The sequence below is a fragment of the Phodopus roborovskii genome, unplaced genomic scaffold (assembly GCF_943737965.1).
Source record: "Phodopus roborovskii unplaced genomic scaffold, PHOROB, whole genome shotgun sequence".
Taxonomy (NCBI): domain Eukaryota; kingdom Metazoa; phylum Chordata; class Mammalia; order Rodentia; family Cricetidae; genus Phodopus; species Phodopus roborovskii.
In genome coordinates this window covers 21,934,136-22,002,750 of record NW_026126416.1, presented here as the reverse complement: position 1 = coordinate 22,002,750, position 68,615 = coordinate 21,934,136, and the positions used below count along the sequence as shown (strand labels likewise).

The 68,615-nt window shown below is 47.6% G+C and overlaps 1 protein-coding gene across 2 annotated transcripts; it reads right to left on the bottom strand.

The window, feature by feature from the left end:
* Positions 1 to 28,658: 28,658 nt before the first annotated feature.
* On the bottom strand, positions 28,659 to 68,197 carry Rassf2 (Ras association domain family member 2). 2 transcript variants are annotated; one of them, XM_051183336.1, is made up of 11 exons: positions 67,932 to 68,197; positions 49,805 to 49,895; positions 46,528 to 46,603; positions 44,446 to 44,597; positions 42,433 to 42,521; positions 41,464 to 41,624; positions 40,056 to 40,157; positions 38,728 to 38,779; positions 38,067 to 38,188; positions 36,274 to 36,371; positions 28,659 to 34,953 (listed from the first exon to the last, which is right to left on the bottom strand). In XM_051183336.1, the coding sequence occupies exons 2-11, from the start codon at positions 49,861 to 49,863 to the stop codon at positions 34,884 to 34,886; spliced, it is 981 nt and encodes a 326-aa protein (XP_051039293.1). In that variant the 5' UTR covers positions 49,864 to 49,895; positions 67,932 to 68,197; the 3' UTR covers positions 28,659 to 34,883. The 2 variants fall into 2 exon arrangements, with proteins under 2 accessions (XP_051039293.1, XP_051039294.1); XM_051183337.1 differs by lacking the exon at positions 67,932 to 68,197 and adding an exon at positions 61,412 to 61,475.
* Positions 68,198 to 68,615: the final 418 nt, after the last annotated feature.

The following is a 68,615-nucleotide window of genomic DNA, read 5'->3' as shown; positions in this document are numbered from 1 at the left end:
GACAGGATGTGTTTGTGGTGTCTAGAGTCTCTTCCACAAGGGCTGGTGTTTGCTGCTCTGGCCCCTGCAATGATCTGCAAGAAACCCCTTGTAAATGACGTGTTTGCATCTTGGTTTTTTATTTCTTTGTTTGTCTAGGTGGGAGTCTCTATATATAGCCCAGGTTGGCCTCAGACTCACAATCTTCTAGCCTCTACTTTCTGAATACTGGGACTGCAAGCATGCCACTAAGCCCAGGTGTTCCCTGGTCCTGTGTGTGTGTTCTTAGTTATCCCAAGAGCATCTTTAAATATGTCCCCTTTGCTTTGTACAGAGCTCTCTCCAATCATTATCAGTTTTTGAACCCACTCTGGTAAGGGCTAATCTCTGTGAATCAGTTAATACTCCAAAAGTATAATTACTGGCCAAAAAGCCTGAGAATGGCATCTTTTGAGAGACCAATAAAGAATCTGTCATCACCAGAATTGATATGTTCTACCACTTTGTGAACTTAAATATATATTAAAATATGACTAATATTTAACTTTTTTCAAATCTAACTTTTAAAGATTCTTCTACAGGCTCTCCTCCCCTTTCAGGCCCCCCCTCCCCGGGAGTTGCTAAGCAGTATCTGGGTGTATTATCTTTTAAAAGGAGCAGCTTCTGTGGGGGTGAGGGTGCAGGGGGACACGCATGTATTGTCAAAGGATTCATCTGCAGCGTTTCAGAGCATGAGTGCTGATTAACAGTGCCTCATGTGCCTCGTTCCCACGGCTATCAGTTCTTCTCAAGGACACCTCTGGGAGTCTTCACATGGTAAAGGGACATCAGGCAGGCAGCCCAAGGACACGGAGCCTTCCCCTGGACCTTTCACCGCTGGTCAGACAGTGCAGAGAAACCAGCCCGCTGGAATACGCTGCTGCCAGTATGACCACACCTCCTTGGCTCCCGCTGTCTGCTCATCCTAAACCATAGAGCAAGGAGAAGCCCAGAACACAGTTTCTTCCTTGCATGCCATTTTAGACATCAGGCAGTAAAGAAAGAATGGTTCTTAGATGGTGGTGTTGGAGTTTCCGCTCCTGACTCAAGGCTTAATCAGCAGGGTGGGCGCACAAAGCTGTTCTTAGCCACCAACCTCATTCTGATGAGAAAACACTTAGGCTGGACATAGTCCATGCTCCGTGGTTACTGTGTTCTCTCGTGCTGTTAGTTGTCACACCCAGAAGACTTAACTATGACAGCAAATGAGTGTTCATGGTGATTTGACTGCAAATGTTGCCTTTTTATTTTTTAGCTGTCCTTGCTCTTACAAATCAGAATGAGGACATTCATGTCTGGCTTTGGCTTAGGCAAGAGTTTACTGGTTTCCCCTTAAGAACAGGGCCCCTTAAGGCACTTCTAGATTATTCCAGTGGTGACCTGACAACATGAACAATTTCACCAGCCATTGTTTTCTTATCCCTTCCAAGTGTTACCAAGTCAGAGTGTGTGTGTGTGCATGTGTGAGTGTGTGTGTTATGTGTGTGTGTTTGTGTGTGTGCATGTGTGTGTTTGTGTGTGTTTATGTGTATGTGTGTGTGTATGTGTGGGGGTGAGTATGTGGGGGGGTGAGTGTGTGTGTGTGTGTGAGTGTGTGTGTGTTGTGTAACTGCTCAGGAACTGCAGCAGAGTACATCCAATTACATTACAGCTGTTTTCCCTTCTCCTGACTCTCCAGTCGTTTATTCATTTGCAAATGCAAATATGGAAATTTGCAATCCTACCTAATTCAGGGCTCTGGATACCTTAAAGTTTAACTTAACCTCATTTATTGCTTTCTGTCCATTTTCTTAATGACCTTTGTTTTCTTGTTTCTCCAGTCCCACATCCTCCTTCTACCCTAGTTTGAAACCTGTACCCCTTTACTGTGTTTAAATATAAAAATACAAGAGTTTTTATTTTGCTTCATTCAAACCTTTAAAATACTGCAATCATGTGTATAATATTTGCTTCTTTGCAGTTTTCCTTCCTGATTTAATAGAATTCTATTAAACTCTCTGGATCAATATCTGACTAGTTAACATGTCCTTCTAGATAACTGAAAAATTCCACAGTACAGACATGCTGTGACTGACTTAATAATTTCCTTGTTGATAAAACTTCAAATTGTTCTTACCTGGCAAACAATAAACACCCTTCTACAGACAGCCACAGTGCCTTGTGATTTTATTTCGGTAGAAAAAAAAATCACTTCCCCAGAATCCCCAAAATAAAGTAGATCTGTAACTCAGCCTTTACTAGGCATCCCTGGCTGTGTGGGGACATGGCTGGTGATGCCCTCCATCCCAGCAGTGTGAGAATGATCCCTTTGGAGTGAGAGAAGCTTATGTTCACTCCAATGCTCTCCCTGTACCTGCTGTCCCCCTCAGCAGATGACACAAAAGCTTTCTGGGACCCTGAATATCATTCAGACGTCACAAAGCCATCAACATTGTCCACTCCAGACCTGGTGTTTGTCTCAAAACATCAGGAAGAGAAATCTGAAAATTAGGCAGTGGGTCTATGGGCCTTTGGGCTCCATGCCCCCAGCAAGAGGGGCTCCTGGAGTAGAGTTTGGCCCTGCCCTTTTGATAGATTCAGTAAAGTTGTCCATGCCAGTCCTGCACTCCAGTGAGAATACTCTAGATTGTAAGACACAATAGGACCAGGATGGAGCCCTGTCATAGCAGCCACCCTCCCCTTCCCATTTAGGACAAAGATTAATGAGTATCTCTCTCACGTCCCTCTGTTAGACATGGCCCGGGAGGCAGCTTCCAGCCTGCAGGCTCCTCCCTGGGCCTTGTGAGATGTACCACCAGTAGTAGTTATTGACACTCCCTACCCCACGATCTCAGTATCTGGCTTGGGTAGTGGCACATTGAATCAGGGACCTCAGGGGCTGTTTCACTTGCAGTATGGACACACCCACACTTCTCTCCAGCATTTTCTCCCCATTACTGTGCAAGGTTAGATAAGGGTGCCCTGAGGTGTCTGAGCATTCCCTTATGGAACATTCTGGAGTCTACCAGGGTCTGTACTGAAACACTGGCAGAAGGGCTCATATGCCCAAAGGCAGACAGCATTGTAACAGCACACTTGCCAGGAGAATGGTCAAAAAGACCTCCAATGATATGTCACTGTGACCAGTCCCATTGCCCCACCACTGGACACAGCTCTGTGGAGAGCAGACCTATTGGCAAGCCTGGCCAGGCCAGAAGCCACATGCATGCCCGAGGCTATGAATCAGACAAGCACAAAACAAAGATCCATTTCAGCTGGGCACCCAAACTTCTTGTAGAAGGCAATGACTAGACAAACCCAGCACTGGAAATTCAGGACCTTGCCAAATGGGAGTAAATCAGACCTCCCTGGAACAGTGAGAGTAAGCTCCTCTGCTTGGAGACATCTCTAAGCCCATCCTAAACTGTCCAAAGAAGGCCCCAAGGAAACACTCTCAGCTGGTCCCTTAGCAAGTAGGAGGCATTACTTGGGCTTAGGGGGTCAGGGGTAGTGCCAGCTCTGAACAGAAATAGACACCAAGAATGACCAAGGTCCCACCCTCTGGATCCCAATGCCTGGACACTGTCTGTCACACAAGCATTGAGCTCAGAGATGGCTGGAAGAATTGGTTTCTGTGATATTGTGTTGCAAGCTTCAGACCAGGATAAGCCACATGAGCTGGCCACTCCTCATCCTTAAAGACCCTTCTGGTTGTGCATCTCCCAGTACTCAGTTGTCACCACCTTCCCTGAGATGCCTTCCCTGTGCACTGGTCTCTGTCAGCCCACCCACCTGGGGATTCCCAGATTCTGTTTTGGTGCTAAAACGCTTTTGTGGAAGTGTCACCTTCTTAAACAATGTAGATTGTTCTAACTCCAGCTGACCTGGCCAAAAAGCTGTGGAAGGAAATTATCAGGAGACAAGAAAGGAGCTAGAGGAAGCCGGAAACAAGCAGGTCAGGGCCATAGGTAGTAACCACCACAGCTGGCCTCCCTGGAGGGAGGGAGAAGAAAGAACAATATCGGGCGTTCAAAGAAGCCGACACTCAGGTTCATTAGAGGTCAAGTAAGTACTGGGGATTACCAGAGGAGAGTGTTATCGCGCACGCCCAGCACACATACACACACACACACACACACACACACACACACACACACACACACACACACACACACACACCACCCCTCACTTCCCCACCCCCCACCCCTCCAGCCATAGGCCAGTTCAGCACCTCGGAGAGGGGTTACAAGAACAAAGCAGAGAATAATAGCATTGGGTCAAACAGGCAAGAGCTGAGTTCTAGAATTTCCAAGCTTATAATTAAGCTTCATACATTTTTAGCTGGCTTTTTTTTTTCACTCTGTACTACCTAGCACTCAAAAACAAAAAGGAATGGGATGTAACTTAAAGATAGAGCATTTGCCCAGCATCCACAAGGCCCTGGGTTCAACCCAGAGAACAAAAGAAAGAGAGGAGAAAGAACAAAAATAAGGAAAATAATAAAAGCTTGACTAAGCCAAAACATGCCCCTGGGGTCTGGAGAGATGTCACAGCAATTAAGAGCACTGACTATTCTCCAGAGGACCACACGGCAGCTCACAACTGTCTATGACTCCAGCTCCAGCAGATCTGCTGCTGTCACAGACATACAAACAGGCAAAACGCCCATACACATAAAATAAAATAAAAATTAAACAACAACAGTGACCACGTTCTCCCTCTGCTTTCCTTTGAAAAGGGGCAAAGGGTCAGTGGCTTTTCCTTAGCCTTTGGCCCACCTAGAATGACCAAAGGGAGGGTGCCTCTTCATCTCCCGCTCCTGTTTTAGCAGCATTTTCTGGGATTCTTCAGTTTCTGACCAGAATCAAAAAAGTGCCCCTGGTTGAAGTTGGTGTTGTCTGTAGTTTCGTTCCTCTTAGCTGAGAGGATGCAGGCCTGTCACACAGATGCTCCTAGAAAACCAGCTGTTGGGCCTTCACCAAGGGCGGGCTTTGACCACCATCATTTTTCTGTAGGGCTTCCATGTCCGAATTTCAAGGCCACTGGCCCTCTGCCTTGACAGACGTATTTTATTTAGATCAGATGAACTTCTTCCGGACACCCTAGGATCAGTGTTTCACATGGCGTCCACCTTTGCCTCACCCTGGGGATTCTGCAAGCTCACCTCACCTTCCTCCCATTTTCATATCCACATCTGGAGCTTCTGTGTACAGTACCTCAGTGGCAGAGGAACGAAGACACCATCCCTACATGTGTACCTGTGGATAACCAGAGGTGTATCAGTGTACCAGTTGGTGGTAGAGATATACCATTTGTCACTTTCTATGGTATAAATGGTAACATGGTCAATTTCAAGAAATCACTTTGACATGCTAAATGTAGAGTGTGAGTGGACTAATTAATATATGTAAAGCTTGAGAGCCAGTCTGACCAGCTCCAACACAATTTTCAATTTAAGTGTAGAGTACAGCCTTTATACATATTAGTTAATTTCCATAAACAGTTTCTCTAGCCTTCTCAATTCAGAGCTCACAGCAGCTCAGATGCATGTATGAAAGGCTGTCCTCTGAGCCGGCTGGAGGCCTAGTGCTAGGTGGGCCCAGGAGAGCTAAGCAGAGAAGGGATGTGGCACAAGCCACTGTTGGAGTTGGGGATAATTTAGCAGGGACTGTGGACTTTCTGTTACATGCCTAATGGCCTACCTGGCTGTGCAGACATTGCCATGAGTGCAATGTCTTCATAGCCTGATGCAGACATGAGAACGTTCTAGCCAACCCCCAATGTCCTCAGGTGTAGCCCAGTGGCAGAGAAGAGGGGAGAGGCATGGAGGACAGGGCCCCTGATTTTTCTAGGAAGCCTTGAAGGCTTCAGCAGCTGCTCTGTGGACACCTTACTCAGCGAGGATGTTGGTGAGAGGGAAACCTGGAAGGCCTTAGGAAAGTGGAGTCCATGGCCAGGCTCGCATTTCTGGAGATGACTCCAGGTACTGGGCATTGGCTGCAGCACACTGCAGAGACAAGGCAGCTGAATGCAGAACATATTAAGTTTGGGGTGTTACACCGGGGTCACGCTTCTGTCTGACTCCCTCATCCCTATTGTCTATTTCTCCTACTAAGTGGGTGCTGGAACCCAGGGTTCCTCCAGCTCCTGGACCCTGCTCAGGCCTCAGTGCCCCAGCCAGGGAGCCCCGGGCTTTTTCATCACAGTGTCCCCAAGTCCCACTACACAGGGACTCATTTTAGCCTTTTCAGAACACCTCTCCCGAGAGTGTCTACTCGAGACCTAGCAGGGAGAGCTTGTGTTTTCCGCTTCAGCGAAATCCCCGAAGACCTTAAGCCCTTAAGGGAGGGGGAAAGAACAGAGGCTTAGATGATCTGACACATGACTATGGGAGCTCAAAGGGGGCTTTTAGCTGGCCCTCGAGTCATCAGAGACAAGACTTGGGCACAGCCCAACAAAAGGAAAAATGGGTTCTCCTACAGGAGAGAACATGGCCAGAGGCCCGAAGGCCCAGGAAGGAACAACATGTTCTGTGCACGCTGCACTGCTTGTGTGAGTCCAGCACCACCTGGGTGAACAATGATGAGAAATGAACCAGAGAGCAGATAGCAGGACACAGAGTCCCCTATACAGACCAAAATGAACCAGAGAGCAGATAGCAGGACACAGAGCCCCCTATACAGACCAAAATGAACCAGAGAGCAGATAGCAGGACACAGAGCCCCCTATACAGACCAAAATGAACCAGAGAGCAGATAGCAGGACACAGAGCCCCCTATACAGACCAAAATGAACTTGGCCAAGCTGCCCACCACCAGCCTCATGCAACTCTTAGTGAACAGGCTGCCTGGGTTATTTCTATGAGCCAGCCTGGCCCCAGTAAGAGTGGCCCACTCACTGCCCAGCATCTTCCACAGGCCAATAGCTGATCAGACTAGTACAATGACCTGAAAATTTTAATTCCATGTGTGATAAGGGCTATTAACAAGTACAGGGGCTTTGGGTATTGAATAAAAGGTTTTCGTTGTCTGAGGTCAGGGAAGACCTTCCTACAGAAGTGATGTCTGGGTGGGAACTGAAGGCTGAATTCAAGTAAAACACATTTTAAAAACTCCAGGCTGCCTTGAGAACCTGCTTAGCAATTTCTAATAGTTAAACCATGTGGCCTGTGCAATCCCACGCCTAAGCGCACATCCAAGAGAAACGCTCACAGCAGCCTTCTGCAACCAAAACCTGAAGAAAACACCAATGTCCAGCAATAGGGAGTGGATGACCATACTATAATGGTTCCACACAGAGCTCCTCGTCGGCAAAAAAAAAAAAGAGCAAGAGAGTGAAACTCCCCACTGATGAGAGAGAACAATGTGCGCAAATCTCACAGGCCATCATTGAGCAGAGACAACAGCCAAGAAGTGCATGTTGCATGACTCTGTTTACACGGGATTCAAGAACAGGCAAAGCCAGCCCATGACAACACAGGGCAGCATGGAGCAAAGTGGCTATTTAAAAAGAGGAAAGTAATCCCTGAGGATGAAGTTCCTGTATCTTAACCTGCAGAGTGGTTACACACACACACCACACACACACACACACACACACACACACAAAGTTTTTCCCTTTCCTGCCCCTTGCATAGGTGGTCTTTGATCAAATTATTTAACTCTTTGTTTTATGGTGCTGGTGAGGAACGTAAGCCCTTGCGCACACTGGGACTTCGGCTTCTACCTTTACACAGTGAGTGTGGTACCATCCTCTCTGGAAGCCCTTGAGAAAAAAAAAATCAAACAAGAGGCTGCCTCAGAAGTGATGGTTGTGCCTCTGTGTCAAGAAAAGAATGTAGGGTCTTAAGAAGGTAAACAAGCTTATTCTGGTCTAAAGAAAGCAGTTCTCCCTTTTACTTTCCTCCCCTTGCTGACTTGAGCTGGGTCCTCCATAGCAGCCCCCTGACATGCCATCCCTGGAGGGAATGCTGTGGACCAATACAACATCGAAGGTCAGGAAGTGCTTGCAAGTTACATTATGCACAACTGGGGACAGGGCATATGCCTCGGGGTCATTCACCCCACCAGCATCTCTCATCTTCCAAACACTGATTAAGGACAGCTTCCCGGAAGCCTTAATTCCCATTGGCTCCAGCCCTCTGTGAGCCTGGAACCTCAGATCACAGGTGATGAGAGCTGGAGTTACAGGAGCACAAAAACAGAGGCAAAGGCTTTAATCTGTGAGGAAATGACCCTTGACCCTTCTGGTAGCCCCATCAGTCCTTTCCATGTTTCGATTTCAGCTGCTTTGACAAAGGATAGATGAGCAGGTTAACCAGCCTCTGAAGTTCTGGAATACTGAGTGTCCTTCCCATAGGTGACGCTGGCTACATTAGTTACTCTTTTTGTTGCTGCAACAAAATGTCTGACAAACAGAGCATAAGAAAGGGGAGGCTCATTTGGACTCATGGTTAGCAGGCACAGTCTATCATAGAAAGGATGGTGTGGCAGCAGGAGCCTGAGTCGGGGTCACACTGCATCTGCCCTTCGGGAGCAGGGAGGTGAATGTGATGGTTGAATGTGAATGGCCGCTATAAGCTCATGTTTGAATACTTGGTTCCCAGTCAATAGAACTGTTTGGGAAGGATTAGGAGGTGTGGCCTTGCTAGAGGAGGTATGTTCCACCATTGACTCTCTTTCTCACCCTCTCCCCGCTCCCTCTCTCCCTCTCTGCCTCCCTCTTGCAGATCAAGATGTCAGCTGCTCCTGCCACCATGCCTTTGCTCTGCCATCATGGACTCTAAGCCTCTGAAACTGTAAATCCAAAGTGAACACCTTCTTTATAAGTTGCTGTGGTCATAGCGTCTTATCACAGCAATAGAGAAGTAACAAAGACAGCTCACTCTCTCCTTTTATTTAGTCAAAGACTCCAACCCACAAACTGGGCTGCCCACAGTTAAGAGGGGTCCTCTCACCTTTACTAACCTAATCTAGATAATCCCTCACGTGTATGCCCAGAGGCTTGCCTCCTATATGGCTCTACATCCTGCCACATTAATAATCAATATTAACAATCACACCAGGCAATAAACATGCTTTGGGCATTCATCTTTTAACTGAAAATACGCACCATAGCTCGGCCTAAAAACTTAATGCAGCATATGTTGAAAACATCTGACACAGTACTTAACTTGAAATCTAGGGCAATTGCTTTTTAAAAAGATGTTACTCTTAATACAAGATTATATACATGTGCATCAAACATGTGATGAGAGTAGTTCCAACTTCTATTTATAGAGACGGTTCCGGAAAGATCCACTTCTTGGCTCACACTGAGAATGTGCATGCAGAAGAAGAGATGGCTGCACCCCAGGCTTCTCACTTCCTGAGCCACTGCTTGGGTCTATGGGGTGCACCTGGAGACAAAGGGACAGGATATGCCAGGGTGTGAGGGCTTGCTGGTGAGCACAGGCCAGCCAGGAAGACACTCCTGTGCAATCAACCCCTGAGTCAGCTCAGGTCCTCTACCATGCTGAGATGTGCCCATCCTGCCAGCTTCCCGCACAAGTCTACCCATGTGGACGGGTCGCACCCCACACCTAGAATTTCCCCCATGGCTCTCCACCTGCTTCAAAAACAGCAAAGCTCGTCTCTGAAGTCACAGTGTTCCTTGCATTGGCCAGGAGGTTTTGCCACACTGTCCTAGCTGCTGGCTCTGTTGCCTCTCCCAAGCAGACTGTAGGTTCTTGAGTACAAGGACTAGATAGACCCCTACCCCCTCTCATATCACACAGCACCGGACACAGAGCTAAGCAAATCAGGCCTGTTAATGAATGGATTGATGGATGAGGCAAGATTCGAATATATGTGCTGCAAAAGCCACATTGCTTCCTTCCTGTTACTCCCACAGCCACTTAGGAGATGCCAGTATGTATGTCGTTGGCATAGCAACATTTTCATACATAGCTCAAGGTTGTCTGGTATAAATTTCTTTTCCTTCTCACTCACACAAAAATCTGATTACTCCAGAGTTTAACTGCACCCTAAAAAGTACACAATTGTTAAAAAGAAATGTGAGCATTTATGGGAACACCCTTTCATCAGGAACAACTCAAGCTATAAACATGTAAGAGTCTGCAAGGAAAACAATAAATTGAGTTCACATCTGTTCAAAATCCTTTTAGGGACCCACCATACACAGTCCAGGGCTTCTTCAATAAGTACAGGATATAGCCTAAAGCCTGTCTGGCTCTCCAGGCTCACCAAAACCCAGCACGTGCCTTACAACACAGTACCAGGGTCTTCCAAGCCCTTTCCTACCTATATGTTATTATATTTTAAAGATTTATTAATTTTTATGTGCATTGGTGTTTTGCCTGCGTGTATGTATGTGTGAGGGTGTCAGATCCCCTGGAACTGGAGTCTAGACAGTTGTGAGCTGTCATGTGGGTACTAGGAAGTGAACTCAGGTCCTCTAGAAGAGTAGTCAGTGCTCTTAACCTCTGAGTCATCCCTACACACACACACACACACACACACACACACACACAAACACACACACCTATACTTTATGCAGTAATAGGCTCACAAAGAAACATTTCTGTTCAGAAATGTGTATGATTTTTTTTCTTCTTGTTGGGACCTGGTAGGGTGGGGGGATTAGGAGGTTGAGACACAGTCTCATTGTGAAGCCCAGGCTGCCCTCAAACTTGTGGCCGACCTGCTTCAGCCTCCCAAGCAGTGGGATTACAGATGTGTGCCACCATGCCTTGCTTGTATGAACGCTTCCCTCTTGACACATATATAAGTTGTGTTCTTGAGGAGCCAAGGCACAAGATCACCAAGCGGTCCTTTATACCCATTGGTCACATATCTAAAAACTAGGGAGTGAATCCTCAGCTAATGCCTTTTAAAGAAATGAAGTGGATATCCATGATGCAGGACGCCTCCTGGGGAGATCTGATCTCTAAGTGGCCGCAGTCTTACTAGATTTCCAGGCACACCTGGAGTTCCATTTAGACTTTCCACAGACCAACTTGGAGTTTGCCCCATCCTTGCTCATCCACCAAGGCCTTCTCCATCATACACACTGATGTACCTCACTGACGAAGCTGTTTCCACGAAGGTCTGGTTTAGCAGCCTGAAACAAACAAAGTGGAAATGTGTAATTCATTAAATGGATGGTGGGAAGGAGGAGCCCATTTTCTCCCTGTCGTAGTGGGGATTTACGGATAAACAAGAGGAAGCTGCAGTGATTCGTGTGGTAACTGAGTGGTGATGGAGGGATCCGATTAACTGGGATGGCTTAGCACCAATACAGAAAGTTACATATAGAAACCTGCACATATCTGTGTGTGTACACCATTAGTACATACACATACATTTCCTTGCTCTGTCAGCTAAGAAGACCAGAAAGGGATGCCACATCTAGCACCAATCCCAAGAAGCCTTAGAGAAATGGCGGTTTTTATGACAGGCAGAAAGTGCAAGGTACAAGATGCTGTTAAAACCACGGGTTGAGAATAAGACCACTACCACGATTTTTAGCCATTCTTGAAGCAAGCTTTAATTAAATACTGGCCAGGCTGATGAACTCTCCGGCCAGGTCTGGGTACCTAGAAAATGGCCACGAATCATGCCTTGCAGAGGCTTAAAAAGGCAAAACCACAGGACCACCATATTTCTCATCAGATCCAATCAGGGACAAACATGTATCCTGACATATTCCCTGACCACATACCTCCCACCCACATGTGATCAAGCATATCTAAAACATACAGGGGGACAAAGAGAAACTTATTCTTAACAGCAAACAACTCACAACCTGCAAGCTATATTATTCCTGTTTTGGTCCCGCAATGCCTGGAGCATCATACAGGGCCAGAAAATAAAAGAAGTGTCACAAACAAATAGACACAGACAAATGCATTGTGACAGTTCGTATCTTGGATGTCCCCAAAACCTCATGTGTTAAAAGCTTGGTCCCCTGGTCCTAACAGGATAACCAAGAGGAAGTTCCAGTGAGGGCCCAGTATCTATAGTGTATAGCAGAAGCCAGAGGCCTTGAACCAGACCTAGGACTCTTTGCAATGAATACTTGCAAGTAAAGATATATGGATAAAAGAGTTGTCTTAGTTAGGGTTACTATGGTTATGACGAGATACTATAACCATTGGCAACTCTTTTTTTTTTTTTTCCTCTTTTTTTTTAAACTAGAAACAAGTTTGTTTTACATATCAGTCCCAGTTTCTGCACCCTCCTGTCCTCCCCTGTTCCTCCTCCCACCAACCCCCATACCATCCCCTTTCTGCTCCCAGGAGAGGGTGGGGCTCTCCATGGGGAGTCTTCAAAGACTGTCATAACATTTGGAGCAGAGCCTAGGTCCTCCCCCATGTGTCTAGATTGAGAGAGTATCCCTCTATGTGGAATGGGCTCCCAAAGTCCATTTGTATACTAGGGATAAATACTGATCCACTACTAGGGGCCCTATAGACTGCCCAGTCCTCCTAACAAACACCCACATTCAGGGAATTTGGGTCAGTCCTATGCTGGTTTCCCAGCTATCAGACTGGAGTCCATGAGCTCCCTCTTGTTCAGGTCAGCAGTCTCTATAGGTTTCTCCAGGACCATGGCAACCCTTATAAGGGAAAGATTTAATTGTGGTGGTTCACTTACATTCAGAGGTTCAATCCATTATGACAGGGAGCATGGCAGCATGCAGACAGGCCTGGAGAAATAGCCACATGTCCTACATCTTGCAGGCAACAGGAAGTTGACTGACACACTGGATGATATCCTGAGCACAAGAAACTTCAAAGCCCACCCTCACAGTGACACACTTCCTCTAACAAGGCCATACCCACTCCAACAAAGCCACACCTCCTAATAGTCACACTCCCTATGAGATTATGGGGCCAGTGACATTCAAACCACCACAAGGGGTTTATTGCATGACTCACTGTGTCACACCACAGCTTCCATGGTGAGATTGATTTCTCTTAAATTTTAGTTTATTTTATTTTAGAGGGAAGTTGCAAGGGCAGAGAGCAGATACAAAGGGACAGAGAAATGAATGGGATGGAGATACAGGATGTGAAAGACACAGAGAATAAATAGAAAAGAAAATAAAAGGCTTAGTCCCCAGCCCACGGTGCTATTGGGAGACTGTATCTTTAGAAGATGGTGCCTAGTAGAAGGAAGGCAGGTCACTGGGGATGTGTCCTTTAAGGCAATAATGGAATCCTGCCTACTCACACCCCTGCCAACATGAGGCGAACAGCTTCCTAGGTCCTATGCCCCTTGCCCCCACTCCACACAGGCGCAAGAGCAGTAGGGCTGACCTTCAAGGACTAAGAGACAAAAATGAACTTTCTGTCTTATAAATGAATCATTTCAGGGTGTTGTTGTTGAAACAGTAACAGAAAGCAAACACACCCATATTCCCAGATCTCTGTCAAAGGAACACAAGGACTAGGGGGAAAATCCCCAGTAACCAATGACCAAAGTCAGAACAACCTGAGCCACAGAAGCAAAACAGTGCTGAGCTGAAGCCCCTCCCAAAGTGTGTGAGCCCCAGAAATACGAGCAAATGGGAAAGAGAGAGAAATCTCCTAGGCAGAGGGATTTCAGGCAATTAACAAAAATCCTGGGGGAGGGGTGGCACATATCTCCACCTAGGAAGTTTGAGCAAGTTTGAGCAAGCTGAAGGCAGAGGGCAGAGCAGGTTCAGGTGGAGGGGCTGCCAACAGGGCCCCGGCAGTGGTCAAGGTCAACAGCAGCAGCCATACATCCTGCTAAACGGTCTCAGATGTTCTCCCAACATGGAGAATACTAGCTTTCCCTGTCACTCCTGATCTAAGCACTGTCAAGGAGATAGTCAAACTCTCAAGCCATCCACAAAAGAAGCATCAAAGCCCAAGGGAGCCTGGGAATACATGACAGAGAGATACATATGCATACTGGCTTGGTCTGGAACCAGTAGACTCACTAATGTGGGGGGAGAGGGGCTGGGTGAGTATATGGGAACTCTGTACTGTCTACTTGGTTTCTCTGTGAGTATAAAATCATTCTAAGCAACAACAACAACAAATCCTTAAAAAAAAAAAAAAAAAAGAACCCACAAGCAATAGGGGCGGGGCCAGTGCTAGAGAAATGGCTCCGTGGTTAGGGGCTCTTAGTGCTCCTACAGAAGAGCCAAATTCTGTGTCCATATCATGCATCTCACAACCACCTGTCATTCCAACTCCCTGGGAGATCTGATGCCTCCACTGGCGCCTGAACTCATAAGCACATAGCTATCCGGAGATAAACATGTATACATAAAATAGTAAAAATATATCTTGAAAAATAAAAAAACAGCAGAAGATGTGGAAATGTTTGCAGAAACTAAGAGATGGCACATGGTTGTCCAGAGAGCACAAAGGGCTTCCATGACTGGGTTGAGTGTGCAGGGCTGTGTGAGGACCAATGACAGTGTATTCATTTGTGTATATTTCTATATTGATGACAGTGTATAACTCAGCAAGGGCGAATGTTTAAGAAAATTTGAGAATGATAAAGGCTTAATGTTTGCCATAGTTTAAAAGGAAATATGCATAAAAGGTGAAGGAGAGAGTCACACCCATAATCCTCAGGACTCAAGAGGCTGAGGAAGGAGGAACTAGATGGCAGCCAGCCTCAGGAACTCAGAGAAATCCCACCTCAGAGACAAACAAAAGGAATGCAGTGAGAGGTGGATGTCCAATGGCCAGTGAGCACACAGGAAGACACGCGAACTCACTGACACACAAATCTACAGTGAACGCCACTACACAGCAAAATGCCAATACTGATTTAATGAGGAAGAAGGCTAAGTCACACACATATATAAAGACCAGGGCTACAAACACACACACACATACACACACACACACACATCACAATGTTCAGCCACCTATCCACAATACCCACAACGTAGAAGCAGCCCAAAGACCCAGGGATGGAAGGATTACTGTGTGACGTTGCCTTTCTGTCAGACAGAGGCTGCACTTTAATCTATTGCCGTTTCAGAGAGTAATTATGGCTCCACAGATACTAGCCTGCTTCTCTGGCAGTGGCCAGGCTGCTCAGACCATGGCCTGGTGGGAATTCTGTCACTGTGGTCAGATATAGCTTTTAATTAAATCCCTATGTGCTATTTATCAATAAGATTCAGGAGTCAGGGCTGGGGTGAAAACCTACTAGCTCAGAGAGATTGAGTAGCAACTTGCTGACACTCTCTTTGCTGTTGTCTCTGAAAGACAGCATCTTCCCACTACACCAAAACAAAAGAACCCATGCTACACTAAGTCCCTTCCTACTACTTCCTGTTGTCTATCAGTCTACCAGACACCCTCTGACTCTCTATGATTAACTCTGCCTCCTGACCTAAGATTGATTTTAATTAACTAACGCATATGCAAACTTGGGGTTCACAGTGTGATTGAATATCCCACAACACAGTGATGTTCTAGTTATATCATGTAATACTATACAGCCACCAAAAGAGCCAATTACTGTAGTGCTAAACCCAGACTGAATGAAGCCTACAGATTTCTTGAGCTGTGTGTGTGTGTGTGTGTGTGTGTGTGTGTGTGTGTGTGTGTCTGCATGTAGATAGATGATAGATAGTGAAGGGCTCTAGCAGGCCTGAGCATGACAAACATGATACAGGCAGGTTTTGTCCTTTACCCTTCTCCCTTACTAAACCTTAAACCACTTGATTACATCCCCAAAGTCAGGCACCATAAAGTCTATTCCCTCATTTGTCCACTGACCTATTCCCAAGATTGGTCACCAAGGTATAACTATCAAAACATCGAGGTCCAACCATCAAAATTCTTTATCTTGACTAACCTAATTAAAATAACCACTCAGAACTAACCAATACTTCTTAGCTCACCCCCCCCTTTCCTTCTTAAAATTAACACCTGCAAAGCTATTTGCTGCTGTTTCTGCCCAAATCCCATCCAGCTACCTTGTCTCTTTGTCTTGCTTAATAAAGGATCTCTTTGTGTTTGGTTTGTATTTGGAAATTGCTGTTTGGGTGTGGTCTGTGCCTAATCCAAGGTCCAGAGGAAGCACCCTGCAGTACTTGAGTGCCTTTAGATAGATGATAGATAGGTAGGTAGATAGATAGATAGATAGATAGATAGATAGATAGATAGATGATAGATAATGTCTTAGGATTAATATTGCTGTGGCTCTGGGGGTGGGGGAGAAAAGGGTTTGTATCACTCACAATTTCATATAACAGTTTATCATCAAAAGCAGTGAGTATAGTAACTCAAGCAGGGCAGGAACCTGAAGGCCTAAGCTGATGCAGTGGTCATGGAGGGGTGCTGCTTCCTGGCTTGCTTATCATGGCTTGCTCAGCCTGCCTTCATATAGAACCCAGGACCACCAGCCCAGGAGTGGCATCACCCACTGTGGTTGTTTGAATAAGAATGGCCCCCACTGACTCATAAAGTTGAAGCTTAGCCATCAGAGAGTGGAACTATTTAAAGGGTTAGGAGCTGTGGCCTTGATGGAGGAAGTATGTCACTGGGGGTGGGCTTTGAGGCTTCAAAAGCCCAAGTCAGTCTCCCAGTGTTTCTCCCTTCCTGCTGCCTGCAGATCCAGACATAGAATTCCCAGCCACGTCTCTGGCACCATGTCTATCTGCTTCCCACCATGATGATAATGAACCAAATCTCTGAAACTGAAGGTAAGCCCCAATGAAATGCTTCCTTTTATAAGAGTTGTGGTAATAGAACACTGACTACGACATCCACAAGGCCTGGACCCTCCTATCATTCACTAATTAAGAAAATGTCTTACAGCTGAATCTTGTGGAGGCATTTTCTCAATTGAGGCTCTCTCCTCTCTGATGACTCAAGCTTGTGTTAATTAAACATAAAACTAGCCATCACAGATAGATGATAGATAGACAGACAGATGACAGGCTCAAGAGTAGACTTTTATTTTTGAAACTGAATTCTTTCTATGTTACTCAAGCTGGCCTTGAACTAGGATCTCTCTGCCTCAGTCTCTCAAACAGCCAGGATAACAGGTATGTGCCAACATTTCTGTACTCTGTACTCTGTGCTCTGAGATAGTGGAAATGAGAATAGTAGCATGGCATGGTGGTTCGTACCTGTAATCCCAACCCCTAAGAAGTGGAGGCAAGATTAACAGCTCAAGGGCAGCCTCGGCTACTACGTGAAAAAAGAAAAACAGAGAAAAGCAAGCTGAATAGTGGTTTCCTACAAGGGTGGGATACACAGTCCTCCCAACAGGAGGCAAGTGAGAGAGCCTGGTGGAGGACAAGAGGGTCTGCCTTTGTGTGGTTACTCAGGCAGAGACACAGAAAAGCATATCAACCCGAAGATTCTTGCATACAGACCTGCAGACATATGTATATACTGACCTGCAGATACAAGCATACAGGCCTGCAGATACATGCATACTGACCTGCAGATACAAGCATACAGGCCTGCAGATACATGCATGCTGACCTGCAGATGCATGCATACTGACCTGAAGACACATGCAGGCTGTAACAGATCTGCAATGTCCCATGGGAGCCCTGTCAGAGCATGGTCCTTGTTAGATAAAGAAGAGTCAGCAAGAGGTTGTTATGGGAAAGGAACTCTTAGGAATGAACTTCATCAAAACTGGGAATCCTGGTCAGACCTTGGGGTAGCAGAGCATTAGAAAAGAGCAGGGCAATTGTATCAGAGAAAACAGAATGGGGCCTTCATGGCAAGGGGAGGCTTTGCTTCAAGACCTGGAGGAGAGATTCAGTAAAGCGACTGCAGGAGAGATGGCCGCCTGAAGGCAGGACTGGGAAAGGGAAGCCTGGGAAGATCTCATGTGCTTTCTCTGTCTAGGCCTGAGAACCAAGGGGTCCACCAGGTGTCTCGCTCTTCCATACTCAAGCAGCCAGGACTTGGTCCTGGTGAGCTGGTCATGGGACACAGTGGCCAACAGCTGAGGTCTGCTGGAGACAGGGAGCAGGGTGGCATGGCGACAGAGAAGAGGCCCACTACAGCGAGTCACCCCTAAACAAATCCTTTGCATGCTGGACCACTCCTTCTCTGTCAGATATTAGACAGGGACCCACGATGACCACGCCCCCACATCCCCAGTGCCCTTGACCTCCAGACTGTGTAAAGACGGAAGGATCAAGGCCAAGGCCAAGGCACTGATTGGCCGTCCAGTGACTAACATTAGCAACCAAAATTGTGAAGCAGCAGCAAAAGCAAGAACATTTCAGGAGGTCCCACAAGCCTCCTCCAAGATTAGTGTATTGTGTTCAGTAGCACTATTGCCGCTGCTGCTGAGGGCAAGGCCAGCCTCAAGCAGGTCCCAAAGATCCAGCCTCACTGCTTCATGCTAGTGTGACCTAGGGCTGGGGTGAGAGGTGACAAGCTTGTCCACAAGGGAGCCCAAGGCCCGGATAAGTGGAAGCCTATGTTTTGCTGGGTTTAAATTCTCTCTCTCTCTCTCTCTCTCTCTCTCTCTCTTTCTCTCTGTCTGTCTCTCTGTCTCTCTCTCTATCTATATCTCTGTCTCTCTCTCTCTTTCTCCTATCCATTTTCCATGCACTTGACTTGCTTAAAGACTCTGATGGTCTGGGGAGATGGCTCAGTGGGTAAAACAGTAGCCACGCAAACATGACGATCTGGGTTCAAATCCCCAGAACACATCTAAACATCTGGCATAGTAGTGTGTGTCCTTGTCCCCAGTGTCTCTACATGAAAGTGGGACAGGACAGGAGTGCTCCTAGAAGCTCAAAGCCAGCTAGCCTGGTGCACAGCACGGTGGCAACCAACAGAAGAGCGAAAGAGGCCCTGTCTGTCTGTTTGTCAACTGTCTGTCTCTGTCTTTCTCTTTCTAGAGAAACAATTTTATAAACAAAAACTTGAATGTAATCAGAACAAAATATTTAACAACACAGATGTTACTACTTTGAAAATGGCAGAAACAGCTGCCAGATTTCTTGAGTGAGTACTGTGTGCCAGTGTCTCTTCTGAAAGTCAAGAGGAGCTTGCTTCATTCTCACAACATACCAGGTAAGCCCTAGCAAAATCAAGCAATCTTACAAAAGGGGGCGCCTGAGGCTCGTTGCCCTGGGCACCGCTGTCAGTCAGCAGGGGCACAGGCTTCAGACCACACTCACTCTTTAGTTTTTCTTTTTTATGCTTTTGTCAAACACATGCATATTTTACTGCCGCATTTTGTTTTCCTCCTTTTAAAAACTTTTTCGTTCATTTGTTTACTTATTTATTATGTGTGCGTATGTTTGCGTATGTGCGTGTGTGTGCACAGGCCTGCAGAGACGGAGACAGGCAGATGCTTCTGCTCTGGTCCCAGGTGGGACTAGAGTGTTGATAGAGCACATGGAGAAGGGACCTTAGAAAGCTTCCTACAGAGCATGGGGCAGGGGACAGAGGAGGAGAGGGGTAAGGAAAATATGAGGGATCAGGGAGGTCGAGTTGGGGGAAGAACAGAGAAGGAGAGCAAGGAAAGAGAAACCTTAATAGAGGCAGCCATTATGGGCTTAACGAGAAATATGGCACTAGGGAAACGCCCAGGGATCCACAACGATGACCCCAACTAAGAATCTAAGCAATAGTGGAGAGGCTACCTTAAATGCCCTTCCCCTATAATGAGATTGATGACTACCTTATATGCCATCCTAGAGCCTTCATCCAGTAGCTGATGGGAGCAGAAGCAGAGAGCTAAGCCCTGAGCTGAACTCCTGGAATTCAGTTGCAGAGAGGAAGGAGTGATGAGCAAAGGGGTCAACACCATGGGGGGGGGGGGATCCCACAGAAACAACTGACCTGAGCAAGGGATCTCACAGACCCCAATCTGACAGCTGGGGAACCAGTATAGGACTGAACCAGACCTCTGAACATGAGTGTCAATTGGGGGCCTGGGCAGTCTAGGGGGCCTCTGGCAGTGGAACCAGTATTTGTCCCTAATGTATAAATGGGCTTTAGGAGCCCATTTTCTATGGAAGGATACCCTCTCAGGCTAGATGCACAGGGGAGGGCCTAGGCCCTGCCCCAAATGACTTGACAGATTTTGAAGATCCCCATGGGAGGCCTCACTCTCCCTGGGAGTGGATGGGGGCTTGAAGGGGGGTATGGGAGGATTAGAGGGAGAGAGAACTGGGATTGGTATGTAAAATAAGACTGTTTTTAATTTAAGTAGAGATTAATTTAAAAAAAAAAGGAAGGAAGCTACCTACAGCTATGTAGAGGGAAAAGCTAGGCTCTGTCCTGTTATTTTGAAGAATGAGAAACTCCAAAACCACATAGAGAAATTCAACTTCTCTCCCGGCTTCTTGGCCCGCAGTCCTTCTCCTTTGCTTCTTAGCCTTTACTTTAGTAGTGGGAAACCTCATTCCTCAAGGCAAAAATTCCAGGGGATGTCTGCCAGAGAACCAAGTGAAACGGCCTCAGTCCAAACAGGAGGTGAAGATGATGTCCGTCCTGAGGAAACAGAAGGCAGACTTTCTCAAGCGCCATTGTTCTCAGTCTCCAGCACACCAAGGCACTGTGGGGGCCAGCTGAAGGACACCCTGGCTCCGGCTTTTGTCAGAGCTTCCTGATATTGGCAAGAGTGGGGGCTGGCCAGAAAGGAAACCCACTGAACAAAGAGACAGAGGAAAGTCAGACACACACACACACACACACACACACACACACACACACACACACACACGGGAGAAGTTGCAGCTGGTCCAGCAGCTCCTGTACTGTACAGTGAGATGACGACTATGAAAAGAAGCCTTTGCCTGGGAATCTACTAATGGTGACATCATTGATAAACAAGGCATCAGCTCAGAAGACAGGGAAGGGGGTTTTCCCATTTGTATTTAAAACTCTTGTCTAAAACCTGGGTGGGAGAATATGGAAGTACCCACTCCCCCATGAATCTCTGTGCACCTCAGAACTCCCAGCTCCTCTCAACCATATGAAGCTGTCAGGATGAGCCCAGATCCAGCCTCACCTGTATCCTTTCCAGAGAAGAAAAGTCTGTGCTTTTGTGTCCCCACATGGAATACTGAAGTTCTCAAGACCAAGGAGAGTTTAAGAAGTCAGAAACAGATAAACAAGACAGAGCATCTGCTGAGGAGCACTTGTCCCCAACCATATCAGGAGTGAACATCTTCTCCAAAAGCATCGCTCAAAGTTGCTAATGCCTACTCATAAACAACAAGTGAGTAGGATTAACTTGTGTTTTTAGTATTATGTGTGTGTGAGTGTACACACGTACTAGTGTACACACGCTAGAGGGCGCTAGAGGGCGACTGCCAGTCTTTCCTTGGGTACCACACACTGTCCTGTTTGAGACAGTATCTCTCACTGGACTGGATCTCACCAAACAGGCTCAACTGACTGGCCAAAGAGCCACAGTGATCTACCATTCTCTGCCTCCCCTGCACTGAGACTGCAAGCATTTACCACCAGGCCCAGATGTGTTTTACATACGGTTTTGGTGACTGAACTCAGGACCTCACGGTTGCTTGGCCAACTGAGCTGTCCCCTCAGCCCTCCAGGATTTTGTAATAATTCTAGAGTCTTTCCAGGGTTTTTTGAGTCTAAGTAAAAACAATAGCAACAGGAGTAATCTCTTCCAGTAGAGGAAACCAACACTAAGTGTCTCTACGCAGACCCCATGAGATGAGGACAAATGTTACATCCAATGAGCTCATGAAGAAATAGAGGCCGGCAGCATAGACTCACAACAAGACTTTGAACCTGAGAATTCTGACTCAGTAAACATCCAAAGAGCTGGGAGGGGGTGCACACTTTTAATCCCAGCACTCAGGAGGCAGAGGCAGACGGAGCTCGGTGAGTTTGAGACCACCTGGTCTACATAGTGAGTTCCAGGTCATCCAAGGTGACATAATGAAACCTTATCTCAATTTGTTCATTTATTTGGTTTTTCAAGGCAGGGTCTTTCTGTATAGCCTTGGATGTCCTAAAACTCTCTATAGATCGGGCTGGCCTCAAACTCACAGAGATCTATCTGCCTCTGCCTCTGCCTCCTGAGTGCTAGGATTAAAGGTGTGCACTATGAGCACTCAGCCCTTGTCTCAAGTCTAAAAAAAGAAGGAAAGAATAAAGAAAATAATGAAAGAAATAAGGAAGGAAAGGAAAATACCAAAGTACAAAATGCACCAGAAATGGGTCAAAAAACTGTGTCCCAAACCACTGGATTTAGGAACGCACAGCTCCAAGGTAGGAAGCAATCACATCTTTCCTCTTACCTTATGCAAGCTGGTATGGAACAAATGCACAAACCAAGTAAGGACAGCAAGGTAAAAATGTGGCTAACCTGAGCTGTAATCAGAAGTATTAGGATGCCAGGTGGTGGTGGTACACGACTTTGATCACAGCCCTCAGAGGCAAGTAAGTTTGAGGCCAGCCTGGTCTACAGAGCGAGTTCCAGGACATCCAGGACTACATAGAGAAACCCTGCCTCAAGCAGGGTATGGGGAGAAAAGTAATAGGGCCTAGAATCCTATCTGAGTTACATGATGTACGTACGTATACACACACACACACACACACACACACACACACACACCTACCTTCCCACCCCTCTTGGCCTACCATACTAGATCTGGGGAATGGTTGTTATGACGTATCATTACCATCAGGGGGCATCCTAACACCGCCCAGGATGGACAAGGGACCAACTCCAATGGCTTTCAGTTGATGAACTTGGAAAGATGCCTTCCAGGGAGGTTTTATTTAATTTTATTTTATTTCCATTTTCATAAGCCACTGCCTAGCCAGATTGAAAGAGAAGCCAATCTTTCCTTAGCTCTAAAATCCTTCTCAGTAATAATGACCTTGAAACTCTCCTAGAGCCACAGGGATAGGTAGGAAGTAGGGCCAGGAGGTACCTTCATGCCCTGCCTCCCCCGTAAGTGCCCCCTGGAGATGAGTCCTTCAGACCTGCCCTAATGAATGCTGGAAGAACATCAGTTGGAGGTTCTTTGTGAACAGAAATCGATGTGAAGGGTGTCCCTGAGAGTCACAAACTGCCTCACACATTCATCCATCACCCAAAATCCCAGAGGGAATAAGAAAGATGTCTGTACCTCCTGAGGGAAGTGCTCCAAGATGCCATCATTTAGCACAATGGCCTCACAATGCAGCATTGTGATGGAATACTGTTGCACTGTGATGTCTCAGTGACACACTGGTTCACTGCAATGTCAAAGGGTAATGCCACAAAGGGGCAATAGCATAACACAATGCCACGTGGTGATGTCACAACGGAGCATTGTAACGGTACTACAGAACACAGTGATGTCACCATTCAACACTGAGCTGTAGTGTTGGCAAGAAGGCAGCAGAGTGATGGGACCATTCATATTGTGAATTCACATGGAGCACTGTGATGCCACCACAGAGCACTGTGACACTGCACTTAAGCATCAAGTAGAACTGCCTGCGAACTGCCTGCTTAGCACTGGCATGATGAGAAATAGAAGGAAGGAGTCTGCTAAAATCTTGTCCAGGAGCCAAAGGAAGAGGTCCGTCCACCCGGGGCTGGGTATACTTGAGTTCTACCACACCAATGGAAGCCTGTTTCCAGTCCCACAGATCCTTGGCGAATTCATACCAGAAATCAGTGGCCATATGCTCACCCTGCTGGGAAAACCACTCATTCCTTCAGCACAGACAAGAAAGGTGTCTTAAACAGAAGGAATACAGCAGTGAACAGAATAGAGAGAGCTGTTTCCTGGAAGCTTCTGCTACAAAGGAATGGATAGTGTAGTAAGATATTCACCTTGTCTGCACCTGTGGCATAGACCACACCCATGAGGGGTGGAGACAGGGTCGGATGTGACCTGGGGAAACTAAGGCTGAGGAGGGGGCTTGGAGAGCTCTCTTGCTTGCAGCACTGGGACAGGAGCACTTCCGGCATCCTTGGGACTAGGAACCTGCTGGTGTTCATCTGTCTATGTTGTGAGTTATTTCTCCCTGAATAAACATCTATTTGGCCTATTTGCTTCTTCTGGTCCTTATTAAACATAGATAGGATAGTAAGCAAAGTACGGCAGCTGCATGGATGGGAATGAAGCACAGTGAAGGACGGCCAGGAAGAGGCTGGATTGGGACTGCAATGTTGACTCCATGGGTATTTGAATGTTTTGATAGTCTGAGATAGCCTCACCATGCATCTTGGGCTAGCCTCAAACTCACTATATAGCCTATCCTCACTGTTCTCCTACCTCACATCCCAAGTGCTGGGGTTATAGGTATTTGCCACTATCACAGCACACCTAGATGTGAGGAGAGAGTTCCTGAGGACAGGAGGCATTAGCTGGGTTGTCAAGATGGGCTGAGTCCTGGAAAGTGAGAGCAAAGTGGAATAAGTTGGCCACGCTAGATCTGCCATCTCCTCCTGTGGTTGGGGGTGTGGGTAGGCAGAGAAGAAGCAAGATCACGGGTGTGCAAGATGTGCTAAGGATCAGCTGGGGGCTAGGATGAGGGCATTGAAGACTATGTAGGAGTTCTAAATTCATTCTAGGTGCAACAGGAAGCCACTGGGGTTCAAGATGAAGGGAAGGTAGAGAGGCTCCTAATCTGATCAATCCTAGGACCATGGCCGGGTGGAGTCTAAAGAAGAGCAAGGAAGCAGCCATAAAGGGCCCAGAGATAGGAATAGTCTGGAAAGTAGAGGGACACTCGGGAACCAAGCAATACTTTAGCCATGGTTAGGAAACATGAGGGGGAATCAGATGGAACCCGGGGAAGTATGAAAGGCCAGGCTCACTGGAAGCACCCCAAGGTCCCGGATGCTCAGCAACGGGTGCTCCCAAAATTGCCAGCAGCATTGCTAAAAAGTGAGTCAGAAGAAGAGTCAGGCTTGCAAGCCCTAAGAAGAGAGGACCCTGCTATGACACTGGCCTGCGCTCTGCAAATGTCCCCTTTTAGGGCTCCACAGAATGGGCTAAGGAGGCCTGATGAACCAAAGCCCAGACACCGGGTGGCCCCCAAGCATGAGGTGAGGCCAGGGCTTCATGAAATACCTACCAGTATTTCTGTCTAGCAGTCACTTGTAGGCTCTGAGCTCCAAAGCAACTGTAAGCACCAGTGGCCTCATCAGAGGTGAGGCAAACTGGAGCAAACCACGTAGTTGAGAGCGAGAAAGCAGGTGACTGTGACATGTCCTTCAGGATTACACAGAGCAATCCAGCCTTCTAAGTCACTGGGATGCATTGTCTTTGCAGAGGTGAAAATGCTGTTTTGTTTCAGTGTCCAGGACCTTAATTGATCCTAATGTCAAACTCCAGGGTGGGGGAAGGAGCCCAAGTTTTCCCAGCTGTTTGGGGAATGCCCCAGCATTGTGTGGCGACAATGAAATAGAGAGCTGGCTGAGAAGGGAAGCTGGGAGCTGGGGCTACTGTTAGCACCAGGATGTTTATGGTTCAACCTGCCCATGGTGTGTGTTTTCTTGTCCACTGAACAAGGGTCAGCTGATCAAGGGCATTCTTTATGTCTAAACTCATCTTTCCCAAACAACTTTGTGTTTTCCAGAGCACAGTGGACTGAAAAACACCCCCAAAAACATTATGTCCAAGCCCTGTGAATTCTGTAGGTAGAGAATGGCCTTGCAAGTGAGTCTAACAGGGAGTAATTATCCAGAATTATTTAGGAGGACCCTACAAAAACACTTGGAGTGTCAAACCAGGCGGAGTGGCGCACGCCTTTAATCCCAGCACTCGGAGACCGAGGCAGACAGATCTCTGTGTTTGGAGGCCAGTCTGGTCGACAGAATGAGTTTCAGGACAGCCAGGGCTATACAGAGAAAACCTGTCTCAGAAAAAATTATAAAGGATTTGGAATGTCACCTGGAGGTGGGTATTTTTTAAGGTCATCCAAGAAATTCTGAGATGAAGAAATGATGCTAAAGTAAGTTTACGGAAGTGCAGAAGAGTAAAAATTTTCCTCTATCACATTGCTACTTCAAGCAGATACCCCACACGGCAGACCTGGTCCACGCTCACATCCGTGCTTAGGAGAAGGAGTGCTGAAGAGAGTAGGACGGTCTTCATCAGGGGCACCAGGCTGGGCTATCTAACAATACTTTAAATGTTTAACTTTAAGCTCACTAGGGCTTAGGGTCTTTGGGTCAGAGTCAAGACAAAATCTGGAGTTGGTAATGCCTTAGGCATCTCTATGACTCTTCTTAAGTCATTTAGACTTCCTTATGAGGGCAATCTGTCATTAAGAAGGGCAATATAGGTTAGGGCTCTCGGCAGGGTGTATGTGGGCTTATGGAACCTAGAGTTTAGTAATTAGTTCATGGTTAATTAGGTTTTAAACTTGTTGGTACTGGGGGGGATTTGAGGTCAATCATACATTAATCCATCATCACTGGGAATTCAGGGTCTTGAGGGGCAATAGACTCCTAAGCAGAATTAAAATCAAAGCGTATAACCAGAGCTTTGCTTGGAGGCATGAATGTGTTCAGTCATTAGTAGGTGATGTAGTCAGGATGAGCTACTGTCAACATGTCTATTGCATTGCCTGTTGGGACGGAGGATTATGGAGTTATTAATGTCAAAGTCTTTGAAGTTGTTAGCTTTAACTTCCTTGAGACTGGAAAATTTGTTGTCAGGTCACTACGGCAACTCCCCGAGATAAACAACCTAAAATGATGCTTTGAAGAAAATGGAAGCAGTGGTAACGGAGGCTGATGGCTATGCTCAGCCCAGGAATATCACCAGTGAAAGATGAGCTCCATTAGAGAGGAGACAAGCTTGTGATGAGCTGGGAAACATTGGTCCAGAAAGAAGTTGCAAGTTCCAATCCTGGAAGCAGGGATGTTCGGCATGTTTGAGGGGCAGAAGGCCAGAGAGACGTCAGCATAGAGACTGTACAGAAGGCGAAAAGCAGAGCCCCGAGAAGGCAGAGAATCTCCCTCCCTCTCTCCTTCCTTCCTTCTTTTCTTTCTTCCTTCTTTCTTTCTTGAACTTGAGTACTTAATGTTTAGAATTGGCTTAATGTTTAGAATTGGCTCTCCTTATCTTTGGAGTTGTTCGGAACCAATAAACCTGTTTAAGATGTTTGGTGGCATTTAGAATGTTGCTATAGCAGAGGATTCTGTACTTCATCTGAGATTATTATTTAGGGTTATTACAATTAAGGACTGGGGTTTTAAACTTTTTAAGTTTTACAGTTAGGAGCATTCCAGGTCCTACAGTAGCTGGTGTCATTTCAGCTTTTTGTTTTTATGTGACTAGACTAATTAGAGTCTGTTCTGTTTTGGAGTATGAGGTGTTGAACCCGGAGTCTCATGTAAGCACTCCACTGAACTATACTTCTAGCCCAAACGTATTTATTTGGGCTTGTGTTGTCCAGGCTACCCCCAAAAATCCTGGGGTCAAGCAAGTCTCCCACCTTAGCGGTAGTCCGGACACAGGCCCTCACACTGTATTTGACTTCTCTAAGGTTCTTTAGGATATTTTGGCCACTAGGGGTCATTTGGGATCTTTTACGAATCTTTTGGGTCTTGTAGGGTTGAATAACAGGGGCCAGGCAGCTTAGTGTTGTTTTGGTATATTGTGTCTCAGTGTTTGCCTGGGATGATACATCATTGCTTAGGGTTGTCTGGATTTGGATTTGCACACTTATAGGATTGTTTGGTAACGTAGTTCTCAATGCTTAGTGCATACAGGAAGGCATCCAGGCAAGAGTAAAGCTGGACAGGAAGTGGATTAGAAAGGCTGCTGCAAGGAGCCTGAATGTCCTCCTTTGACATGTAGGACAACTGCACACATGTGAGTGTACACCTTATACACAGACACCACACTCATACTCCACCCACAAACCACGTACAGAACACACACACACACAGTCTACAACATACAGACATCACACTCATACTCCACCCACAAACCACATCCAGAACACACACACACACACACACACACACACACACACACACACACGCCTACAACATATACAGACACCACACTCATACTCCACCCACAAACCATGTACAGAACACACACACACACACACACACACACACGCCTACAACATATACAGACACCACACTCAGACTCCACCCACAAACCATGTACAGAACACACACACACACACACACACACACACACTTTTTTTTTTAATTAAAGAAAACCTGCCTTAGGAGCCACACAGACACCCCAAATAGAGTCTGAACCTCTTAGTATGTGATATAGCCATCAACATTTTTTTTTGAAACTGCCCAGGTGATGGCAATGTGTGCCTCAGATTCATGTAGTCCTGACCTAAACACCAACATCTCATGAGAACTCCAAGAGAGATGTGAATCTCCACCCACCCCTCTGCAGAATGAGGAACTAGTGTGGCCCAGTAGGCTAAGGGTCAAGTTCCTGTTGATTCTGTTACCCACTGAAGCTCAAAGACACTGACATGCATGAGGATTTAAGTGGGTTTTTCAGAATCCTTGAGGTTTTGAGGGCGGGGAATTCTGGGGGCATTTTAAGATCAGTCAGCTGGGTAATTCTCAGACCATGTGTTATTGGTTTATTGTGTACATCCAGAAAGCATCTGAGGCAATAACTAATTCTATGGGACAATCATCTTAGTAAGTCCAGTGAAGGTGGGATAGATAATAAATTCACTGGGCCCAAGATAAATGATAAATAGGTTTTTATTGGGGAACAACTTACACAGATGATAATAAAGAACCACCACAACCTTTCTCTGCCCTTCCAATCCGATCCTCTACATGAGACAGAGAGAGAGAGAGAGAGGGGGGGGGGGAGAGAGGGAGAGAGAGGGAGGGAGGGAGGAAGCCCCAAGCTTTCCTGCCTTCTGGTTAGGCAGTAACTGAAGCCATGACCAAAGGGTATGGCCACTAACACAACTACACTGGCAAGACTATTGCAGCTACAGCCCAGAAATAATCATACTGCCACCATCCCATCTCTCATCGGTTCTGGAACTCATAGCTCGGGGCTCAGGTGTCCATGTGGGATGGGGGAGCACAGAGTGGTCTTTGAACTTAGTAAACAAGAAATTTAAATGTAATAGAAGCGTAAATAAAACATAACTCCACCACTAGGCCATTGTTTTCACGGACTTTTGCATATCTGCTTGCATTCCTATCAAGCATGCTTTCCCCTAGTTTACATGATAACTGTTCTAGTTTCATTTCTGTTTCGGGGACAGATACGCTGATGAAAAGCAATTCAGGGGAGAAAAGGGTTTGTTTCAGCGTGCAATTCCTGACCACAACGCTTCTTTGTGGGGAGTCAAGACAGGACCCAAGGTGGGGTCTTGCAGGCAGACCTGCTTGCTATTCCACAGAGCAAAGTTCTTCACAGCCAACGATCAGTAGGGAGCGAGGTGGGGCATGGGGGATTCAGGGAGGCAGCTTGCTAGCTGGCTCAAAAGCTGCCTTCCATCCAGCTATCTTTGTGTACAGCTCAAGCTGCTTGCTTAGGGCTGGTAAGGCCCACAGTGGGCTGGGCCAGCCTACATCAACTAACAACCAGAGCAACACTGAACAGATGCACCCATAGATCAGCTGATCCAGGTAATGCCTCAGTTGAGGCTCTCCTCTCAGATAAATCTAGTTTGCATCAGGCTGACAGTCAAAGCTCACCGGCACAATAGCCTAACATCAGTGTTTAAATAACACTTGTAATGGCTGAATACCATTTCTGTTTATAATTTTTGTTGAACCATTATCATAAAAGGCCTAAAAAACCTACTTGTTGTATTGAGGTTACCTAAGTCTATAGATAAATTTAGGGAGCCTGTTACATTTCATTCTTTTTTTAAGATTTATCTATTATGCATACAGTGTTCTGTCTGCATATATGCTTTCAGGCTAGAAGAGGGCACCCGATCTCATTATAGATAGTTGTGAGCCACTGCTGGGAATTGAACTCAGGACCTCTGGAAGATGTCTTAACCTCTGAGCCATCTCTCCAGCCTGCCTGCCACATTTCTAATCTATTAAAGTATATCTTTCCATTCTTCAATTTTATTTTCTAATCTTTTATTAGATCCTTACCTAGAAATACAATATATTTTATACATTTTCATTATTTTAGCAACTTTGAAGATTCATTTAATGTTTCCTCTGACTCACCTCTAGACTATTAAGAGTATTTTAAACTCAGCCTACACTTTCTGGCTTCTTTTAATGGGTCATAGATTTTGTTACTTCTAATTTTCCTTGTTCAAGAACTTTGGGCCAAACAACTTGATTTTTGTGGCAATTGTGTTACTGCCAAAATCTGGTTATGGAACTTTAACCAAAATTATATTTCTCATATAAAGTCCTTATCTTTACATCTTTACTTAGGATGATTTTGGATCAAAGCTTTTGAATGTACCAGACAGTTATTTGGTATGTGTGGGAGTTCTCAACAGTTTCTTCCCAAAATTATACCCTAGACATCTCTGAGACATTAATTATCTTCCATTAGTTGGCCACACCCACGCTGTCCTGTTCCTTCTGTACCAATCTTGGCATCAGTCACCCTTCCAGAAGCCTGGGGAGTTCGGCCTTGGTACTGTTGACCCCAGGCAGTTATACAAGCGTGGGTAGGGGGACCATAGCAACTCAGGGAGGCTTAGTGACTAACAGGGAACATTCAGAGCCAAGACCTGGGGAGTGACACTCAGGACACTAACCTTTTGTCAGATATGCGTTTTGCAAATATCTCTGCTTGTCCTGTGGGACATCTTTTCATTTTGCTGCGGGAAAGCTTTTCAGCTCCATGTAGTCATACAGAGTTCCAGGTATTTGTTTTTGTTGCATGTGTCTTTTAGTGTCATATCCAAAAAGTCAGGATGGAAGCTATCATTTAGAAGATCCATCAGGGCTGGAGAGTTGGCTCAGTGGTTAAGAGCACTGGCTGCTTTTCCAGAGGAGGTGGGTTGGATTCCCAGGACCCACAGGGCAGCTCACAACCATCTGTAACTTCACCCAACATGCTGGCCTCTGAAGGCACCAGGCATGTACAGGGTACCCATATAGCGATAAAGACAAAATGCCCATACACATACAATTAATTGATTGATATAATTAAAAAAAGATTAATCAATTCTGTTTTATTTAAATAAGGTCTAAGTCGGGTTCATTTAAAATTAAAAAAAAAAAAAAAAAAAAAAAAGGTTACAAACCCATGGGTTCCCACAGAGGCCTCATCAAATGTTAAGATGCCTATGCAATCTATTAGTTCAGACCCAATGGCTGAACTAAGTCATGTACCATTCCTAACAGGCAAGTTATGACAAAGAAGAAAAACTGCATACAACTGCACACAACTAAGAGGGAAACAGAAGGAACACTAGAAGGAACCCCAGGAGCCAGCAGCCCGGATACTGAGGCTTTTCTGAAAGTTCACAGTTGAGCACCTCAGTTCTCAGTTCAATGGGAACGGTCGTCCCCCCCCCTCCGCGGGGGTGATGGGAGGCAAGTTTGGGGGAATGATGGGAGGCGAATGGGGGTGTCGTGTATTCCAAGACTTGAACACTTTCAATCTGTCTGAAAGAAGGAATGTCCCCAGTGAGTGAGTTTATTCTCATGACGTTCTCTCATCTGGAAGGAGAGAGAACAACCCAAGTTAAAACTTCCAAACTGTGGGAGTGAGCTCAGGGCAGCCTTCTGTCTCCTCCCTCACGTTGGGCACACTAAAACTCCTCTGGTCAGTGCCATATTTCTTTCTTGGAAATGTATGTCTGATCTCCAAGTTCTCCGTGGTACAAAGCTTCCAATAAAATATGGCTTTCCTTTTGAGGTTTTATTGTTTTTGTCGTCTTATAAGAGCTGGCATTTCTTGAGCGCTTCTTGCCATCTACCCTCCTGACACCAAACAAACATGAAAAACACAATCCTTGCCAAGATTTTTGCAGGGACAACAGATTTTGGAAGATCATCATATGCCACAGATAAAAATATAAAATATCCTTATCTGGAAGTCTTTAGAAACGCTTAGGAAAGGAGATGGGTGCAAATATTTCTTCCCAAAAGTATCAGCTCATCTCAGAGCAACATCTTGGCCTTGGGCCATGGTACTGTCCCTTGAGGCTCTCCCCCAGCCTTAGCTGCAGTCCGTCCAGTGTTAGCCGTGTGCCCTTCACCAGTAACACACGCAGGCTGGTATTTGTGCTTTGGGCCCCTTTCCAACTAACACCTCCACCTGCGTTGAGCCATTGCCTCCCCACAAATGTGATCACTGAGAACGTGAGCCGGTGCCTGATTTCACCACCCCACTTAGAGTCTGCTGTTCTCTTCAGCACAGTGTAACATAAGCCTTTGCTGAGGAAAAAGGAGTCTGGATGCAGCCAAAGCGCTTTTCACAAGCGGGATTAACCCCGTCCCCCATGCGTTCGCCTTTTATTCCTCAGGATTTCAGGTTCGTCGCATACAATTACATAAACCTACACAAATCAGTCTTGGAGCTGAAAGCTTCGAGGCTAAGCGACACCAGTGAGAAAATCCAGCCGCCACTGTAGAGGCCTGTTTAGATGCAGCCATTTTAAAGGGTTCCAGAATTCATGGGGTGGGGTGGCTCTTGGTGCTGAAGTTAGAACCCAGGCCCTAACACACTAAGTAATCCCCCTGCCACTGGACCACACACACTGTCTTTCTTTTTACTTTTTCTTTTCTTTCTCTCTCTCTCTTTTTTTTTTTTTTTTTGTGATAGTAGAGATTGAAGTTGGCTTCTCACGCGCTAAGTGCTCTATTGCGTCACAGCCCCAGCCAAGTTCCTAAAATTCTTGTTCAGTTATTTGGATGTAAGAAATGATTCTAAGGGACAGGCCAAGATGAATTAGTGGAGATGGACCCCGGCTCTTTCTGGAACCCACACTTTAAAAGTCATCACCTTGGCAACACCTTCTTGGAGAACCTGGCAACCCGAACCCTGCAACAGTCACATATTAACATGATCACAAAGAACCTTTATAAACCAGACACCCCCTTCCAGTAAGAGATAGTGTTCTGTGGAAAGCCCCCTACCTCCCAAAGGAGAATTATGGGGCAGAATCGGCTCTAAACATTCAAGATAAAAATAACTGGAAGGGAAATTGTCCGAATCATTTTCTTACATATTTTCATCCACAAAGCTTCTCCTTATCTGTAATAAAAGGGCCCCCAGCCCCCTGCTGAGTTGTGTTTTCCTGAAGTCCAATGAAGTTTACGATTATAAGGGATGAGACATCTGCTGTCCCTAGTTTTGTGCTTTGCTGATGTCCATTGGAGAGTATGATTGGGACTAAGGGCTTCTGGGTTTCCATCCCAGGGCTCATGGGATGCATGGTGCTGTTCTAGCAGAGGAGCTAGGTTGCTAACTAATATCCAGCAAAATGGCTGTCCACAAGCCAGCATTTGAAAGCCCCCAATGAGACCTTCTAAAGCAGGTAGAAAACAGCAACATACCTAGATGGAAACAGGTCTACTAGAGAGGTCCACCTTCCTTAAAAGGCACACTGGTCAGGGGCCCTCACTCCCTCAGCTGCTACACTTCTAGAGCTTTCTTGAGAACAGCTCTCTACTGCAGCAAGGCTTAGAGATGCCTGAGTTACGGGCTGCTCATCTTGCCTGGTTGTGTTTCATAGACAAGCAGCAAGCTCCCAGCATCTATTTGTCCCACCCCAAATGGTACAAGCCACACAGGTGGCCAGCTGCATGACAGTTTCCCTAATGGAGGGGGTACAGAGCCATCCACACCCATTCTTCCAATGAGGTTGTTCATTGGCTAATTGAGAACCATCCTCTCTGGCCACACTTCACAGGACGCCCCCAAAGAACTCCCTTGATCCCTGTGTTGAATCAAAACCAAAACAAGTCATCATTCTTGGAATCCCTCTCCTTGTACAAGGTGGAGGAGCTTGCAAGTGTGCAGAGACAGAAAGAATACATTTTGGCTTCAAACACAAAGCCCCAACTCCACGTGGGCTCGACTCCTACTGATATGCTATGCACAAGGGCTTAAAGGAATGTCATTTCAGCAGGTGCCCTCTATCTTCCCCTTCTGAATGTCGTTTATCTTAGTACACACCTAGCCCTGGCACATGAGCAGGTTGGAGTCACATTCACTCCAGACCCTTTAGTTTCACAAGATTTGTCTTCAAGCCAGGGAGGACACCAAGGACCGGAGTGGCAACACCCAGAAATGTCCAAAAGTCAAGAACAGAGGCAGGATCCATCCTTCCCAGGTGTCCACATAGGACAGGATCTTCATTGTGCTTTCTCCAACGATAACCTTCCCAGTGCAAAAACTCACAGACTCATTGCATCTGCCCTGCAGTGACCTCACTTTTCCATGTCACTGGACTTGCCCCAAAGGCCTTGAACTGTCAGGTCGCTAATTCCCAAAGATATCACTGTCACCCATCCTTCTTGACAAATGGACAGAGTCTCTGCCACAAACCTTCAGGCATCCCAAATGGTGAGCCTGCCGCATCCCTTTAAACATGGCAGATATGTGTGACTGCCGTTGGTACTGGAAGAGGCAAACGCCTTAGCTACTTCCCTGTTCTTCCTGCCCAGGAGCAGTATGTCTGCCAGCCTCGTGGCACCCGTGCTGGCTGCTTGGCATTTAATTGCATGTGAAAACATCAGGGAAGCATATGGACAGAATAAGGGTATGTATGTATACACGTGTGTGTGCCCCCATACACATCAGGTACGTGAGTGCAAACACACACGCAGGTATGTGAAAGAGAGCTCCTAAGAATGAAACAAAGGAGGCAGGGATCCGGAGATTCGGAGCCGTCTGCCGCTTCTGTGTCCTACTCCAAGAAGTGATGCTGACTTTTGGGGGGTTGCTTCCCACGGGGCTTCTCAGGTCAGCGGCAGCCCGGGGAGTGTCTGGAGTCCCCTGGTTCCTATGGCTCAGATTGTCTCAGGGGTCTCTGCTATCTCCTCCAGCCTTTGCCGAATCATTAGCCGAAGCACAGTGTACCTGGGGACAAAAGCAGCCGGAAGTGGGTGGCAGTCTACAATACACCTCGTGTGCCTCCCCCGCCACCCAAGCAACACCAGAGCCCAACCATCCTGCTCCTTAGCTCTCAGCATTAGCCACTCTCAACCATTTCAAATATCCTTCCACACTAGGATGACAGGCAAAGAGGTCCATTCCAAATTAGCCCCTTGGAGTTTGCACTATACAGCAAAAGCTATGTTAAAGTCTAGGACACAGTACATGTTCAATAAGTCTGGGACATAGTATATGTTCAATAAAATGTCAGCTGCTGTCATACTAATTACTGAAAGCAGGAAATACATAGTTGGCTTTATCCTCCAACAGATTAACAACTTTCTATTATATCCACAAAAGGCCGTCTATTCTGTGACTAAAATTATGAAATCATTGGTTTCTCCCAGAAAGAAGTTTGCTGAACTCTTCAACCCAAATGTAATTCTGGAAGAAACACATCTAAAGGGGGGAAGGATGGGGAGGATTTTAGAGTGGGCGGCTCGGGCCATCTCCTAGGGTTCCCAGAGCACCTGCCTCTCAGCATTCTTTGCCTGGACCCCTTTGGGACATGCCCCAGGACCTGTGCTGACCCTCAAATGACCTCAGACTCTGAGCCTCATCTGAGGGAACGCCACCTTCCTTCTGGGAGCCTTGTCACACAGCTGTGACAGTACCATGCCATCGTCTGAATGTGCCTCCTCCCAAAGGTCTGTGTGTTCAGAGCCTGGTCTCCACATGGTGATGTTGGGTAATAGTTGAATGAGTAGAGTCTCACGAGACTCCAGTTAGTTCTTAAAATAACAAATTCTTTTAAAAAAAAAAAAAAAAAAAAAAAGCTCTCACCCCAAGTCCCTCTCTAGCTTCCTGTCTCGCACGTGGTTATCACTGACACCCCATCAGCCATAAGGGCCTCACCAAAACCAAGCAGTTGTGAGCCATGCATGCTCTTAGTCCTCCAGAACTGTAAGCTAAATAAATCTCTCTTCTTTTTAAATTACCCAGCCCTGAGAATTTGGTTACAGAAACAGACAATAGATTAAGACCCGGGAGAAAGGGACTTCCCTATTTCTAAATCCAGATTCCAAAGAGATTTGAAGCCAACACATTTCTTTCCCAGAGTTCTTTCACAAAAGGAAAGGGAAGGATATTTAGTTATCTCATATCCAAGTAATCGGCTGACACAGGAGCAGGGAGCAGAAACCCAGTACTCCTGTCCCTGTCTGAGATCTGGGCCTGCCAGTGGGCAGCCCTCTGGCGCCAGTCCCCACTGCGCGGCCTGAAATGCAGCCTGACCCAGGCTCTCACTTGCGCATGAGCTTCTCCACCTCGCGGTCCTCTTCCTCCTGGAGTTTCTGAATGAAGCTCTTCAGGACTGGCATCTCAAACTTGATGTACTGGGCCACCTGGGGAGGGGGAGCAAATGCCGTTGCTACAGAAGTTTTTTGCTATAGCTCTCTTGGAGGCACAAAGCCATCAGGAATCTATTTTTGCACTAACCCAGAATTTCCTCATTCTACACTAGGCTGGTTAGGTCTGCATGAAAAAACCTGAATTTACATGTTTCCATCTTGTCACTTCTCAGTTTTCATTTCATCATTGTGAGCCACGACTCAGGACTTCAAACAGAAAAGTACTTTCCTTTCATATAATGATTCAGAAAAAGATCTCCTAGGGCTAGGAGTGTAGCTGGGAGGGTGGAGGTGGACTCTAGTTCCCTCCTGGGGCTGGGAGGGTGAAGGTGGGCTCCGAGTTCCATCCCCAGAACTGCAACAAATCAAAGACCAAAGAAGTCCTTAAAAATTGCTTTGTTCTCTCCAGAGGGAAGGCGAGGAGTCATCAGAGCCCAGCTTCATGCCTCCAGTCTCTGGGTAGCCAAATAGGGGAGCGACTGGCTCCAGAGAGTTAAAGAAATGGCTTTATTTCCCCAGTGCCCACCCACACATACCCCAAAAAAACCCAACTGAGTGGTGGTGGCACACGCCTTTAATCCCAGCATTTGGGAGGCAGCGGTAGGCAGATCTTTGTGAGTTCAAGGCCAGCCTGGTCTACAGAATGAGTTCCAGAATAGCCAGGGTTATACAGAGAAACCCTTTCTCAAAAAACCAACACCCCCAAAAAGAACCAAACAGCAACAACAACAAAACAAACACAACCCTGACCTACTCTCTCAGCTTCCATGTGGGTATTCCTCTACACTACAAGCATTTGCAGTGGCCACTGGGATTCCTGTAGATCTGCCACACTCTCAATCTGAGTGGAGACTTCAAATGAGCTTCCATAGTTCAGACTAGTTTCCTCTTTTAAAAGTTGTTTACAGACTTATCATGTGTGTGTACTGTGTATACACAGACATATATATGTGTGAGTACAGGTGCTCAAGTAAAGGGCTTGCATGTAGAACAGAGGAAAATTTTATCTTTCACCTTGTTTGAGGCAGAGTGTCTTTGTTTTTTGTCACTATATGTGACAAGCTAGGTGGCCCCATAGGAGAGGAACCCCCCCCCCCGAAGTCTCCCGCCTCTACCTCCCATCTCACTATTGAGCACCTATGTATATATGTGGGTCCTGGGAATTCAAACTCAGGCCCTCACACACGTGCAGCTTTTTACCTACTGAGCCGTCTCCCTAGCCCCTGTACTAGTTTCTTATGCTCCAACCATCTGCCACGGGCAAGAGAGCCCAAGAAGCCACTGCCCTTCATCCGGAACTGAATAAGATCAAATTCACCCGAGCCTAGCACAGGGCTGCTATTACAAGCTAGCAGAATCAGGAGGAAAATGGTGAATGTTATAAGGAACTTGAATTTGGGGGTTACTGTACCAACTAACACCTAAGAAAAGAAATTCACTGCTGAGCTCTTGGTGTGAGAGCATGCTTCCAAAGACCTCAGAGCCCCAGCATCCTTGGGAGGCTCAAGAAATTCATTCCTCTAACAATCCCACAGGGCCTGCCCTCAACTGCTATCCAAAGAAGCTGATATTAAAGCATGGCAGCCATAGGGGACAACACTCTGGTCAAAAAGTCATTCTGTAACCCAGTAAGTCTCCTCTCCCACATCCTTGCTGCTGAGGACGGACCACCAACGAAAAGGAACTCACATCATAGGTGACCTCCTCCACCTGGTCCTTCTCCATTAGGAAGACTTTGGAGACCTGTTCACATGGACCCTGGAGGATGCGGGCAATCAGGGGGTAGTCAGAGTTCTTCAGTTTCTGCTTCTCTGAAATTGACACAACCAAGGTAGCCTGAGCTGAGCCCAAGCACATTCTCACCAAAAAATGTGGCCAATTCAGGGTTCCAAATGGGACATGCAACTTACAAGATGCAGCTACACGAGTCAGATTGTGTTGGAATAAACTACTCAACATCTGTATTAAAAGTAGCCTCCCCCCCACACACACACACTAGCTCCCCCATACACATTACCCCCCCACAGCCTCCCCATACAATGCACACTAGCCTGATACCCCCCACCCGCCAACATATACTTACACTACCATGCCTCAGACCCTCAGGAGGAACTGGGCATCTGTCTCTAGAGAAAATCCAGTTCATTTTCTAATAGGCAGTTAAGTTTGGGGATTTAGTATTACCGCCCACAAGGCATTCCCTGGGGCATTTGTCCCAAAAGCCCACCAGGCTTAGAGACAACAGTTAGAATTTTAGGAAACAGCCGCAATAGAATAGAGGGTTTTGTCCTGAACTTGCTATTTTGAGTTAATTGAAGGATGTGAAGTGGACCAGGCTGTTCAGACTCACCACCACTTGTATGGACCACGTACAGAGCAAACTCCTCTGCTGAGTTCTCAATCTGAATCAAGAGCAAAAATAAATTCAGTGAAACATCCCAGCCTTGAGCCATTTGATCTACCTTCGCTCTTGGAAGCCAGACTCCAGGCTTGTGCAAAGTAAGGGCCGTTTATTTACAACCACGGACATGCAGCAGGTAGGGGACTGTCAATCATGCTAGACAATAGCAGTGAAGCATCCTTCACCCACAAGGTTTGGGAGAAGACATGTTTCAGATTTCAGAGGTTTTCATGTTTCGGGATTTTGGCAGAAGTTTTACCAGCTTAGCTTCCTTCTATAGAAACCTGAGACCCAAGATGATGACCGAGTCACATCATTGCTCAAGAAGTTTCTGAGGTTGGTGCATTTTAGATTTCAAGCTTTTGAACTGGAATAGTTAACACATGCCAGAATGGGAGTCCCGCACACTTAACGGGTGTTCACTCATCTCATACTATGGCATCCTATAACACATGGGTACCACCCTCCACTCTCACTCTTAACATGTGTTCACTCATACTATGACACACGTCCTATAACAGGAAAGCCAGAGCACATCAAGGTTAACATAACTTGCCCCTCTCAGCCAACCGGCAGGTGGTGCATGGGGACCCAAACTCAGAGCTTTGTGTCCTAGGCTGCACTGGCTTCCATGAAGAATAAGAATGCTCTAGACAGCAAGGCAGCTAAGTGGGCAGTGGTGTTTGGTACATAAAGTCTGACAACCTGCACAGGAGAGAGTCAACTCCACAAGGTTGTCGCCTGCACGTGCATCGTAGGACATGCGCCCGAATGCACACATCGTGGCACAAGCACACACAAATCATAAATACAAAATGAAAAACACAAGAATACAAAGGCTGAGGGTGGTGAGGAGCTGAAATGGAGTCCTAGGACCACAAAATAAATAAATAAAATAAAATCATTTGGAACAAAAAAGAAAAAAAAAAAAAAGAAAGAAAGAAAACATATTAGCTAGGCTCATACGTATAGTCCCAGCCCCTCAGAAGGCTAAAGCCATAGGATCACTTGAATCCAGTGTTTGAGACCAATATGGGCAATACAGTGAGGTCTCATCTCAAAAAAAAAAAAAAAGTAAATAAACAATAGTTGATGTTATAAATGTCATTTCTACACAATCTAGAATCACTGGGAAATGAGTCTCAGAGAGGGATACCTACAGTGTGCTGGTCTGTGGACAATTAATGGGGGTGGGAGATCACTGTGGATGGCAAGCTCCTCCCCGCCACCTCCCACCCTGACAGCCTTGAACCTCACAGCCAATGGAGAGAACTTGCCTTAAACTTGTTGAGCAGCAGCTTCAGGACCTGGGGGGTAGTCATGGTACTGTTGATTCGGACATTGGTGACAGAGCCATAGGCTGGTGTGAAAACTGATGTCTGTCAACAGAGGGGGTGTGGCTTAGGGGAGGAGTGGGGACACGGACTGAGTATCAAAACCAGTGCTTGAGGAGAGCCTCAGGCACTCTGGCCAGCATCGGGCATGGATGTAGACAAAGGGGCCCTGAGGGTTTGTCCAGCTCAGACTATACTCCCCTGAGAAGTTCAGGCAGGTCTGAGCTCCAAAGAGCAGGGTTAGGGGTGAGACAAGATAAGCAAAACATTCAGAGACCCTTCCTTTGAGAAACCAGACTCCCACCATGCACTTGTGTATGAGGTGGTCTCTGGCCACTCTCCCACGGTGCACTTGCTTCTGGTGGGATTTAAGCAGCAGACAGGAAGGGAGGGTTAGCTAGTCTGGGGTCCCCAAAGTGGCAGTATGCTGAGCTGAACTGAGACCTGTAGCCTTGCTCAAAAATAGTCATTAGCTCCCGGGGTCAGATGGCAGCAGAGAAAGGAATAAATCATTATGTTTCATTTTCAGGGGGTGCATTTACAGCTTGTCAGAGAATCACAGAGAGGCAGGAGGTACCAGCACCATGCTTACTTGATTGAGCACTCTCAGATCATCCTAGGGGCTGAAAAGCCACAGGCAGTCTGCTACATGACTGAGCCCATGGATCTTTAAAGAAGGAAATTCAAGTCCCAAGATAGAAGTTAGAAAATTTTGGACCCTGATCTAATAGGATGGGGAATCTGAGGTGGGACAGGGGGTGAGGGGTATGGATGGACAATACTAGACTCAGGGAAGACTGTACCACTCTAAAGAACTCAGTCAACTGGCAACTTAAGGGTCAGTTAAATGCAATTAGGAATATAAAACCCTTGTTTTGCACCAAATGGCCTGCCTTCCTGCCTCTTTAGGATGTCACTGACTTTGCAAAGTCATGAAATATAAAAGCTTGTACTTTCACTATGGAGCCCCTAGTACTCTTATTATGAAGTGAGGGTTACTGTTTCTCACTCTAGGAGGAAATCACAGGGTACTGGGGGAGGCCAGAGGAGGGAGCATGAACTAACTACACAGACTGACCTGCCAAGGTGAGCGAAGAGGTCAAGAGATGGGCTCATGGAGCTCTGAAAGCTAAGTCTGTTTCACACAGGTTACTTACTGAAATCTCCCACACCTAATGGGGACTATTCCTCTCTCCAAGCCAGTAAAGCCTCCATCCCACTCACATCCCTCAGACTGAACTCAAAATTCTTGGCTCCCTAGGTGCCTCCTCCTCCTCTGGGACCACATGGCCACAACACTGAAGTATCAGATGCCCAGAAAGCGGTAATGTCCCCGAGGTTTGTCCTCTACCTTGTGGTTGTAGTAATGGCCATTGATGGAGAAACGATGGCGCCTGATTCGCCGCTGGTCACTGGATGTCCTCACATTGCCCCGGCGACGCACCCCAACATCACTGCGTGTGCGCATCAGCTGTGGGGTATCCTCCTGCACAGGCTTCAGGCCCCTGGAGTCTGGGAAGGAAGGGGGAAACAGCTGTCTGCTTGAGCCCAATTTCCTTTGATGCTGACACTTAAGGCACCCACTGTCTCCCCAGAAACACATTCTATAAAAATGATTTCCTGCTGAGGAGACACACACATAATTTGCTGAGGAGCTAACAGTGCACAGGGTCCAGGCACAGGCCTCAGAGCCGGCTTCCCTGGCTCAGATCCCAGGTCTATCCCTGCCATGGCCTCTCATGCCTGTTTTCTGAAGGGGTAACAAGAGCTTCACTTGTGGGATCATAGTTAGGGTGTAAGCAAGTCAATAGTATAACAGGGCTGAGAACAGAGTGACCTAAGGGGATGCAAGATGCTGCAAACAAGCTGCCACAGGGCATTGCTCGGGAGAGCCTTGAGGCCTTATGCTGAGTTGAAGTCAGCCAGCCATACAAGGATATGCGCTTTGTGAGTCAACTCACACAAGGTGCTCAGAGCAAAGTCACAGTGACAGGAAGTCAAATGGCAGCTGCTATCGGTGAGGGGACTCTAGGTATAGGGCTCCTGACAAAAGCTGTCACTGGTCTGGAAAGAGGATGAGGAGCCATGCTTGGACTTGTATGAATTTGCATGCATTTGCTTGTCCCATCAGCAAGGGTGCTGCAGGTTGCTTTAAGGGAGGAAAGCTAAAGAGGAGGAGGTGGGAGATTTAAAATTCTTTCCTTTCAACTTTTTTTTTTTAACATATTGATTCATGCGGGTTTTATATACTTATACAAAACGTCACAGGTTAAAACACAGCAGCTGTCACTCCAATGGCCTCTAGCTGGAGCTCACATACCTGTGGGGCTGGGTAGCTCACTGCTTTCAGCAGGTACATCCACTTCTGCGATCTGAACGGTGGGCACGGTGAGGGGCTTCAGGGTGGTGCTGGAGGTGGCAAACAAACAGGGCAGACTTGTTTATCCCCCTTCCTGCAATGGGAACTTTTGCACTTGCCACAGGCAAGTAAGGGGCAGGCAGGCTGTGCTGAGCATCCAGGAGGCTGGTCCAGACCGCATTCTAAGTGCTGGATGGGGATGGGGAACTCGGGAGAGAGATGTCAGTCCCCACCTCTGCAGCTGCACAAGCACCAATTCATCAGGACCCAGAGTGGGGGGGTAGGAATCCAGAACAAAGCCTGTGTGTGGCCTGCACCAATTCTCAGCATGTGTGGGGTCTACAGCTCACTTTCACGGGACACGATTCCAGGCTGGGTTTCTTTCTGTTGGAAGAATATCTCAGAAGCTGCCTCAGGAGTGAATACTCTCAGGGTTGCAAGCTGGAGAAGGGACCACAACAGGTCACCTGAGCTGAGACTCAGGTTTGCTGTGGTGACTGGGAGCCCCAAAGAGAAACAGGGGCAGCTGGGAAAAACACATCCAAAACCAAAAGGGGATTTGGTCTGAAGGGAAAGACTGTTTGACAAGGTGAGAAGAATGGGAACTTTCTAAGGCCTGCGTTCCTGGGATGATGGTGTTAAGGGAAGAAAAGTAAAATTGAAAAGCTCCAAGAATTTCTCCTCACAGCTGTCTAAGCCTCGGTCCTCACCCTTCAGAGCACAGTGGGTGCTTGGCCCAGGTGCCACCCCTCTCTCTAGGGTCCAGAGCAGAAGCTGGCCCTGGCACCTCACACACAGTCCTACAGCCAATGTTCACGTTGCACTAGCATCTGGGACATGCTTCTGAAAGCTCTTCACCTATTTACAGGCTTCAAGAACCAGCTTATCATGGGGAATGGAGAGAAATCAGGAGCACAGTCTGCAGGACCCCTGCAGCTCCAGCCCAGGGCATCAGGGGAAAATGAGATTTTTAAACTCATCTCTCTTGAAGAACTGAATGTAACAGCGAGAGGTCAAAGCCAGGCTCGGAGGGTCTGGCCCATTGGAACTGAAGCACAGTCTAAGTGCTGAGAGCAAGCCGAAGCCCTGACCAGGCTTCTCCATGCCCAGTGGGTGAGGCTACAGCTTCCCTCCTTCAGTTCTCTTGGGAAGAGAGAGCCAAGGCTGGTTCCAGCGTTTGGCTGTTCTGTAGGTATTTCTCAACTAAGGAGAATGATACACTTGGCTGTGGAATGTAACAATGTTCCAGGCAGCCAGCAGAGGGGGTGGGCTCAGTTCCCCTTTAAAGTAGAAAGCTCCTCCCTGTGGTTTTGGCCGCACAGCCATCCCACTCCACCCAGGCTCTGGCCCGAGTGCCACCCACTTCAGCAAGTTTCGAGGGGAACAAGACTAGTCACTTGATCTTAAAACTGAAGTCCCAGAGAGAACAAAAGATCTGCCCGGTGCCAGCAACCAGCTGTCCGTTTGGCCACCAAAGGTGAGAGATCAGGCACGTCTTCACCGACAGTGACGACCAATAGGAGGCCTCCTAGACTACTGCCTATGTGCCATGACCTGTTCCAGGTGTACGGGAGACCCCTGGCTGACCTCACTTGGCTAGCTCAGACAGAACATTCCTTTTCTTCCATTAGGTTCCACCAAGATAGATTTGATCAGCGGGTTTAAACTCTAGATGTTCCAGAAGCAGGCCTATTCCAGCTGGGAGGATGTGTGTGGGTTGGCGCTCTGTCAGAGCCTGCAAGCTTGGATCAGTGAGCCACTAACAAGAACCCTGGAGAGTTGGAGGCTCTCCTTGAGGGAGGACCCTCTGCCACCACTCCTCCGCACTTCCCTTGCTGACTCGGAACCACTCACTCCTCCTCACTCTGCAGTCAGGTCAGACGCCCCTTTCTTCCCATCCCAGACCCATAGCAGGTAGCAGTGGGGAATTCTAGGAACTGGACCAGGAGTCCCAGACATCCCCCCTTCACTCACCCCTGTGCGCCCAGGTTACAGCCAGAGTGCCAGGAGGAGGAGGACGGAGGGGGACGAATGCGTTCATGGTCATCCTGCATCTGGAGCCGAATGGGCCTGCGCAGCCCCCAGGAGATGTTCAGCAGCCCCTCCACAATGAACTCATCTTCTTCCTGCCATGAAGCAAGCCCATAGTGGATCCACAGGATTCAAGTGGTATGCAAATCCTAGCTCTGAGGCTCACTCTGCTGTCCCCTAGCTCCCTGCAGCTGACCTCAATGGTCAGCAGCAGAAAGGTTTCTGTGAAGAGGCTGAGTGGAGGGAAGGCTCTCTCGGCAGCATGGGGAGATTCCCCCAGCAACACACCCACAAACCCCTGTTTCTTGGAACTTGAGATACACATGTGCAATTCATCAAAACTTTTTACTGTCTTTATACTCATGATTTTAAGGAAATCAGAATTCAATGGCCAGGTGTGGCAGCTCATACCTCTGGTACCAGTACTCAGGAAGCTGAGGCAGGAGGATTGCCATCATCAGTTCCAAGCCAGTATGAGCCACAGACTAGAAAAGACAAGGAAGGGAGGGATGGAGGGAGGGAAGAAAGGAGGGAGAGGAAGAGAGTCAAGATCTTAAAATAACAGAGACTGGCCTTACTAATTAAAGGCAAAAACTAAACCCTTGAGCTGGCTGTTCCTCTTGTGTTTAGTAATCCGACCTGACTGGGTAACAACAACTCAAAGCGTTCCCCAAGTTTACTTATAGAAGGCACTCCTGGAGCAGAACTGTTGCCTTAAAAGGTGTCAAGTGTCTGGCAGCTGCCGTGCTGATCTGACTATTTTTTAAAGCAAAACTCCCCTGTGCTCATCAAAATCCAACACACTACGACACTTCCCAAGAGGTGAATAAATCCTTCAGGAATTCCAAAGTTGTACCCAAAGGTTGTTGACTAACAAGAAGTTTTAACTACATGTAAAACCTGCCTCAGTGCAGCCCTCCAGTCCTATGTAGACTGGAGGTCTCAGAGAGGAACTACAGGATCTTTCCGGCTTGATTACAAGATGCTCTCACAGGGTATGGGCTAACTGTTTGGTTCCTTGCTGGTGGAAACCCTAGGAGGGAGGGTCTAACTGGAGGAAGTCGGCCACTGAGGGCTACTCCTGCTCTCTAGTAACTTCCTGTACATTTCTACTTCCTATCTGCCATGAAGTGAAGAAATTATCCTGCCACACACTCCCACCACAGCATATTCACCTGGGCTCATGAGGCCAAGTAACCCCAGACCACACCCTCTGAAACCATGAGCGCAAATGTCCTTTTTTTTTTTTTTTTTTAAGTTGTCTGCCAGGCTGTGCGTTCACAGCTACACAAAGTAATCCAAGGATAGAAGCCGGACAGCCGTGCAAGCAAGGTCCTATGCAAGACTCACGCTCACGGCCCAGCCACCAGTTAGTCCCCTACAAGGGTCAGGCTTCTTTTTCCCTTCTGAACCCAAGTTTTCATGAGTGTCAGAGAGGGGCCATGAGCATCTTCAGGACATCTGTTCAGTGGTCAGCTGACCTGGGCCAAAGGGTCGCCCTTGTGGTGAGGGGGAGACTAAACAAGATTGGAGAGGAATCAACATTTGGTGTCGTAAGGAGAAAGGCTTTATGTAGGCGGGGCTGTTTGTATGGTTTCCAGCTGGCCAGGACTAGCATCACTCCTTTATTCTAATAGCAGGGTGGAATTTAACCCACAATAGGACTCGAAGTGAAATGCTTTAACAGACGGGGAAAGGCCACTGCACTTTGTATCTATTCCCCAAACAGCTTGCCTTAGCAGCTGAAATCCACCACTTGCTCTCTCTTTCTATGAACTAAATCACCAGGTACTGATCACTTGAAAATGTGTTCTACTCAGCCAAGAACTATTGAACATAAGTTATTCTCACAAGCTTCTTTATAGTTTGCAGAAACAGATACAAGATGAGTACAAAGAATGAGTAAAAGAAGGACACCCATTGGCATCCTAAGTCCTGGGATCATTTGCGATGGCATGAGGGACAAGGAAGAGACTGGGCGCTATCAGAGCAGGAGGCTCCAGGCTTCCTAGGGGGACACTTTACCTCTCGGTGTCGGAGTTGCAGGTTCTGGCCTTCATAGTACAAGTTGTAGGTCTTCAGATGGAGGAGAAGTTCATTCCTTGGGGAGAAGTACGTTGTCAGCTAAAGCCATCACAGTGCAATCATTCCCTTTCTTGCTCACCCCCCAACTGTCCTCAGCAGTCCTTTGAATATACATACACATGGGTGTGCACACACAAATACACACGTGTGCACACACACATGCATGAAGAGTTCTGCACCAACCACCCCACTGACACCTTTCCCCATGATCAAGGTCAAGATAAGCATCAGGAAATAGCCTGGGACCTCATGGCAGTCTGTGGACAAAGACCAGCATCTCCACCATTCTGCCCCAACCCACAGGCAAGCAGGTACAAGTCACAGATTCAGAGACAAATGGCCTTTCCATGCCAGCAGGATTTCTCCTGCCTCTCTCATGCTTGCTGTGAATGAGGACACAAAGCTCTGAGACTTCTGGCCCCTTTAGGAAGTTGACAGGGATGACTTAGACTGTAAGAGGCTTAGCTTCAAGCATTGGAGAAAGCTAGACTCTCAACAACCCTAACACTATTTTTTTCAGCGGAAGGAAATGAATGATGTCTAGTCACCTGGAATACCAGAGTGAAAAAGTCAATCAACCGAGTGGTTCTTTGCTCTGCTATTAGGAGCTGACCTCCACCTGAATCCCCTAATATCCTGAGCATTGTTCAGACCATGATCCTGCAGTGAGTAGAACACGTCCCTATGAAAGAGGCCCCACGTACTTGGCATTCTCCACCAATAGAATCTATCCTTATATTTATCACAGATCCTTCTCCAGGCTCTAGTCCTGAGCTCTGTATATCAGCCAATGGAATCCATTCTTACTGTAAAGGTCACATGTTACAAGTTCTACTATGTTTAAATGTGTAAGGAAAGTAAATCATGTCAGTCCCTGGAGGGCTTGACCCAGTGCCCTCTAAGATGGTACCGTCCTGAGTTTTACTCTTCACCCTTCCCACGGATCACCACGAGGCTGCCAAGGGATGGGGAGGTGTTTGTCCCCGACATTGGGCTTCATTGACAAACCAACCCCTGTCATGTTTAGCAAATTCTCATCAACAGAATAGACAAATAAAGGAAGTTATTGTCACACACTGGAGTAACACACCAATGAAAATATGAATGTACCACCGGCTACCCTGATGAATCTCACACGTCTTAACGTTAAGTGGAAGAAGCCAGAGCTCTCAGAGGGCAGTGAATAGACATGGGTTGGTGGAGCCTTCGGGACTCTGGCAATCTTCTACTCTTGATACATAGGCCTGCTGTTTATCACTCCATGAGGGACACCAGGTGACAGCTTGGGATGCTGCCTGTCTTGTGTGTCTGCCTCTTCCCAGGAAAAAGGTAACAGAACAGAGCTCAGCTCTTCTAAACTCAGCAAGCCAATAGGAAGATTTTGGAGCCCAATGGAGAGATTGTGGACCCCAATGGGAGTCAAACCCCCTAGAGAGCTCTTGATACAGGCTAAACCTCAGGGAAGGAGTCATTCTACACAAGCCAGAATGAGTTAGAGAAAAATGTGTCTCCTCAAAACACCAACCAAGGACTCACTGTACTATCCAAACTTCCTGCTCACTAGAAGTCCCCAGGGAAAACCTTTGGTGAAGATGCAAGAATGTTCTGGGTCTCATACAATAGGCATCTCTATGTGACCAAATATAGACAACTGAGTCTCAGATAAGCTAAAGCATTTTAAAGGGTGGGGAGCATCCAAGAGGTAAACCCCCTGTGCTGGGCATGAAGACTCGCAGTGGGACTGGCTGGAGACACAGCTTAGTGTACAGGGTTTGCCTTTCATACACGAGGCTTGATCTCAAGGACATCAGAATCAATGTCTGCTCAACCTCTGTTGTTTTATCAGCAAAGCCTGTTCCAGAGACATTAACGTACAGAAAGCCATGGACCAGCCCCTTCTTTTTTCTCCCTCATAGAATGGAATGAACTGGGCTTTGGGGATTCTAGGCAAGTGTAGCAAGAGCTACATCCCCAGATCCTTTTTCTTTTTGATTTTGAGATTAGATTTTACAACTCACCACAGCCCAGGCTAGCTTTGAACCAGCAATCCTTCTGCTCAGCCTCCCAAATAGCTGGGATTAAAGGTGTGTGTCACCAGACCCCAGTGACCCTGCCTCTTCCCCCCCCCCCAGAGGGTAACTTCTCATTTTTAGTCAGAGCCATGGCAGTTCCTGGCATGCTACTGCAGCCTTGTCTTTTCCTAGGCAACACCACAGCGGGGCAGTGAGCCATGTTTGTGGCCATTCATGGCAGTTATGACAAAAAAACTATACAATAGGATTTTACTTCTCAGCTGAGGAATCCATGATGAGGCCATGGATGATTCAGTGTTTAGCAAGGGCTGGTTCTCACGTGGCAGAAGGATAACCCAATACCTACCCTCCAGCTTTCCTAAGGCCAATTACTTTGCAGGTGGGGGTTCCACCCCTACAGACGCCCACATCCCAATCAGCACCACAGGCTTGAGACTGCAGAGGGAATTTGGGGGTACACACATTCAGAGCCAAGCAAGCAGCCATCAGCCAACTCCTCTTTGTGGAAGGCTTGTTTGAGTTTCCAAAGGTGCTGTGTCCTGTTACCCCCTTTACTGGTCAGGCTAGGTTCACCCAGGCATGTTTTCATCTATGGCTGCTGGTTATATTGTTGCTGCCCTCACTAGTCCATGTAAGCTGCTTAGCTGCTCACACCAATGAAACTCCTCTCCTGGCGGCTTCCATCCACCCAGAGTCCTCTCCAAACGCCTCCATCCACCCAGAGTCCTCTCCAAACGCCTCCATCCACCCAGAGTCCTCTCCAAACGCTTCCATCCACCCAGAGTCCCCTCCAAGTGCTTCCATCCACCCAGAGTCCCCTCCAAGTGCTTCCACCCACCCAGAGTCCCCTCCAAGTGCTTCCATCCACCCAGAGTCCCCTCCAAGTGCTTCCATCCACCCAGAGTCCTCTCCAAACACTTCCATCCACCCAGAGTCCCCTCCAAGTGCTTCCATCCACCCAGAGTCCTCTCCAAGTGCTTCCATCCACCCAGAGTCCCCTCCAAGTGCTTCCATCCACCCAGAGTCCCCTCCAAGTGCTTCCATCCACCCAGAGTCCCCTCCAAGTGCTTCCATCCACCCAGAGTCCCCTCCAAGTGCTTCCATCCACCCAGAGTCCTCTCCAAACGCTTCCATCCACCCACAGAGTCCCAGCATTGGCTGAGCAGTACTATGAGACATCTTACTTGGACATGTATTTATCTTGTCCGCACGGGACTAGGGCAGTTTGGTGCGTGTAGTCCATCCTTCCCTTCTCTTTTCATCAGAAGGAGAGGCCTGTAATGGAAAGGAGAAGCCAGAGTTTAGAGCCATGTTGTGACCTTGGCAGACACAGCAGCAGATCCAGCCGTACACAGGAGACAAAATCAGCTGGAACCTGGAACGGCTCTCCCACCCCCAGATCCACAGCCGGAGCTGCCCAGAGTAGGCGGAGCTGATGAGATGCCATACTGCCCCCACTGGCCTCACACCCTAGAAAAAAGCACCCACAGAAAAGAGCACCACAAAGTTTGTCCAAGGATGGCCAATGAGTCTTCTCTCTAAAAGGACATCTGCCACACAGATCAGAGCCTCACCTGGCAGGGACCTCCCAAAGTCTACTGAAGCTGACCGAGGGTAGGCAAACACCTGAAATGTTCAAATAAAGCCATGCACGGCAGCGCAGCATAGCTCTGTGAGCACCACCGGAGTGCAGTGTGTGAAGGCAGTTCAACACTTGGGAAGACAAGTAATGGGTTAGGAAATTCAATCTCATCGTTTCATTTCATGTCATAGTAACATGCCTGTGCCTACACAGCGCAAGTATATGAAAGCACACATTCAAACCTGCTATATAATAAATACGCCAGGGCTTCTCAGCCCTCACCCACTGGCATGTGCAGCTGGACTGTGCCCTGTTGTGGGTCTTCCCTCTGCATGGGGAAATGCTTGCCAACCTCTCTGACCTCTTCCTGATCGAAATCAGTAGCACTGCCCCAGACATGACTATCACAAGAGTGTCTAACACTGGGCATGGTGGTGAATGTCTGCAATCCCAGCTAAAGCTAAAGGAGGCTAAAGCAGGAGGGTCATGAGTTTGAGGCCAGCCCAGGCTACATAGCAGTTCCAGACATGATTAGACTCTAGTGAAATTATGTACTCAAATGAAAAACCAGTTCTCCGGATATTACTTAGTGCCCTCTTGGGTCAAAGCTGCCTCTGGTTGATTGAGGAACCATGGCCCTTACATAGACTCATGTAAATGAATAAAAGGCTGCTTTCTGTCAATAATGACACCACTAACCTTTTTTTTTTCTCCAAATATTTTATTAAGAGAATTCCCAGGGATAGAGAGATGTCTCAGTAATTAAGAACATTGACTGTTTTCCAGAAACCCCAGATTGGATTTCCAGCACCCACATAGTAACTCACAACTGAGTATAACTCCAGTCCCAAGGGGCCCAATGCCCTCTTCTAGCCTCTATGAGACTCCATACACTCAGTGCACAGACACACAAGCAGGCGAAATACTTCTACACATCAAATTAAAATAGATAAATGTCACAAAAAGAAAATCATGGAGGCTGTAGAGATGGCTCAGGGGTTAAAAGCACTGGCTGTTCTTCCAGAGGTCACGAGTTCAATTCCCAACAAGCACATGGTGCCTCACAACCATCTACAAGATCTGGTGCTCTCTTCTGTCATTCAGGAACATTGTGCATAATAAATAAATCTTTAAAAAATAAAAAAGAAAGAAAAAGAAAAAGCATTAAAAAGGAAGTTATGAAATGCAAAAGTGACAGCAAGTAAGGCTCGGCTGGGGGCTAGACCATCCTCACCACTTTACTATACTTCCTCTGCCAGATGCCTGTTTTGGCTTCCTGCCAGTTACCAACCCCTGTTATTTCTGAGGCACCACAGGCACTAGGTACTTTCCTGTGACATACTTCAGCATGCCTATCATTAAACCCAACTCACTGTGTTTGTGGGAACAGAAAGGGCCTGCCCTCATCACACCTTGGATTTGACTCCAAGAGAACAGACTGTTCACCTGCACAACCATCAGACGATAAATCTGCATTGTTTTACAGCCCTGAGTTTGAGTGATTTGTTCCAGCAACTAGAGGAAATGAATAAAAGATTTCTTCGGCCAGAGTGAGACTCATAGCCCATCTGTGTACCCAACAGTGGGGCCCCAAGGACACAGTGGGGGTCTAAGTTCTAAAAACTTGTGCTTTTCCAAAAACCCAACAAAATCTGGCTGTAAAAACAGAGTAAGTATGCTCTATGAAGAAAGAAGAGAAAACAGGGCAGGAAGCCTGTCCTAAAAACTTTTCTTTCCTCTGCAAGTGGCAGTTACTCTTATCTAGCAGATGCTCCAAAAGGCCTCTTCCTATGGACTTGCCGGCTTTCACGTTCCACAGCATTCACCATGTGTCTAGCTGTGCAAAGCCAACGGTTTCCCTGCTCCCGGTGTGCGGGTTGAGTAGACAGGAGGAACAAACAGTTCTTTCAGGGGAGGGCAGGACCATGGTGGCCCACAGGAAGGACGCCGCATCTGAGTTTAGGTGGGCAACTGGATTCAGTGACCCAACCCTGCCAACTAAGACGTCAGTGGCAAGAGGGTGATGACAACAGTAAAGGGTAGCTGCATCCAGGCAGAAGCACGTCTGTTGTAGAATATTAGTTAAAGATGTGTTACATTTGTTTATGCTGTGGAGTGTTGGTTTAATGATGCAAAGATGTGCTGCATTCTTTTATGTTGCATCTGTTTAACTCTGTGAAGCTATGTTACTTTGCTTGTCTAAATCACACAAAAAGCTGAACAGTCAACAGCAAGGCAGGAGAAAGAATATGTAGGGCTGGCAGGCAGAGAGAATAAATAGGAGGAGAGATCTAGGGAGAGATGGAGGAGTGAGAGAAGGAGAAGAGGGTGCGGGGGGCCAGCCACACAGCCAGACATGGAATAAGAAGGAAAGATATACAGAAATAGAGAAAGGGAAAAACCCAGAGGCAAGAGATAGATGGGATAATTTAAGTTAAGAAAAGCTGCCAAGAAAATAGCCAAGCTAAGGCCAGGCACTCATAAGAAAGAATAAGACATCGTGTGAATTTATTTGGAAGCTGGGTGGTGGGTCCCCCAAAGAGTAAAAAGAATTTAAAAAAAAAAAAAAAAGCAGACTACAACACACACCCTTTGTACAAGATGGGAGTGTGAGCCTCTGAATCAGAGCAGATAATGTCATGAGAATAGAGAGAGTTAGGGCAAGCTTCCAGGTAGCCCAGCCAAGAGAGTGGGCAGAGGGAGAAGAGCCCCTAGAGGACAGAAGGGAAACAAGAAATGCACTGTTGTGAAAGCCTTTAGAACAGGGTATCCAAGTCAGAGGTGATAATGGAGCAAGGAGCTGGTGATGAAGCCTAGGGAATGAACAGATTCTTGAAATCTGGCTGAAACTACATGAAAGCCATAGGAGATCTTGGTCAGAGTTGTTCTATAGGCAGGTTCCAGTGAAAATCAGGTTAATGGTAAAGAGTGATTCTCACCTCAAACACAGAAGTGATATTACATTCTTTTCTTTGCCTAATCTCTCTCTTCCTTCCATTACTGGTTCTTCTGAAAACCTTTATCCACTCTATTACCATTCATCCATCCTCCAATCTATGCATCCTCCCAACCACCCATCATCCTCCCACCCATCTATCTGTCTGTCTGTCTGTCTGTCTGTCTGTCTATCTATCTATCTATCTACCCATCTATCCATCTATCCTCCAATTCATCCATCAATCCATCAACTTCTTACCCATTTTCCTATCTCTCATTCATCCTTCCGTCTTCCATCCATCCTTCCCATCCCTCCTTCCATCCATATTGCCATCTGTTCATCCATCATCTTCTTATCTATCCATCCATCCATCTTCCAATCTACTCGTCCTCTGATCTATCCTATCTCCCATCCATCCATCCATCCATCCATCCACCCATCTTCCAGCCTCATACCATTTTCACCCATAATCTCCATCCCTTTTTTTTCTTTAGAATTATTTAGCTAGTCTCAAACTCACCAAGTATATGTTCTGTAAAGCTCTCTTTGTTCATTGCCTCCATCATAACCTATAATTTAGTAATTTTGTTTTGCATCTGAAAGCAATCTACCCCGCTCTTCAGACAGTTCCCTTTTGACACCACATCCTCTTAAACCTACTGGGAATACCAATTAGAGAGTAGGAGACTTCCGTGTAGTATCTACTTGATACTAGAGGCAAAATAGGCAGATGAACAAAACAATACACACGCAGAATTAGACCCAAATGTATCTTGAAACACAAAATGTGAGCAGCATCTCTAAATAACAGAGAAAAGACATACTAACCAAAAAATGTCACTAGAGGGCTGGCTGGCCTTTGAAGAGGGAATATATGGAGATGGGAAATTTATTCTGTTTTATGTCTTCCACCAAAAGATTATACATGCACTGAAATTTAAATATTAAAAAATAAAATGGCAAAAGTATTTGATGGGTGTATGTTAAACTAGATGTGAGGGGGGAAAATCCTTTCCCAGTCAAGACTCAAAATCCAGAAATATAATAATTTTAAAAAAGAACTATCAAAGTTTTCAACTTCTGCTTAGAAAAATAATTTTTTAACCCATAGGAAGTCAAAAGGCAAATAGGGAGATATCTTCACAATGCATAGGACAAAGGGCTAACATCCTCAATACATAAAGGACTTTATCAATTCAAGTCATTAATAAATCTTTGAAAAATGTTCCACCTGTCTTGTGACCATTTTTAACTGCCAGATTAACAGAATCAAGTCATCTGGCAGACCCAATTGTAGAAATTCTCCAGGGCCTCACATCCGTTCTAGCTACAGGGCAATCTTACCATGGGCACAACCAGAAGTGGTCTGCTATCCCATCTGCATTAAATGTCTGCTCTACAGACTCATGTTAGGCTACCCTGTTTTCTCTGGCATGCTTTCTCCTCACATATTTCTTCTTATTTTTACACTTTTTGAAGTGTAAGGAGAATACTTCCTTAGGGTACCATGTTGTCAAACTACATGGCAGCTAGGCGGTTGCAGGACCCACCATCTCCTTTCCATGTTTCCAGCACCTGAACCTCTCTTCACAGACTTTGCAGCCATCTCTACAGATCCCTAACTACTCCAAAGCAGCTGGGAAAATGAAGCTAGTTTCACACACACACACACACACACACACACAGAGAGAGAGAGAGAGAGAGAGAGAGAGAGAGAGAGAGAGAGAGAGAGAGCAGGGCAAGCCCCAGAGGCACAGCAGTAACAGTGGAATAGAAATTAAGAGTTAAGTTCCTCACAGGAGGAGGGTCAAAAGAAGATGGTTGATGGAGTTGGAATGTGGGTTCAATTGGAGACTTTTTCCAAGGGTGACCCACATCTATGCCCTTGAAAGAGAGACATGGCAGCTGCTGGTGGTAACCCTCCTGTCTTCCCTGTTATTAACTAGACTTTGTAGTTTGCTGTAGTCCAAATGCCTTGCAGGAATCATTTACAAGCATCATGTCCCACAATGCCTTGGGACCAAACTGGTGGTTGCCATGTCTTTGTAGAAAAGACAGGAAGAAAGGAACCAGACACACATCAGGTGGCATCCTAGGCTCAGGGCAGAAGCTCCCTCTGGCTTATCACACGGAGAAAAGATGGAAGGTGGAAGGATAGAGAAAAAAGGAAACAAGGGGGAAGGAGAAGGGACAAGAAAGAAGTGTGTGTGTGTGTGTGTGTGTGTGTGTGTGTGTGTGTGTGTAGATTTCACCCAAACAATTACTAACATGCTCCTTGGCAGGGTAAACCTTTGCCTGTACTGACCTTTTGTCAACAGGGATGTCACCCACACATCTAAATAGTACATTAGAAAACTAAGTTAAATACTGAATGTCCCCTAAATACAGAGCATGTCTGATAAGACGTTTGGAAATGTTACTGTTGGACACAGGCCACCCAGGCCCCACATTGAACTCACAATGAGGTGTCCAAACAGTCAGCTTTCCCTCTGGTGCCGGCTTCAAACATTAGCAGACTGTTCCGGACTCTCTTTAGCACTGTAGTCCCCTGCGTAATGCCATCCAACTTGTCAGAGGGGCCTAGTTTGTCCCAAATAGAGAATAATCATGACTTCTTTCCTGCTTGCTTTAAAGACACACCAAGGTCACACCCTTCCATCCCTAAGAACCAAAAGAATGTCCTTCCAAAAGATATTTCCTTGGTCACTGACCATGACCACATCTCAGCCACAGAGAGGTTTCTGGGATTGCTTTTCCTCTTCAACTCAGATCCAAGTGCCTGTGTTCTCTAAACCCTTATCCAAATTTTCCTTCCCTTCTGAGCTAACCCAGACACCTCTGACCAGGACAGTCCTGGAGGAGCAGACACTCAATCTCAGCTTGCTCTTCCATATAACACTGAAGAGCTGTGATACAAAAACCACCAGTTGGGGTTTCTTCACACTCCTGAGCCAGCTGCTTCCATGCTGAGCCCACCCTTGCTCAAGTTCGGAACCCAGGAATAATCACCCCTGCAAGGGAAAGCCTGGGCTCAACTATAGCCATGAAGAACCTGCTCTCAGAGCGAGGGGTTCCCTAGGAGCAGAGCCCAAGCCTGGGGACAATTCCTGCAACAACAACCTGAGATTTCTTTGAGAAACATGCGACAGGGCTGGCAGGGGAAGGGGCTAAGGGGTGGCGCTGATTCCCTCGGAGACAAGCAGTTGCCTGCTCCCATAGGGTCCCTGGAGTGTGAAGAACAGTGCAGAACTGTCCAGTGACATCAGTGCTATCACTAGCCAAAAGGCCCTGCCCCTTCCAGGGAGGAAGAGTGACCTCACAGGCATTCCTTGCATGAGCCAGTCTCAGGACAGGAACAAGCTAAGACATATGTGGGCTATACCCAACATGCACTAGTAAAGGGGGTCTAGGTGGTATGAGTAATATCCCTAACAGGCACTCAGAAGCAGCTTTGTCTAAAAGGTGCACGCTCTCTGCTTGAGGTCATTAAGTAACTAGTTGCCATATAATAGTTGGCATGTCTGCCTTCATTGTCTTTGACTTGGGTCAAACTCATTCTAGGCTCTGCACAAGCCTGCTAGTCACTCAAGGAGTGCCTGACTACCTAGCACACCCCTTGTCAAGGCTGAAGGCACAGACATAAGTCATTGCCCCAAATCTAAATAAGTCACTGTGGATTCTAGGAATAGCAAAAGCTTCACAGGATGGACCACCCTGGAAGGGTGACAGCCATCAGTGGGAGGTGTGTCCTAAAGCAACCACTCTGGTCCCCTCAAGTCATGACCACCACAAGGGCCTGAACCCAGACAGTGGCCAACCTCACAACAGACTGCTTGATTATGCAGATTTTGCTGTTACTGCATCTCTCTAAGTGGTATAGTGGAGAGGGTGACTGAACCCAGCCAGTTATGGCTGCAGAGCCAAGTTTTTGCCCTAAACCTCTGGTTACAATACCAACCCATATTTGTAATTAAATACTCCCAATTTGGCCCAGGTAAAACAGCTGCCCACCCAAGGCAGGCCTAGTGCTCTGAGTAGCCAGGTGGTAAGATGGGGACAGACCTGCCAACGATGGCATTATCATGGCATTATCGTTGACCCTCCAAGAAGCCTCCCTCTTCCTTTCCACAAGCCTGAAAGACAGGCATTTCCAGCCTCTCACAGTAGGCTCCACAGGGTCAGTGGGGGGCTGCTCAAGCCTGAGAAATTCACAGGCCCAGCTTCCTCTGAGAAGAATACAGACAGGCCAGGATCCTCAAGAAGCCCTGGAGCTGAGAGAGGTCACAGCCCCTTCCAAAAACAGTGGATCTCTCTCTTTCTAGTCCTGTTTCCTTCTAATGCTGGCGCCCTTACTCTCTGTGGTCAGGTAGCCCAGAAGTCGTCTCTGGTTCTGTCTCAGCCTTGAAAGAGTCTCTCTTGTTTGTCCACTGGAAAGGCCCGGGGGTAAAAAGCAGGTTCAGGACAGAAAGGACAGCCCACAGGGAGGCAGATGGAGAGTCCCCTTTGGTGGCTGTTGCTGTTTTCCTTTCCTAACATGTCTTCCCGGATGTGTGGCAGGGCCCAGGTCCTGCCCTATCTCTACCTCAGCAACCATGAAGGGATAGGGTCAGGTAGTCCTCAGTGCAGAGCACCCATGGGTCAGAGAACAGGACAGTGGAGCGACTGTTTCAAAACACCATGATGTCCAAGCCACAGTGAAAACTGACGATTAGCAATGCCTTTGGGAGCCTCTCCAGGTCAGGCCAGCATAGATCTGGGGAAGAGCCACTGTGAAATCTGTGTAGCTGTGTAGACAACACCAGATGTATTTCAACAGGAAGGAGTAGGATCGTCCAAAAGAGACCTGAGTTGGTATTTAGCATCCCTCCCTGTGACTTTTGCTTCCTAAGAGAAAGGGGATGACAAAACATCTCTAGGGATCATGATGTGTGGGGACAGAGCTGGTGCAAACACCTCTTCTTGCAAACTAGAAGGGAGGAAGTCTGCCCCAGGCTCTGGCCTGATGCAAAGGAAATGCTTGCTAGAGGCCTCAGCTTCCCCTTTGGAGGCTGGTCTCTACCCCTTCGCTGTAACCCTCAGCCTCCTGAGAGCAATTGCACCGTGCTTCATACTATAGTGCTGAAGACTAACTAGTCAGGTCACCTGAGAGAACCCGCTCTGTGGAGGAGCTGTAATGGAGAGAGAGGAGACGGTGCCAGGCCCTATGTGCTTCAGCTCCCTCATGACAGGGCAGGAAGAAGGGCTGATGGCAAACAGGAAGCCCCAGCCCCATTGCACCACTCAAGGAAGGAGACTTGAGCTGTGGGCTTGAGGCCCTGCCAAGATCTACAGATGACAAGGGATTTGACACAGTGGTTCACAATTTTGCATGAGCAAATGCGGGTTTCCAACACTTCTTCGCCTTTGTCTAAATGCCTTGATCAATGGAGGGCCCACTTCCCGGCCAGGCTGTGTCCTTCCTGAGGCTTGCTTATGCTCCGGCCTTCCTCAGGCAGCTTCCATCCCTTGCACCCACACAGCACCACAGGGAGGACTGGAGCTGAGCAGCAGTGAAAGCCTCTCACCTGAAGCTTTACTCTTTAAACATTTTAGAATACACTTTATTAGGAGAGAGAGCCTTGAGGCCTTGGCGGTCACGATTGGACCTTGAGGTAAGAGCATATTGGGAAGTTCAGTACATCTTACGGCCACATCTTGTCCCGAGGAGAGCATTGGAGGCATTAGAAATGTTAGGAGAGACAGATTACAGTGGGAAAGCAGGAGAGTTAGTCCCCAAAGACAGCACGGGCGAATGTGAACAGGAGAGACCGTGAGATTCTGACTACGAGGAAAATACATTGGTCCCATACCCACAAAAAAAGCAGCATCAGAGAAGAAATAAAAGCTTCAAGGTTAGATGACTACCTCGGGTCACAAAGAGCCCAGTGTTTCCAGTACAGTGCCTGTCTGAGACGGTCTCAGCCAGTGAGACAGTGCAGGCTGGATCCAGCACCAGCCAACAGAGGTTGGGAGTCTTCAGTAAGCGAAGGTGGAAGGGAGTGGTCCAGCAAACACACGGTAGGAGAGACAGACCCATAAGAGCCAGGCACACAGCAGAACATTAAGATCCCTGTCCAGGACCTTGGGCCTGGCGATCACAGCCACCAACCATCTATCATAGCAACTGTCAAGAGAATAAATTAGTTTTCTCCATCACGGGCCCCATGATCTGTCTCCACTCTCCCCCTCCTCTCCAAATGCCTCCACTACTAGCAAAGGCACAGGCCCTATCTAAGCCACCTCACCCCCATGGGCCCCTGGTAGATGCAGACTGAGCCACCACAGAGGTCTGGGCTAGGATTCCCCTAGCACTTGGGGCTGCAAAGACCAGCTCCTTCCACACCATCTGGGCCTCTGAGTCAGGCCCAGCGCATTCAGGTCTGAATTCCCCAGCACAGCTACTGTAGAAGAGCTCAGGAAGTGAATCTAAGGCGACTGCCCCAAACACCTGCTTCCTGCTCCACACCAGCAGGAGTTGGCCGGTGAGTGACTGGAACCACCCTGAGACACCTAGACAATCAGCCTGGCCAGAAGAGCAGCCTGTTTATAGAGGGCTATCCCTCAGGCATCCGAAGGCATTTGGCCTTCTCAATGGATGTTTATAGAAGGAAAACTCAGAGGCTCTTATCTCTTAAGAGGAAACAATAGCTATGGTGCATACTAAAAAAAGGCATGGAAGGAAGTAAAAACTCTGTCAGACAAAGTCATGTGTGAGTGGATATGAAGGTACGGATATAGGTGTGTAAGAGAGGGCTGTGTAAAGATAGGCGTGGCAGTGTGAGTGTGTAGAGTGTCAGGAGATGTGGAATGAGGGTGCGAGAGCTGTGTGTGGTGTGGATGTATGAGTGTATGTATATGGGGGTCCAAGGTAACATGTGCCAGTGTTTTTGCTTGCCATACCACATTCAACATAGCAGCCTGTAACAGTGAGATTTCTCTCACCATCAAGTGTCCCCTAATCCGGTTAAGTCCTGACACTAGCTATCTTGGAGGCAGCATCAACTCTCATAGGTTGGGGACTCAATGCCCTACACCATCCCCTCTTCATATGCCAGTCACAAGACCCAGGTTGCAACCTGTGCTTCTGACCAACTGGGTAGCTACCAATCAATATCCCACAACCTGCTGGGCAGCAATAGCACACGCTTTAAGTCCCAGCACTCAGGAGGCAGAGACAGGCAGATCTCTGTGAGTTCGAGGCCAGCCTGGTCTAGAACAGGCTCCAAAGCTACAGAGAAACCCTGTCTTGGAAAACAAAAAACATCCCTCAACGCCTCCTCCAGTTTGGCTAATTTGCTAGGCAGCTCGAAGCACTCAGGGAAGTACTTACACTCACAGGTTAACTGTAAAGCATATCACAGATGGTACAGATGAGCACAGCGTGAGGTCTGCAAGACCTGTACAAGCTCCAGACCCTCTGATGGTGGAGGCCCGGGGAATGCTCTATCCTACCCCTTTGAGCATGGAGGCCTCCCTAAATAGGTGCACCTGAAGCATCTACAACTGTATGAAATGCAATGGGACAAAAAGAGTATGATCCAGTGCTTAAGCCCTAGGTGAGAAAAGCAAGCAAGGCCCCATGTGTTTTGGCCCCTCTGCTCAGCAGGACCCCTCCCAGTACACCAGCAAGACCACTCTGAAGTAAGGAGAAGCGGTGTCGGCCACTATGCGATGAGGCAGATGAGAGAATTCAGAGCCGCTCAAGGGAAGCAGAGCCTTAGGATGCTGGTCTTCAACCCCCTTTACATACGTACAGACCCTGGAGGGAAGAACTTAGCCACAAGCCCATGGAGCTACCCCTTTGTCGCCATACATAGTGACCCCTGTGAACCAAACCTCAACCATGATAGAAATTTCCAGGAAATGGTTAGCCTCAAAGTGGTTAGGATCTCCTGAGGAGACAACATTGACCCCAGCAGAGTAGATACAAAGAAACACCCGGCCTGCATTTCTTAAAAGCACAGGCTACTTTATAGGATAGTTTCAAAGTCTTCCCTAGAAGGCCAATTGAACTTTCTGGTCTTCCCTGCCCATCTATGAGCTGGTCCCCCACCCCACCCCCTGCCCACCCCACCCCACCCCCTGCCCACCCCACCCACCACCCCTCATCCCACCACCACTACCACCACCACCACTACCACCCACTCCCCCACACATCCCTCCACCTCTACACACACACACACACACACACACACACACACACACACACACACACACGTGCGCTCAGCAGACCTGCCAACTGATCTGACCAGGTAAGAAAGGGCTGCCTCTGGTTTCCTCCCGTGATAGGCTTCTGTGAGGGCCACACATCCTGTTTACAGCATGGTTTCCAAGTCACTGGCCACACTGAGACTCACCTCTGACTTCACATCCCCTTCCTGAAGGGAACCCCACATGGCTTCCTTTTTTGGTGCTATAGGCTGAGAATCTGAACTTTGTATACTCGAACCTTGGGTTACCTGGGACCAGGGTTGAAATCAAAAGCCAGGATGGCTGACTCACTTTGTCCCCCAGAGCCCACAGGTTCCCTGGACTAGAGGGAAGGGCCTCCAGACAGTCATCCTTAACAGGGTATCTTATCCACCTCTTAACAAACACAATAACCAACCACAAGCACAGGAAAATTCAGCATCATATGGCCAACCTCCCAGCACCAGAAGGAAATTCACATCTGGGGTTTCCATAGCATTCCAAGGGAAATCCTTCAGAGCATCATAGTCACACCTGCTCTTCTTGCCCACAACCAGCCCTACAAGGAAAATCAGCACCATGAAAAACAGGGTCTCTTCAAGATCCTCAGTGGCTTCACAGTTCCCTGAATACTTGAGATTTAAAGGGCAGCCTCCCACTGGGCAGATGAAAAGGCAGAACCAAGTACAGAGACTTCCCCTGAGACTTGCCAGATCTAGCTTTGATCAATGCAGTGGAGGCTCATGGGCCCAACAGGGCCTCCCTTAGCAAGGAAGGATCTTAAGCCTGGAACATGACTTCTGAGGGAAGCACCCTGACCCATTCCAGTGTCCCTGGAATATCTGAACAGATCCACAAGTCCTGGCTTCCCAGTCCTGGGCACCACAGCCTCCTGATCACCTTCACCTCAGTCCCTGTTCAAAGTAACACACATATATTCCAAACCTGCCCTCATACCACAGCTGTCCCTGAGTGATTCTCACCCTAAATGTTCCCATGGTCAAAGTGATCCTGCATAGCTCTTCATAAAGAGGGTGCTTATTATCTGCAGCTATTGCTCAATTCCTCAGTTCCTCAGAATGCCTGAAGCTTCCTGGATCCCACCAACTATAGTCCCCCTTGTGCCACAGGCCATGCTGTGATCAAGGCATACCCATGGTCTCCACTGGAGGCATTCAGCAAGTCCAGGGCAGCCACAGGGTTTGGGATACACAAAAGGTACTTAAAATAGAAAAGTTGAGAGTCCTTAGTAAAGTTGGTCTCAACAACCCCATCAGTGGATCTCATCCAACAGAAGATAGTTACTGACCCAACTTCCCAACCCACAACCCACACGGATAATCCTGGGGTGAGATGGCTCAGCAGCAAGGACCTGAGGCACAGCAGCCAGAGACCATCAAACCCAGCTACGCTCAGCTCCCAACCAGGGAGCTGTCCAACCATCTACCTCCATCCTTCTAGGCTGGGATGGAGGTAGAGGCATGACACTTGTCCCAGGTCAGGGAGAATTACTGAACCACAAACACCAATACCACACCTTTCTCCCAGGGCTTTCCTTACTATTATACAAATAACATACACATTGTATTTTCTAGAATAGAGATAAGCAGAAAGCTTAATAACCATAAAAGGACAAATATCAAATGATCCCACTTATATAGAGGTTATATAGGGGCTACCTAGAATAGGCATATTCATAAAAACAGTATGCAAAATAGCAAAAGCAGGGGAGTGGGGAGAGTAGGAAATGGGAATGACTGTTTAAGGGGTATACAGTACCTGTTTAGTGACAAACATTCTGGAAATATTTAGTGGTAATGGTCCTACAAGATTACAAATGTATTTGCTAAATTGTACACATAATAACCATTAAAGGATATTTTTATGGTTTTCAATGGGATATTAAATTTTTAAAGTTACTACATCTAGAAAAAAATAAGATTAGAAATTAAAATCTCCCAGAATTCTGCCATGTAGAGAGACCTGCCATCAGTGCCTTGCTGGCTATCCTTGCAAACACAAATCGAAATGGATGGCATGTTTCACAAAAGTAGTACCCTGCCTGGTAGCTTCCTTCTTAGAAATATATAGTATCTGCCCATGTTTACAGATGCACACCCACAGCCTTTATTTTGAAGCCACATGATATTCTATACTATAATTAACTATGTTGGGATTGTAGGCATTATAAACTATGACTCAAGGGACATCCCCCAGACTCTTGTCCAATTATATTCTTAGTGGAGTGCTGATTCAGGGGGCCCCCTCAGGAAGGTTGTCTCAATGAGCAGAGAGAGTAAGCTACTCCAAGGATGTGAAGAATTCTGTCTTACAAAACTCTACCCTCCACATAGATCTTCCTTCAACTCCACTTGGGTTCCTAAAAAATTTCATAGTGTTCAGGAAGTTAGACTGTCTTTTCCACAGAAGCCACCCTAACCTCCCTTCTCAGGCCTCCATGGCCTCACATCTTGTGTGGGGCATGAAGGGCAGGCAGGGTCATCCTGGGTCAAAGCCTGCTGCACTTCTTATCCAGCAGGGCACCCTAGCACCTCTTAAAGGTGCCCAGGGATGCTCACCTATGAGGATGGACACATGCTTTTGGAAAGTCTGTTGTTCAAGACTTCAGTCTTGAATATATGTTTAAAGAAACCAGGGGCTAGAAGAGACCCATGGAACCACATAGTCCCTTGCTTTTGAGAGGAGGAAGAAAGGCCCAGAAAGACTCAGCATAAATGTCTCAATAACCATCTTAGGGCCCCAGAACTGTCTCCCATGGTGATTCAGCCAAGTCAGAACAAATTTTGGACACCCGGGACAACCATCCTCCCCATCACAGTGCATAAAACTGAAAGTGAGATCACTGGGCTATATCCCAGCTCAGCTGTGGCCAAAGGAGTCACACAACTCATGTCTTGCCAGCTCAGTGTTCAATGGCATCATGCTGATAGCTAAAAAGCCAGCCATAACGGGAATATTTACACTACAGAAACAGGTGAACACCCCAAAGCAAGGCTTCCCTGTGCCCTGCTTCTGAGAGGTAGCCATTACAATGCTACAGTGTATCACTGGCCAAAACCTAACTATGCACCCCTCAGTGGTTAAGAGCACTGGTTGTTCTCCAAGCCAAGTTCGATTCCTACCACCTACATGGAAGTTCACAACCATCTGTAACTCCAGTTCCAGGAAATCCAATGTCTTTATCTGACCTATGCGGACACCAAGCACTCACTCGGCATACATGTACACATGTGGGTATTTACCTATACTCATAGAATAAAAATAAGTTTTTAAAAGAGAAAAAAAGAAGAAAGTTATTCCTGTGAGCAGTTGGAACCTTGTCTTAGAAACAGCACAGGACATGTCCCAGAGTAACTCCATCAGAGCGAGGGAGCTGGGGTGTATTTATGTAACTTCTCCCATCAGTCACTGGTAGAGGCCAAGGACACAGAAAGAGGACAGTGACCAGATCTACAACATGACCCATATCCTATAGCTAAAAAGTGACAGAGATGAAGACAAACTCCCAACACATTATAGCTATAAAAAGGAGTAGTTAACTAAACAAGCACAACTGAGTACCAGCCATTGGTAAAACCACACAGTGATGGAATATGCCTACTTTGCCGATAACTCAGACACAGCCAAAGAAAGCATGAGGTATCTTTCTGTCAGCTGTTCAATGCAGGAAGGGGGCCTTGGAAATCATTAGAGTCAGCCACATTTGGCCTTCACTCTCTGGTTCAGCCACAGTTGCCTTGAGCAAGGGGTCCAAAGCACTATTACTAACTACTAACCCAAACAACAGCATCAAGTTGTCTTCACCCAAGGATGACCAGCAGTGACCCCCTCAGGGGAGGCTAAGTTCATTGCACCTGCTGCTCCATCCACTACCTTATAGGCCTATCCTCTGTAGATATGCAAACTGGCAGGCACAGGCTTAAGTGGGGAGCTTATCTGGCTTAAGGACTTTAAAAATTCTTCTGGGAGTTAGCTAGGCAGTGGTGGCATGTGGCTTTAGCCTTTAGTCCCAGCACTCAGGAGACAGAGGCAGGAGGATCTCTGTGAGTTCAAAGCCGCCCTGGTCTACACAGTGAGTTCTAGGACAGCCAGTGCTACACAGAGAAACAAAATAAAACAAAAAGCAAACACCCAAAATAAAAACTTCCAGGAGTCAAGGAGGTGTTTATATGTGGCAGTGTGTCAATTGGGGCAAATAAGCCATCAATCACATTGTGAAGGGTGTCAGGAGTAGTGGAAAATGGCATGAAGGACCCTGCCTTGGCATTATAAACACAGCTAGGGCAGCTCTCACCATCTAAGACTTGAGATCAGAAACAGGATAGGATCTGAGCAGATTTTCACGGGAGGAGGGGAGGCTTGGACAGGCCTTAAGGATATTCTTAGGACAACCCCTGCCCCCCCTGCTGCCCTCCCCCAGCCCCCTACCCCCAACACATTCCCTCTCAGCCTTTCCTTGGGACTGTGGCAGCCACACTCTGTGTTCTGAGCTATTCACCTCCATCTCCTCCCAAGCTAGGAGGACACCTCCTGCCTAAAAATCCACAAGAGGACTAAATGTAGCAATCAACTCAGATTCTTTCGTGATTGGACAGCAGGTCTCCCTTCTGGCAAGTCCCAAACTCTAGCCCAAATGAGAAGTAGAGGAGAGATGCCAAAAGTACGGCCCTGGGCACTTCTACTCAGGATCCTTAGCCACCCCTAAGTAACTTACAAACAGGACAAGGAGCCCGGCTCAGAGTGAAACCAGTGGGCCTCTGAGATGCTGCAGAAGGACCCAAACATCAGACAGAGTGAGGATGAAAACTGAAAACAAGGTGTGGCACTTACTGCCCTCCCCCTAAAATACCACAAAAGAGAGGCAAAGCAGGCGCCTCTGAAGAGGAGCCACTGAGATAGGGAGGGGTGTGCTTTGAAGGTCAGGAGCCCTGGGCAAAGTAAGGACGATGCTGGCAACAGAAACCACAGGTACAAGTACGAGAATGCTCCGACCAATCTAGCCCACCCCACAGGTGCTGGTGTCAGGATTCCGGTCTTCCAGCTGGGTTTCCCCAGGCTACTCCCTCATCGTTTGTGTTGGAGCCCCACACTTTGTTGTGTTTCTACAGCACTCTCCTACTTACTAAGGAAGGAAGGAATGGGGGTGGCTTCCCATGACCCCCAACACAGGCAATCCCCCCAGGTGGCCAGGCAGACTTCACACAGTTAGTTCCCTCTTGCACTAGGGCAAGAAACATACTTCCATAGCTCTCCAAGCTCAGCCACCATTTGATGTTTCTCTACCTGCCTGTGACCCTCTAGACTGCACCGGGTCCCAAAAATCAGGCTTTGTCCAAAGGAGAAAACTGTCCACACACAATGGCCCTACTCTAGGGTCCCTGAGCTCAATAGGGCACCGCTAAGGAAGACACTACCGTTAGTCCCCTAGGACTGAAAGCAAGGGCACAAGTGAACAAGGGATGAAAGGCGGACACTCTTCTCAAACTCAGTATAGCTTAGCCACAGGGGTTTCTTTAACCCTCAGACCACCTGTAGGAAAAGTTTCTGCTTAATATTTGTGGATTGAAAGTATGACAACTCAACCTCAGATTCCTCGTTCACATGCTCTTCAAAAAAGGTCCCCTGGCTGTTAGTAAGAACCGGGATTCCAATTCTTTCCTTCCTTCGCCCCAGGACCAGAGCCTGCCCTGACAACTTGTCATTTGTCCGCCGCTTCCTCGTGCACTCTACTTGTAGAGTGCTTACTGTAACCCTGGCCTCTGCTCTCCGGGAGAAGCGGTTCTAACCCCTTGGTTTCCAGACGCTTGGGTCTAAAGCGTGTACAACGTTGAGAAGCCTGGCGCTGACCTTGCCAATGAGGCACAGAGGTGCTGTGGCTGGTCCTGATCTGTCCCTGTCGGGACACCACCACTCTGCTGTCTTCTGGATGCTGCCGGGATAGAGCTGAGTGCAGAGTAAGCACTCGAGATGCACTTGCAGCCGGGCAGCCTTTTGAAAGCACCTGCCTAGCTCGGCCTCCAGCGACCTCAGGCACTAGCTCTCGAGGGGTCACCAAAACCGGGAGCGGGAAGTGCGCTTAAGCACTGCGTGCCTGAAACTCGGAAAGGCCAAGGGGGCACGGGATCACCCCGGGCCAACGCCCTGGGGACCAGGGGGCGCACTACAGTCCGACCCTCGCCTAAGCTACCCAGGCCTGCACCTGCTGTCCCGTTCCACTACGCCAGGGAGTTCGGGACACCCTGCTCCGGGAGGGGGCACTTTCCTACCACTCCATTTGGGTCGACCGCAGGAAAGACTTCAAGGGTTCAGAGAGGCTGGATGAACTCCAAGCCACAACTTTCTACCCGGGAAATCTAGTGGGCTGGGGCGCCCGCCTGCGCAGCTCCTGAGACAGACCGCACGCCTAGGACCACCTTGTGGCTCCGGGAAGGGCTGACGAGCCGGGACAGGAAATATTCAGGGGCCGGGCCGGGCTGGCTAAGGGCCCCCGAGGGAAAACTTTGGGCTGGGTAAGGGGAGACAGGACCGCCAGCGCACGCACCTTGCGTCCGCATCCCGCGCCAGTACCGGGTTCTTCGCGCCCCGCGCCTAGTGTCTTGCCTGCGTTCCGGGCCAGCTGTATCCGCGCGCGCCGCAGGGGTTGGAAAGTGGGGGTGCCGCTGCGGGGATGGGGGTGTTCCAGCGTGCTTGGCCAGCGATCCGCGAGACCCGCTAGCTTGGGCCGGGCTGGGCGGCGACAGCGCGACTGGGGGCGGGCGCCCCGCCCTCCTGGCCCCTCCGCCCCGCCTCCCCGAGCTCTGCCTTTATCTGCCGATCCCTGACCAACCCACTCGTCACCCTCATAGCTCTCCTCCACCCACCCCTCTTCTCTCGCCTTTCTTCCCTCCTCTCCCTCCCCTCTAGGGGGCGGAGCTTGTCCCCTCCCTACAAGACAGACAATGCTGTGGCTTCTCGTAGCCCCCCCCCCCCGCCACGCAGCTCACTTCCCTCCTTTGCCCCCCCCAAACAGATAGCGCGGGCTGCCCGCGTTTCTTCCGGACCCGCTGGAGTGGATGAGGAGGGGGCGGAGGCCGCGGGTGAAGAGGATAAGGTGGCTGCCTCCTCTCACCCCATTGCGCCTGCCCTCTCCAAGCGGCGTGGAGATTTGGCCCAGACTCTTAGGCTCTCCTGGCACTGGGACAGTCAGTTCCAGGGAGCAGCCCGCCTAGAGAATGCAGATTTCCTA

Coding starts and splice junctions, on each gene's coding strand:
- Rassf2 (XM_051183336.1), bottom strand. CDS start 49,863: ATGGACTACACGCACCAAACTGCCCTAGTCCCGTGCGGACAAGATAAA. Junction 40,158..41,463: donor GCCATTACTACAACCACAAG/GTAGAGGACAAA, acceptor CTCTGTTGACAG/ACATCAGTTTTCACACCAGC. Junction 38,780..40,055: donor TGCTGCTCAACAAGTTTAAG/GCAAGTTCTCTC, acceptor CTCTTGATTCAG/ATTGAGAACTCAGCAGAGGA.